Genomic DNA, 72089 nt, shown 5'->3' with positions numbered 1-72089 from the left:
TTGTTGGGAGTTTTTTGATAACTATTTCGATCTCATTTGGTGTAATCGGTCTGTTTAGGTTTTCTGATTCTTCCAGACTGATTTTTGGAAGACTGTATGTTTCAAGGAATTTGTCCATTTCATCTAGGTTGTCCAGTTTTTTGGCATACAGTTCTTCATAGTATTTTCTTACAATATTTTGTATTTCTGTTGTGTCAGTTGTTATTTCTCCACTCTCATTTCTAATTTTATTTATTTGAGTCCTCTCCCTCTTTTTCTTGGTGAGTCTAGTTAAAGGTTCATCAATCTTGTTTACCTTATCAAAGAACCAGCTCCTAGTTTTATTGATCCTCTGTATTGTTTCTTTAGCCTCTATGTCATTTATTTCTGCTCTGATCTTTATTATTTCCTTCCTTCTAATACATTTGGACTTTACTTGCTGTTCTTTTTCTAGTTCTTTTAGATGCAGGGTTAAGTTGTTTATTTGAGCTTTTTCTAGCTTCTTAAAGTGTGCCTGTAGTGCTATGAACTTCCCTCTCAGTACTGCTTTTGCTGTGTCCCATAAATTTTGAGTTGTTGTATGCTCATTGTCATTCGTTTCTAGGAATTTTTTTTATTTCTTCTTTGATCTCATTTTTAATCCATTCATTATTTAACAACTGCTATTTAGTTTCCATGTGTTTGAGAATTTTTGAGCTTTTCTGTTGTGGTTCATTTCTAGTTTTATGCCGTTGTGATCAGAGAAAGTGCTTGATATGATTTCAATCTTCTTAAATTTGTGGAGAGCACTTTTGTGCCCTAACATGTGGTCTATCCTAGAAAATGTACCATGAGCGCTTGAAAAGAATGTATATTCTGCTGCTTTAGGGTGAAAGGTTCTGAAGATATCTATTAAATCGAGTTGATCTAGTGTGTCCAATAAGTCTGCTGTTTCTTTGTTAATTTTCTTTCTTGAGGTTCTATCTAGTGATGTTAGTGGGGTATTGAAATCCCCTACTATTATAATATTGCTGTTGATCTCACCCTTTAAATCCATCAAAGTCTGCTTTATATATTTAGGTGCTCCTATATTAGGTGCATAGATATTTATAATAGTTATATCTTCCTGTTGGATTACTCCCTTTATCATTATTTAGTGGCCTTCTTTATCTCTTACTATATCCTTTCTTTTAAAGTCCAATTTGTCTGATATAAGTATTGCTACCCCAGCTTTTTTTTCATTTCCATTTGCAAGAAATGTTTTTTTCCAACTTTTTACCTTCAATCTATGTGTATCTTTTGTTCTAAGGTGTGTCTCTTGTAGACAGCATATGTACGGGTCCTGTTTTCTTATCCACGCAGCTACCCTATGTCTTTTGATTGGATCATTTAATCCATTTACATTTATGGTTATTATTGATATGTAGTTGTTTATTGCCATTTTATTCTTTAAAACTGTATTCCTTTTTTGCTATATTCTTTTCCCACTTTGATCTGTTTACAACAGGCCCCTTAACATTTCCTGCAGCATTGGTTTGGTTGTAATGAATTCCTTGAGTTGTTTTTTTGTCTAGGAAGCTTTTTATTTCTCCTTCAATTTTAAATGATAGCCTTGCTGGATAAAGTAGTCTTGGTTGTAAGTTCTTGTTCTGCATTACTTTGAATATTTCTTGCCATTCCCTTCTGGCCTCAAGTGTTTCTGTTGAGAAGTCGGAAAGCATCCTTATGGGAGCTCCTTTGTAGGTGATAGCTCTTTTTTCTCTTGCAGCTTTTAATATTTTCTCTTTATCGCTTAGCTTTGGTATTTTAATTACAATGTGTCTTGGTGTAGGTTTCTTTGGGTTTCTCTTTAATGGGATCCTCTGTGCTTCGTGAACTTGTGAGAGTTTCTCCTGCATTAATTTAGGGAAGTTTTCAGCTACGATATGATTGAACAAAGTCTCTATCCCTTTTTCTTTTTCTTCTTCTTCAGGAACCCCTATGATGCAGATGTTATTTCTCTTCATGTTGTCACAGAGCTCTCTAAGAGTTTTCTCAGATTTTTTGAATCTCTTTTCTTCTCTGCTTTCATGCCTTCATTCCAGTTGTCCTCCAACTTGCTTATTCGATCCTCAGCTCTATCTATCCTGTTTTTAATTCCTTCCATTGTGGTCTTTATTTCTGATATTGTATTTGTCATCCCCGACTGATTCTTTTTTATACTTGCTATTTCTTTATTTAGGTGTTCATAATGACCATCCATTGTTGTTCTAAGATCCCTAAGCATCCTTACAATCATTATTTTGAACTCCGCATCTGGAAGTTTGATTATTTCTATATCACTCAGTTCGTCTCCTGAAGGTGTCTCTTGTGGTTTCATTTGGATTGCACTTTTTTGTCTTCACATTGTCTGTTTTTGGGTGTTTTATTTGTAGAGTTGGTTGAGTCTAGGCTTGGTGTTGTCTGCCTCCAGTTTTCAGTTGTGTTATTTCTAGGTCTTCTTGGGTTGGTATCAGCTATTATTTGTAATCCACTTTCGGATCTGGGCAGCTTTGAAGTCTTGATTTGTTTGTTTTCTTAACAGGTGATAGTCTTGTTTACTGATCTCAGCAGGAGGCTTCCTTGAAACTGTATCCAGGAGTGTGATGGGTGTAACCTGAGACTCTGAAGGCCTCTTCTCCCAACTAATCTCTATGGGGGCAAGGTGTTTTCTCAGCTTCAGTAGGGGGAGGTGTATCTCAGATCTCCATGGAGACCTGAGTTACTGCCCCTCCTCCCCACTTCTTGTTTTTAGCTGTGTCTTGTGCTGATTGGAGCTGGAGAGATGTCCAGAGATCTCTGATCCAGAAGCCATTCAGTACTGTTTTGTGGAAGGTTCAGTCCCTCCCCCAGCTATGGCCGCCTCCAGCATGGATGAGTCAGCTTTTTTAGGTCATCTCCTGCATTCCTTAGCCCCTCACAATCTGTCCCTCTCTCTCTCCTTTCCACTTGGAAGATAAGCCAGTCTGTTCAACACACTTCGCTCCCTGGTCGCCAGGCAAGTGGCTGTGAGCAGTATTTTCTGCTCCTTTCCCTGGAGTGAGATCCCCTCTAGGCTCTCAGCCTCATCCCCCCCCCCCCGTTCCTGTAAGCAGGGGAGATTCAGGCACTCTCTACCAGGTTTGTTGTGACTTCTTCTTTGCTCCTTGGTTTTTGAGAGCTCTTCTTGTAGTCCAGAGTTGGTTTTTCTGCTGATTTTTCCTAAATTGATTTGTATTCCAGTTTGGTGGTGAGAGCTGGGCGTCTGTGCATCCGCTTACTCTGCTGCCATCTTCTAATCTGTGGACTTGATACTTTTATTGCTCTTTTAGGACAGACAAAGAAACAGAGATTTAGAGATGTCAGAGAGTTAAGAAATAGATAAACCAAGATGTGAGCCCAGGTTTTTCTGATCCCTGAAACCAAACTACAAACTACTGTGCTGTAGTCCTGCTGGCTACGAAGCAAATTGAAAGAAAAACATCTGGGTCTTTGGAAGTCACTCATGCAGAATAATCTAGGACCTAATTGTCTGTAGTAATTCTACACCCTTTCAGGTACAGTGAACAGTTATCCAAAACCTTCTGAGGACAGGAAGCACAGAAAGGTGTGATCGAATGTAAGGCACTTGACCAACATCTGTTCTGATGCAGGGACTTAATTAATGTACTTAATTGTTGTGAGATATGTAATGAGATTATTCAGAGTCTTGGCTGTTCATTCTTTCCTATTGTTAGCTGTGTTAATTTTTAACGATGCTCAAGATGCTGGCTGAATAAAAAAAGGGCTAAATGAAAGCTCTGTTCTTTCAGAGTTGGAGAAAAGGTAATCACACTGGGTAATTTGATTTCGATGTACTGCTCCCCACCCACCCCCTTCTCTTTTCAAATACTCATACTCTTTGTAAATATGTGAAGATATGAGATCATTTGTTGAGCATAAGAAGGCCTATTATCACAAATGTGGTAAAGGGAATTCTGTCAAGCTTTTATCCATGTGGTGGATTTCTGGATTCTCTTTTATTTAAGTTAAAAAGAAAGGAGGGACTTATTCAATGAGTAACGCCATGTGAGGCATTATAGATATATATCAGGATCTTTCCAACCCATTCAAACTGAATATTCAGAAAGCTCCTGGATAGCATTCATGCTCTCTTTTTATAGATGAAAGAAGCTCTTAACTTGATTCCTCCTGGACAGAAGCTGAGAGTATAGTTGAAACACCCAACTCTCCCATCTAGGGATGGACCAAGGGGATATATTAAGAGATATAGGAAAAAGTATGAAAAAGGAACAGGGATAGTGGTCGGTCTGTGGAGATGGGATAATGTTATGTTAGTATCAGAGAACCCAAATTCCTCTATTCCCAACCCAGATTTGATTGTGATTAATTTAGATAGTGAAACAAATACTTAAAGAGTTTATTTTATTTTTACTTTTTAAATTAGTTGGAGTGACATTGTTTGGTAATATCATACCAGTCTCAAGGGTCTATTTCTATAATACATGATCTGTACATTGCTTTGTGTGCCCTCCATCCAGTGCAGTTTAAAATGTATTTTATTACCTAATTCATTCTTATAACAGTAGTAATGATGATAATAACTTGTGTTTTTGAGTTCAAAGCTTCCTCCCATCTCCAGTTGTTTTAATTACATTTTAGCAGTTATTTTGCCTTCCTTTCAGCCTTCCAAATCTGAGGTTTGGTTAAAAAGCAAATTATAAAGAGCCCAAACTTCTTGTCATTGGATTTCACAGGAAATGGCTTTTTGAATCATTTTTTCACTCAGCTCACACTTTGAAAGATCAAAGAACTGTGCCATGTGCCCATTCCACAAGTCCCTCTGGGATTAGTCCATCACGAATATAAATCATTGTATTTTTTATGTTTCCAAAATACCCATTTGTCATCCATCTTAGCATTTGTTCAAAGAGACATGGAGTCAGTTCAGCTCTCACCTTCACAAGGCACCTTGCCTCTGTCTGTGCAGCCAAGAGAGCACTGGAGACAATTAGCTACTCGATGCTGTGGCTGCAGCCAAAGGTCTCTCCCATGGGGATTGAGACAAGCATGCTCTGGAAACTCCATTCAGGCATCCGGTGGCTCTTGGCCAAGGAGACAGCGCCTCTTTCTACCCTCCAATGGGGCTCCTCTTTTGTGTAGCGAGACAAAGGCAAACAATGGCCACTTTCTGTCTCCTGGAGGTGACAAGCAGAAGAAAAAGTAGAAAGCTAGCTTTTGAAAACTCAGCCATTGAACTCCCTGTCACCCGAAGAACCTGACCTGAATCTGCTTTCTGCCAGCCGCAGGGAGCTATTGTCCTCTTTTCTAAGAAGCTGTCAGCTTGGAAGGAGACCACCAAGTGGGAAGGGAATTGCCTTCCAAAGGGGTCTTAAAGAATGTCAAAGCTGGAAGGTTTCTTACTGAGTATTGGGTCCCACCTCCTTAATTTATAAATAAAACCCTGAAGACAAGAAGAATTTAGTCTACACTATGCAACACAGTGCAGGCTCCCCCAAATATTCTAACTACCTGTTGGTAAGTCAAAGTTAAATATACCACTTACTGTGGTTAAGAGAAAACACCACCTATCTAGACAGACTTGACTGCTTTCCAGAGGAGGAGGAACTGTCAGGGTATTAGCTGAGACTTTGAAGTTTGGTTTAAGGAGGGTCCTTCAAAGGAATGTAGGGGTCTTGTTATGAGTGGATGAGGACCCTGATATAGTAGTTTGAAACTGATGGACAGAGCAAGGCAAGAATTTTGAAGCAAGCTACTGAAAATGTCTTTTATTTTTTCCCTTTTTTTGTTAGAATGACACTGGTTAACAAAATTATACAGGTTTCAGTTGCACAATTCTACAAGACATCTGTACTCTGTATTGTGTGTTCACCCCCACCCCCAAGTCAGGTCTCCATCCGGCATCATGATTTATCCCCTCCTTCCCCTCCTTCCCCCTCCCTCCCCCCGGCCAGCTCCACACTGCTTGCTGTCCATACCCAGGAGTTCTCTCTCCCTCTTTTTTTTGCTCGGTCCCTCTAGCCTGCCAACCCAGCTCCCCCTCCTGACAGCTGTCACCCTGCTCTCTATGAGTCTGTCTCTATTTTGCTTGTTTTTTGTTCATTTTTGTTCATTAGATTCCTCATATGAATGGAATAATAATGTGACTCGTAGTATTCATTGTTCATTTTGTTTATGTGGTATATCACATTTATTTCTTTGTGCACCAACCATGCATCCCTGGAATAAATCCCACCTTTTCATGGTGTATGATCTTTTTAAATATATTGCTGGATCTGACTTGTTAATACTTTCTTGGAAATTTTCACATCTATGTTCATTAGGGATGTGGGGCTATAATTTTCTTTCTTTGTAGTGTCTTTATCTGATTTTGGAATTAGGATAATGCAGGCCTTGCAAAAAGAGCTTGGGAGTCTTTCCTCCTCTTGAATTTCTTGGTATAGATTGAGAAGGATAGGTGTTAGTTCTTCCTTAAAGGTTTGGTAAATTTCACCTGTGAAGCTACCTGGTCAAGGACTTTTGTTTGTTGGGAGTGTTTTGATTACTGCTTCAATTTCATTACTTGTAATTGGTCTATTCAGGTTCTCTGGTTTTTCCTGATTCAGTTTTATAAGAGTGGTTGTTTCTAGGAATTTATCCATTTCACCCAGGTTGTCCAATTTGTTGGCATATAGTTTTTCATACTATTTTCCTACAATCCTTTGTATTTATGTGGTGTCATTTGTTACTTCTCCTCTTTAATTTCTGATTTCATTATTTGGGATCTCTCTCTCTCTCTCTCTCTCTCTCTCTCTCTCTCTCTCTTTATATGAGTCTGGTTAAAGGTTTTTCAATCTTGTTTATTTTTTTTCAAAGAACTAGCTCTTCATTTTATTGATTTTTTTTGTATTATTTTAAGATCTTTTCCCCCCTGCTTCAATCTTTATTATTTCCTTTTATCTACTCATCCTGGGATATTTGTATGTGTGACAGAGATAAAGAGAGAGAGAGAGAAAGAGGGACAGATAGGGACAGACAGACAGGAAGGGAGAGAGATGAGAAGCATCAATTCTTCATTGCGGCACCTTAGATGTTCATTGATTGCTTTCTCATATGTGCCTTGACCGGGGGGCTACAGCAGACCAAGTAACCCCTTGCTCATGCCAGTGACCTCAGGGTTTCAAACCTGGGTCCTCTTCATCACAGTCCGATGCTCTATGTACTGTGCCACCACCTGGTCATTTTTTTTCCAAGTTCCTTTAAGTGTAAAGTTAGATTGTTTTCTGAGGTTTTTCTTGTTTCTTGAGATAGATCTTAAATGCTATGATTTTCCCTGTTAGGACTGCTCTTGCAGTGTTCCATAGATTTGGGGTTGTTGTGTTCTCATTTTCATTTGGTTCAAGATATCTTTTGACTTTTTTTCTTGATCTCGTTGTTAACCCACTTATTGTTTAGTAACTTGTTATTTAGCCTCCATATGTTGGTGTGCTTTTTTATTTTTTTATTGTATTTAGTTCTACTTTCATATAATTTGGTCAGAGAAGATACTTAATATGATTTCAGTCTTCTTAAATTTATTGAAGTTTGTTTTGTGTCATAATATGTGGTCTTTCCTAGAAAATGTCCCATATACACTTGAAAAGATTGTATAATCTGCTGCTTTGGGGTGAAATGCTCTGAAGTTATCAATTAAATCCATCTGATCTTGTGTGTCATTTTCTGTCTGGAAGATTTATCTATTTAAGTCAATGGGGTGTTAAAATTCCTATTATGACTGTATTACTGTCAATCTCTTTCCTTATGTCCATCAATTTGGGTATAAACAGTCAGCCAATGGTTTCTGTTAAAGATTGATAGATCTTTCAGAAAGTTCTTAAAATGCACAACAATAAAGTTAATGCAACTTTTATCTTTCTGAAAAAAAATTTTCTGGAATAGTGAATCTATGCTGATAAAGACAGGGGACTAGTAAAGTCATATCGAAGTAGACAGTAAGCAGTGTGGGCATAGATAGTTTTGAGCCTCAGAATTCAAGCCCCCAAATTAGAAATGAAACCCTGCTCCAAGCCACATACCCCTTTCACTACAGAAGATGAACTGGGAGTCAGGTCCCCAATTCCCCACTCACTGCCCATGCTGTGACCCAAGATTGTATTACCTGAGCCAACAAAATGAAACCATTATCTAGACCAGGGGTCGGGAAACTTTTTGGCTGAGAGAGCCATGAATGCCACATATTTTAAAATGTAATTCTGTGAGAGCCATACAACGACTCGTGTACAGTTACGCATTATCCAATAAAAATTTGGTGTTGTCCTGGAGGACAGCTGTGATTGGCTCCAGCCATGGAGCAACCATGAACATGTGATTGGCAACCATGAACATGAGTGGTAGGAAATGAATGGATTGTAATATAAGAGAATGCTTTATATTTTTAACGTTATTTTTTTATTAAAGATTTGTCTGTGAGCCATATGCAACCATCGAAAGAGCCACATCTGGCTCGCGAGACATAGGTTCCTGACCCCTGATCTAGACTGAAAGAATTTTTTTAAAGATCAGGGGAAGACAATAAAAGATTAGGATGAGGCAGGGAATATGTGTGTGAGAGGAGCCTCAGAGACATTCTGGGAAGTCTCTTTGGGGAGGTGACATTTGAAATGTGACCAGAAGATGCAGAGGACTCAGGAGCTCCCCAAGCTGAAAGAGAGCGATTGAAAAGGAAGTAGATGGCTTGGAGTCTGAGGATAGAGTGTATGTGGCTGGAGCCCAATGAGCAAGAGAAGGTAGGCAGGCATTGAGATGCAGCTGGAAGACAGGATCATTAGACTTTAAAGCGCTCTCGGAATGCCTGCCTGGGATGGGCTGTTTCTGCTATTTCATATGCAAAATGTGCTCTGCTCTGTTCCCTTCTGGTTTCCAGGAGCGGTGAAGATCATGTCCAGATTTTCTAAGGAGAGGGGCTGGGAGATGCTTAAACATTCAGTTATTCATTTTTCCCTGAGCAAAGTAAGAAATACATCAACTAAGCCAGCTGTGAGGCATCACAGAGCAGTAAATTACCGTTTTTTTTCTTTTGGTTTGTTTGCAAGAAATGCCTATGATTCTAGGATATTCTCTCTTATTTGTAGCCATTATCACACTCCAAGATCCATTTTCAATTTCTAATGTTGAGCTGGATGGTTTTATGGCTTCTCAGCTCAAGAAAAATGAAAATGAATGTACAAAATGAAAGACAAGATTTATTTCTTTTGGGTACTCCTTGCAGTTATTCCTAAAGAAAAAAAATATCCAACAACAAAGGCTTTTAGTAGGATTTAATTAGGCACACTATTTCCTTTTTAAATGTATCCACAGGCACTAATTGGACAATTTACATTATCTACATCCAGTATTATCAACAGATGATGATTAAAACATTTCAAGAGCATTGCTTGATGCTTACATGAAACCACTTAGTAGTCTATAGGCAAGCTTACCAAGGCTTTGTAATAGATCTGAAAAACCAGGAAGTTGGTGAGTAACAGAAAATAGCATAGCCTTCCATTCATCAACTAGAATAGTCACTTTTATTTTGTAAATTCAAACACAGTGAAGGAACTAAGCAACATAAATAAATAAATAAACAAACAAACAAACAAACTCATAGACCACAGGGTGATGGGATTTCCAGAGGGAAAGGGGGTGGGGAGAGGTATAGGAGGGTAAAGGGGATCAATGGTGATGGAAGGGAACTAGACTTGGAATGGTGAACACACAATCCAATATACTGATGATGTGTTATAGAATCGTATACCTGAAACCTATATCATTTTATTAACCATTGCCACCTCAATCAATTCAATACAATTTTTTTTTTTAATTTCAAACTCAAGAAAGTATCTGTGTACTAAAATTTAGGTGTATGCGAGATGTTTTGAAATTCTTTCTCTTTTTATTATTACATCTTGTAATGATGACATTGTGTGAGGACTTACTGTGGATGATACCAAAGGGGTTATGTGGCTTCTCTAATACTTATAGTAACTGGGAAAAATGGGGCCTAATTCCAGAGGATCTCATTCCATAATCTAGTTTGTCTGTGAATATCTTTGGTTTCTTTCTTCAGAGTTCTTGACATTAAATTCATTTGTCATGTTTATGTCTCCTCCATAGTTGGTCTAACTTTGTACATGCACTTTTTTTCTTTTTCTAAACACAATCTTTCCCTTGGCATTTCAGATTGGTCTCAGATTCTCTTCCTGGGAATCCTGTTCGTTTCGTCATATTACTCCTCTGTCAGCCAGGGCACTTTGAAGCCACAGAGAACAGACTATCTGAACATGGCCTGAGCGATGGAGATATTCACTCTTTCGCACACAATATCTAGAGCCACAGCAGTCCCGTCTCAATCCTGTTGAGTCATCGATGTGGTGACCAGGCTCCCTCCTCCTCCCTTTGCCTCCTCTGCACAATGGCTTTTATTTTTGGGTTCATCATGCCAGACTTGCCCAGGAGGCTGCTGCAGCTCCAGGCCTCACATTCTCACGGTGGCTTTCATATGCAGCAAAGGGGCATTCTCCCTCCAGTCATCCTCTTTGAGAGGAGAGAGGAAACATGTCTGAGCCCCCAATTCTTCCTGGGCCCTGTTGCCAGGATCAGTTATATAAACTTTGCTCTCAGCAAAGGAAGCTGGAAAGTTAGGACCTGGCATTTTCATCAGTGTGTGTGTGTGTGTGTGTGTGTGTGTGTGTGTGTGTGTGCGCACACGCACATGGGTGTGTATGCATGAGCACGTGGGGTTGTCTGCTGGCAAGAAAGGAATGAAATGGGAAAGGTTGTTCAATAAGCAATCGAGAAACTTTTTCTCCAAAACCTCTTCCTCCATTAACACACACACACACACATACACACACACACACACACACGTGCAAAACACACAGCAATAACAGATAGATGAGGCACTTAGCTTACCTCCTTTGGTGTGTAACTGGTTAATGCCCTGTTTCTGAAGTACCAATTAAATTAGGTGAATTTTTATGGCTATTATTGCTTTTTTTTTACCTTGAGGTTCTGCTAACAGAGCACAATGTCATCTGGTTGTAATTTTGTACTCCATTCAATGAAACAGTACAGGATGCAAGTCCTCAATCTGCCTCACCCTGACACAGGTTTGTATGGTCGTAGAGAAATGGCCTTTCAGTTAACCATTCTGAAGCCGACCTGGCAAATACACAGTCAACCACTGTGGCTGCCTATTGTCTGGATTATTCTCTTTGGAGAATTAGGGGATGATCTGTGCACATTTGAAATCACTTGGGGTATGAGAGGAAAAGATTCTGGTAGAAAAATGAACTTCTGGAGATCAGGGGGACAGTGGCTTAGTTACCAGTTCAAGAAAACGGAGCTTGCAGTTGCTTATGCTGGAAGAGCACTTGGCTCTGATCAAAAACGCTGAACGTAGGGACATATCTGCCTTCAGGATTTGCTGAAGTAAAGGCTCTCTCACTGTCCCTGGGGCCTGGGAACAGCTCTCCTCCCTCTCCTCACACATTTTGCAGACTTGTATAGAGGCAGTGTGGTGGCAGCCCCTCCGAGTTCACATCCTTTTGTGTTCAAGTAGGGTGAGGAGGAGGGGCTTCTTTGTTTCAGTGGCTTCCTCAAGGAGCCTGAGATCCCCACTGCTTAGTCAGAGTGAGCTGGCCCAGAAAAGGGGACACTTTTCAGCTTAGACCCGAGTCACCCTCAAGTTTGTGATGATGTCTCACACAAATCAGATAGACCAGAAGTGTGTGTGTGTGTGGGGTGACTTGCCAGAAAAAAAAAAGGATGTAGAAAGAATGAATAATGGGCTTTAAAACAACATATGTTCACTCGAACGTTTTAAAGGGAAGACTGACCACTAAGGCCTGGAGAACTCAAGCTCAGCTGACTGACGCTTCTCTGCAAGGGAATTTCACCAGCGAAGAGAGAAATTCCCCTGCGCTGGTCCAGCTACTGCTTGGAGAGCACTTGCTGTATTGAGATTCCTATGAGCCAAATAGTTTTGTCCCCAGGGGCATTAGAGCATGGCAAATAAAAGGCTGCAGTGTAGTTTCATATTGTGGCCCACATGACTGGAGAAAGTGAATTGAAGCTCTCCTAAACCCATCTCCCTGCCCGAACAAGTGGTAAATAAAACATAAACCACTTCATACATGCTTCCAATTTTGGTGCAGATGAAAGGCAATTTACTTTGGGCTGAAAACGAAATTCCTGGCAAAAAGCAATGCCTGTTAACAAATGGAATGGCCCCTGGTGACAAGATGGAGGCGTGCAACTGGGTATATTTGTCATTTTAACTCCAGGGGCTGACTGGAGGTGTTTTAATCATGCTGACGTCAAATTACAGGTAGAAACAGCATCATGTCTGATATGGGGAAGACCGCCAGCACTACTGCTTTGAACAAGTTACTTTCTGTCTGTGAATAATTTGATGAAAGAACTCAATAGTCTTTATTTTCTTGATTCTTAGGTATCTAAACATATATATAAATTGCAATCTCTTTTCAATTTTATCTTCCATCCTTATGCCTCTAATGCATCTAAGGCAAATCATTCCTCTAAATGCATCATTCTAACCAAGTTGTCCTTCTGCTACTACGCCTTCATAGACTCTTATTGTCCACAAAGAAGCTTTGACATAATAGGTGGATGTTTAAGACATTTTGAAGGAGAGATCTCAAATATGCAAATATGTTTTTATTGAATTTATTGGGTCATGCACTACAACACATCATCTGTACACTGTATTGTGTTCACCCCCCACCCCCAGTCAAGCCTCCATCATCTTGACTTAATTGTCACTATTTTTGTATTAATTAAGAGAGGCTCACTGTTTCTGTGGTCAGGGATCTGGACATAGCTTGACTGAGCGTTCAGCTCAGGGTCTCACAGGCTATAGTTCAGGTGTGGGCTGGAGTGCTGCTGTCCTTTTGAGAACTTGGGGCATCTTCCAAACTTACATAGTGGTTGGCATATGTTCAATTCTTTGCAGTTGCAGGTGGGTGAAGGAGTTGCTGTCTTTCCTGTGGTTAGCAGCTGAGGTCACTCTCAGCTACTGAAGGCCTCTCACGGTTCCTTGCCACCTGGCTTTCTCAGACCATGGGAGCTTTCTTCTTTACAGCCAGAGGGAGAATCTCTTGAGATGGAGTCTCCCATCAGGTGATGTAATCACAAGAGAGTGGTTTTTCCCTCAGCTTTGCCATATTCTATTGATTAGAGGCAGGCCACTACTCACGGGAGGGAGATTATACAAAGGTGTGGATAACAGTGGGTAGGAGTCACGGAGGCCATCACACTGGGAAGACCAACAACCCCTACATCTCAGTGCCTTACAGCAACAACGGCTTATGTCCATCATGGATTGGCTGAGGAAACTTAGCTCTGCCTTGTTGGTGGGAAGTCAGTCTGAAGGAGGCTCCATCTCCATATTCCACAGCTGCCAAAGTAGGAAAAATGAAATGGGGTAAATCTGGCTTCCACTCAAATCTCTGTGTTCAATGCAAGTGTCACGTCAACCTCTAATTTTAAGGGGTCAAGGAAAGATACCTCCTCCTTGTGCCCAGACATAGAACTAGAAATGTTTGGTGAGGAGCACAAATGAGGACAGACTTCTTCAACAAAGTTTCTTGCTGTGTTCTGGGTGTTTGTTGACAATTTCTCTCCTCATGTAATTGGTTCATTGTATTTTCTCTACCAGAATGAACTTGACTCCTCATTCCTGTTTTCAAATTCCTTAGCTACTTCAAGGTTCAACTCAAAAGCCACTTTCTCCACTAAACTATTTTCTGATCTTTTCCATCAAAATTACTTTTCCCTTCTTGGATCATAACCCTCCTTTGTGTGTTCTCCATCTATGTTGTATGACACTTAAAATTTCCTAATTTTATCCCAATTAACTATTCTAGATGTCTTATCTTCCATATTGGATTGTGAACAGTCTGAGGACAAGAACCTTGTCTGAGTCACAATTATTTCCTATAAAGTGTCCAATGTAGGGCTATACTATACTTAATGTGGTGCTCATGGTTGATTGCGTGAAATTGGTCTTGCTCACTCACAATGTCTAGTTTCAAATTTTCTGGCCAACCTTTCAATTATTTAGGGAAAGGAGTTGGCTAATTTCCTTATTCCATCATAAACTTCAATTTTTTTCAGTTAAACTCTTTTCAAATCCTTCTTGAAGTACTTTCCCCCCTCATCTTCTGTTGTTTATCCAGAATGAAGATCATAGATCACATGACACAGCTGGAAGAACCTCAAAGATTGTCTGGGGCTATAACTTCAAAGTTCTATTTTTTTTAATTTGTTTTAAGAAGGTGATTCTTTATTCAAATGAAAAAAAATAGAGGGAAAAAAAACTATAAAACAGGAACAACAACAAAAAGCCGATACTCTGATTGAAGTGAGAATGGCAAGTTCAGAGTTTTGGTGATTTAATATATTTTTACCAGACCCTAGTCCCCAAAGTAGATCTTGGGACACATCTGTGAAATAAATGCCTGACACTTACTCTGAACCCACTTGATGTTGACACTTTGAATATCACAGATAGAAAATCTGAAGCTAGAGAGACTAAATGCCTTGTTCAAAGCCACACAGAGCATTGGAGAGTCTGTTTCAATAAATATTTATTGAGTACCAACTATAAGTGAGTTCGGCTAATAATAAAGATACAGCAAGCCTTTCTCTCTTTCTCTCTCTCTTTTTTTTATTCAATGAGAGAAGGGGAGGCAGAGAGACAGACTCTCGCATGCACCCCAACTGAAATTCCCCTGGCAAGCCCACTAGGGGGGTGATGCTCTGTTGCTCAGCAACCAGGCTCTTCTTAGTACCTTAGGTGGAGGCCATGAAGCCATCCTCAGTGCCTGAGATCAACTCACTTCAATCAAGCCATGGCTACAGGAGGGGAAGAGAGAGAGAGAGAAGCGAGAGGGGAAGGGGTAGAGAAGCAGATGGGTGCTTCTTCTGTGTGCCCTGACTGGGAATCCAACCCAGGACATCAACATGCTGGGCCAACACTCTACCACTGAGCCAATAGGCCAAGGCACAAGCCCTTTGATAAAGGGTTAATTATCAGTCTCATGACTTAAATGGTTACAGTGGTCAAGACTTCCTTTTTATGTAAATTTATTTGTGATTTAGCAAAACCGAGGTCAAAGAATACATGATTAAATTTTAAAGTCTCAGTTACTACAGTGAATCTGAGCATTGAGTCCATGCTGAGTTCAAAGCCAGGTGAGATCCGAGCTCACAGCCAGAGCCCCCGTGAAGGTGTGTGGCATGCCATTTTTCCACCTCGATCCTGCAACTCTCCCTCTCGTGAAACACAGGAGAAAATGTCAGTTTCTTAGACAAGCTCTCTCTTGCTGGGAGTTCATTTATATTTTATACAGATAGGCATCCATATGCATAAAAAAGATCAGAAGGAATAAGTTGATTATATCCATCCAGCTACTCCTGCACAGGATAGTCCTGTGGCTACTTGGCTATAATTAGGAATGAACTTTCCTCGCACATGTGGGTGACTTCAGTCCGTTGGCATCCACTCAACATTTATTGTTGCCTACATGATAATAGCATCCCCATTATATCGTGGAATTTATAGGCTGTTAGGAGGTTTGAAAACTTGCACAGGAAAAATAGATGGAAACTATTTTAATATGTGATAAAAATCCTAAAATATATAGTATGAGCTCTAATTGCTCCTGGAGCTTGAAAATAGCAAATGACCAGTATTTATTAGAATGACTGGTAGCAGTAAGTCTTCAGTGGGGAGAAAATGTCAACAAGCATTTGAAAAATAAGTCAAATTTGAATCGATGAATGAGTGGAGGTGGGTGCCTTGCAGGCCACGGGCATGCCATGGGCAAAGATGTGAAGGTTGGAATAAGCATAGTTTCATAGTAACTAAATGAATTGAGGACCTGAAAATATTTTCTCACTTGACTGCGATAATCTTCAGAATGACTTAATGAAGAGAAACTGATATTATCCTTATTTTACAAAGGAAGAACTGAAAGTGGTTCAGTAACTTGTTTAAGATTATACAGTTAGTAAATTATGAAGCTAGGCTAACCCAGATCAGTATGATGTCAAAACAGTGTTATTAAGCAAAGTTCAGACTGTCTTTTGACACATGTAGGAAATAGCGAGGAGAAGGTCATGTTAGCTGAGGGTGAAAGTATTTGGAGAAAGAGTGATAGGAATTGGCATAGATAAGGTGGGGTGGGCATAGGCAGTTTCCCCCAGGAGACACCTACCAACATCTAGAGACATTTTGGTTGTCACAACTTGGGCAAAGTGGGTTGCTTCTGGCTTCTAGTGGATAGAGACCAGTGGTGCTGCTCATCACCCTGCAATGTGTAGAACAGGGGTCCCCAAACTTTTTACACAGGGGGCCAGTTCACTGTCCCTCAGACCATTGGAGGGCCGGACTATAAAAAAAAGCTATGAACAAATCCCTATGCACACTGCACATATCTTATTTTAAAGTAAAAAAACAAAACAGGAACAAATACAATATTTAAAATAAAGAACAAGTAAATTTAAATCAACAAACTGACCAGTATTTCAATGGGAACTATGCTCCTCTCACTGACCACTAATGAAAGAGGTGCCCCTTCTGAAAGTGCGGTGGGGGCTGGATAAATGGCCTCAGGGGGCCGCATGCGGCCTGCAGGCCGTAGTTTGGGGACCCCTGGTGTAGAACATACCCCCACAACTAAGAATTATCAATAGTGCCGAGAAAACTCAGCACAGACAGAATGAGATGCTGGGACTTGTTTCTCTAGATAATGAGTGACATCTCACATCAGGGATCTCCTGTCACCTAGTCCTTTAAAACAGACTCATCATTCTCCTCTTAGGAGATCCACCAGATTCCCTAAGTGGACCACAATGGGCTATGTCTAGTGTTTCTTTAAATTTCTCTCTCAGCTTTCTGTTCACCTGCAGACCCACCTTCAGCAGCCCGGAGCCACCTTCTTCTCCTACCTAGAGCAGGGCTATACCCTTTGATTAGTCCTGCCGTTCTCCTCCTTGAGTCCCCATAGGGACATCCTCTACGGAGTAGATGGAGTCATTCTCACACAAAGTCAACCTGATCAAGGCAGCTTCATGCATACATCCCAACAAAAGCTTTCCACGCCTCGAACAAGAGGGCCCAGCATGATCTTTTCACCTCAGATCTTTCTGTCCTGTCCTCTTCTGTCTTTCAATTCCTTGAAAGATTCCTCTTTTCCTTTCCTAGGCCTTCTATCAGTTATTTCTTTGCCCAAAAGCTTAGCTCTTGCCTCATCCCGTATTCCTTGTTCTTTTCATCTGGACAACGAATGCTTCCTCATCCCTCAGGTTTCAGCTAAAATATCACTTCCTCAGAGGGGACTGAGTCATAGCATACTGCTCTGTCTTTCCTTTTACATAATGCTTCTCACACGGCTGCTTCGGAGGTTAATATTCCTCTTCCCTGATGGACTGGAAAGTCCATGTAGTTGGTGAGGACTGCCTCTGTCTGGGTCAGTGTTATACCTCGGCACTTAGTAGAAACTCAATAAATATTTGTCGAATTAAAAAATAAATGAGCCCAGTCCTGGGTACTGAGTTGGACAGGAAAGATAAGCTTCCCCACCCATTGCATGGTCCTCCTGCATTTTAAAATGTCTATGGCATGGTCAGGAATGAAAGTGACCACAGATGTTTCTCAGCCCAGGATAATGATTCCTAGGACAAAGAGGAATTCAGGTGGGTGAGGAATTGGGTTAACTGATGGCAAAAGTCTTTATAGAGACTATAAAAGCTATAATATCCCAAATAATTAAAACCATTTGTTTCCCCTCAGCATGGTCACCAAGGCTTGTTACATGACGGACTATTTGCTGACGAGGACCATTCCAAGCATGCAAATTGAAGACAGTGTTATACAAGTATTTTATACCTTAAACTAAAACCACTGCTTTTCCCTTAACCTGAGAAGACACAGCATGACATAGGACATTCTTCCTTGGAGCAGCAAGCCACTAAAATACCATTTTTAATGGGAGAACAAGTGTTTTCCACATTTCCTCTATGAAAATATCAATTCCACCTCTTTTTTTCTTTTTTTAACTGCTGCTAATCCCTAGCCTTCTCCCTGAAGGCAGGTCCTAGTTCAAGACTAAATGTGCCAGCACTTAGCAAAACAAAACTAGTTAACACCCTCTCTTGAAATTTATTAGCAACTGACACACCAGATCCCCTAAGTGGCAATTTATTTATTTATGTGTTTATTTATTTACTCATTGGGAGGCAAAGAGGTAACCCATTACTGTTCGATTTTATTCTTTGCGTGTTTACAATGATCCTTAATTTCACTCTTGTAGTGAAAATTTAAGTCTCATTACTAGGAACTTGATTAATTGGACTTCAGCTCTGAATGACAAATTACATCTGGAGAACACCTTGTTTGAAGACACCTTATGTTCTGTTCTATAAAAGATAATAAAGAGCTCAATTCTCCTCGCTTTTTTGAAGGGTGGGCGTACCTTTATGACTACAAATTGGGTATCATAGAGTTATTGTTCTTATGGAGTCAGGTGTGTAGTCATTTCTAAAGACATTTTTTACAGGTAATTTCCATTTTTCCTCCCTTCCTCCCTTCCTCCCTTCCTACAAACACATGTTGAATTCCCTCTCTAGACTAGGCATTGTTCTATCTAGACAGAGACTCAGAAGGAAATTAATACAAATTTCTAGCTCTCATAGAGTTTAAATTCTAAAAAGAGGCCCTGGCTGTTTGGCTCAGCAGTAGAGATTCAGCTTGGTGTGTTGAAGTCCTAGGTTCGATTCCCATTCGGGGCATACAAAAGAAAAGGTCATCTGCTTCTCCACCCTTCCCCTTTCTACTTCTCTCTTTCTCTTTCTCTCTCTCTCTTCCCTTCCCGCAGCCATGGCTCAAATGGCTCAAACAAGTTGGCTCTGGGCACTGAGGATGGCTTCATGGCCTTGCCTCAGGCACTAAAATAGCTTGGCAGCTGAGCAATGGAGCAAGCCCCAGATGGGCAGAGCATTGCCCCCTAATGGGTTTGCTGTCTGGATCCAGGGCATTAGCAGGAGATAGTCTTTCCACCTCCCACATAATTTTTTTTAAAAATTCTAAAAAGAGGAAGAAAATATGGACAAAATAAAAGAAATAAGTAAAATATAAAAACAGCATAGTTGCTCTAAATAGTACACAAGAAATAAATGATGAAGTTAAGCTGGTCATGTAAAGATTTGATAGAGGATTGTTCTAGACAAAGACTGGTGACGTTAAAGACCCTGAGCAAGAACCCGACTTGGCATGTTTGTGGGGAAGAAGAGGCCAGTTTGGCTGGGGCGCAGTGAGCGTAGGGGTGTGAGGGAGGTGACTGATGTGGACCTGGAGGGGAAGACAAGGCCTAAAATCGGGTTTTGAGAGACATTATCAGGATTTTTAAAAAGTCTAATATGGAGAGAGTTTTAAGAAGAAACATGATACACTTTTTCCTTTTCTTTTTACATTTTGCATTGTAAAAGTTTAATTCACATTTTAAAAATTTATTCTGGTTTCTGTGTGGAGGATAAACCTCAGGGGTGATGATAGTGGAGATGGGAGATCTTTCATGGGCTGCTGCAACGTTCTGGGAGAGAAATGATGGGGACCTGGGCCAGGTGATAACAATGGAGACAGACCGATGTCGAGGAACTGGACATACTAAAGGGCTGCTGTGCTGTGCACATCTGGGGCAAGGTGAACAGTATCCACACTGCAGTGTCTGTGAATGAAATCTCCTGGAACCTAACTCCACCGTAGACTGAGGCCCATCCCCCTTTAGAATCGAACAGTAGTGTTTCAGGGTTTGAAAGATACCTATGTAATTGTCTAGCCAAGTCTCTAGGAATCTGTAGTTATCCCTAACAACTTTCAACATCTAAAATTCTTTTTATTATTACAACACATTGAGGGACTTTAGGATTCTAAAATGGTTGTATAAAATGTTCATTGCTCTTTCTTGCTTTGCAGCATCTGCAGATCCAATTCAAATGCAATCAATGTCCTCATCCAACTCAAACATAAAAATATTTACTGGGACTTGATTGAGGACAAAGCTGTGTTGCATGCAACTAGAGACTGTTCTCCTATTTGACATCAGTGCACTAATCCATACTCTAAATAGGGTGATTTACCTGGTTTAAAAAGCATCTAAATACACCATTGTTAGTCCTTTCTACTGATGGAAATTTTAAATATTGCAGATCGTTTACAGTAGAGATATGTTTGGTCATAGAAGCCTTTTATGCATTTCATCTTACACCACACGGACATCCCTTTCAACCTTACATAACAATATTGAACCTCATTGGTTTTCCCATAATTTCTAGTCTAGAGTCAAAAGGGAATAAAGGTTTTAGAAAGTAAAGAAGCTACAGTAAGATATTACCAAAAATAAACAAACAAAAAACCACACAGTTTTTCCCCCCACATAGTGCATGACTGCTAGGAAGCTTAAAAACTATATTAATTTATATCTTTGGAGTGTAATTTCTGCTTTATATGTATGATGTTTGCAAACTTATTTTCCACTTTATAAACATCTTTTACACTAGTACATTTTATTGTAATCTACTCCAAAATATTTTATACATAGCTGATACGTTTCTGTAGACTCGTACTTTTATAACTAATGTGTTGCTTAAAATGTATGTGCATAAAGTTAAACAATTCATGTGCGAGATATGAGTATGATTTTACTCTCCAGGGCTAAAATTGATGAAACTTTAATCTTATTTCAATGATAGAGGTAATATAATCCCAACACATTCTCAATATCTCTAAAGATTGAATTTAATAGTTCTGAATTTTAATAAACCACAGTGAAGGGCATGGTGGCCTTCCAAATGGCCAATGGCAGACTTGAGTGAGCAAGAGAGAGAGAGAGAGAGAGAGAGAGAAAGTGTTTGAAACAGGCTTTACTGATGACATGACTGTATAATCTTGAAATGTTATTCATTATCTGCTGAATGAAGTCTAGATTTTATACTCAAAAGCTGGCTTAGGGCTGTCATATATAAGACTTAAAACTGGAGCTTGTTGGAAAATGAAACTAATCAAAGATAAGGACATCCTGTGAAGTATGAATTAAAATACTCAACAAATGATAGTGCTTCAAACATTGGAAGAGAGGGAGCATTCACCTGGGTCTTCTCCATTTGAAACAGCTCCAGTTCAACAGAGACATTAACAGCCCCACAGAGCCAAGTTTTACAGCCCCAAATTTTACCCCACTTAATGGACACAATCTACTTCCAGCCACCTTTTAATAACTCCAGACCCTGGAAGCTCAGGCTCCCTGCTGCTGGGGGGATCAATGAAATGGTGAATACAGAGCACTTAGATGGGGGAATGGCGTATAGTGAGTGTTCAGTACATACCAGCTGTTACTGTTCCTATGATACTACCTTACCTATTTTCGTATGATGTGGCTTTAAGAGAGTACCCTTAACACTCTGGCTTGCTGATGTCCTCTGAATAAGACTGTTTGTTGAATTGGGTGCTTCCTCTCAGACTTAACCGCTGATTCCAACCATGGCTACCACACACAGTTCTGTCCAGACTTTGACTCCCTTCCTGCTGAAAGCACCTCAACTCAAGGTTGCCCTGTGTGTCTTACTTCCTGTTCCGGGGCTCCTCTAACACTGTAGATTCCCCAGGAACCTGCTCGCCCCCACATGTGGGCCATCCATAGGTGCAGTACTGATAAGTATACGGGATCACCTGAGACTGATAAGGGGGGGCGGTGACAATGGATGGATATAACTATTCTCCCTTTTGGGTAGTTGATTAAGAGTGGCTCATAAGATTTGATCCAATAACCAGTCGCTGGCACTGGTGGCCCACCTGACAACATTTCACTCTTGTCTTTTTTTCTTTCCCTGTTTACTCTCCTGTCCCCCAATAAACAGCTTGTGTGTAAGTCTCTGTCTCTGGTGCTTCTTTTAGGAGATACCCAGGATAATCTTAACAGTGCATCACACTTGTGGGCAGATTATCCTGGCAAACATCTGTTCATTCATTCAAAAGATGTTTAGTAAGCAGTGAATCTATGAATAAAAGTAAGACAAATATGATCGTTACATCTTCAGACCTTCTGCAGCATTTACTATTAAAGGTATAGTTTAGGAGCTAGTTATCTTACGTATCTAATGTTACTGCATATTCATCAGTTACATACTAATAAAAAATAATAGTTCATTTATTGAACACTGATTATGTCCGAGGTGCTTTTCATGTATTATCTGGATCAATCCTAAAACCTACTCTATTAAGTAGCTTCTATTATATCATACTAATATTAGAGAAGATAAGAAACAGGCTAAAGAGATTACATCACAGGCACTAGGGCAAATCTCTAGTAAGCAGCCGGCCTAAGACTTCTAATCATGACTTTGTTTTATATTCAGCAACCAGTGCCCTCTCTCTCTTTCCCTCTCTCTCTCAAACACTCACATTTGCACACACGCATATTTATGTAATACTTGACTGATTTAAGGAATACATCCAATGAAAGATATGACTTAGTGGTAACCTCATCACTTTCTCTCATTTTATGGATGGAAAAAAATTTTTTATAACTTTACCTGATATACAATAGTGAATGGGGGAGTGGGGGGAGGAGATTTTAAACTAGACCTTAAGTACTTGGCATCCAAATAGGTCTTCTTTCCAAAGATATGTTGAACTGAAATCAAGAAATAGCAATGCAGCCCTGACCATTGGCTCAGTGGATAGAGCATTGTCCCTGTATACCAAGATCACAGGTTCAATCCTGGGTCAGGGTACCTATGAGAAGCAACCAATGAGTGCACAAATAAATAGAACAACTAAGTGGAACACAATGAGTTGATGCTTCTCTCCCTCCTACCCCCAAATCAATGGGAACATTAAAAATTTTTTTTAAAAGAAAAGAAATGCAAATATAACAGGGTGTCTGTCTGGAGGCCAGCATTTAGCTGAAGACTGAGTTAGCCTATGATACCTTTATGTATCATGGAGACTTTTTGCTTTTTTGTAAGCCAAGTATTGTCTGTTTATAGACCCAAGAGGGGAGAAATATAGAGATAATATAGTGCGAAGTGCCGTCTGTCCCATATCTGGTCTATTGGACCAACTATAAACTCCTCTGTAGAGAAGTAAATAAATTGCTCCAACAGCTGTTTTCAAGTGAGCCTTGGGGAGACTCTGCACGCAGCTGGGGCTGCTCAGGGCCCTGGGACAGTCTGGCTCTGAGTGGAGAGGCATTGTTCTCATCACAGCTAGGGGAGCTCCTCAAGGACAGGCGGTGTGAGGAACACCAAGAGATGGTGCTTTCCGTGTGGACACCAAGGTCCTCATATGGGGGGACCACCAGTTCCCCAGATGCTCATCAAAGAGCATGGTGAAAAGAATAACCCCAACCTGAACAAGGAGCTGATGGGGTGAGAGATAATAAAAGAGGACCTGGTAATTAAGGCTGAGGGTTCAGGAGGAAAGATAAACACCATTGGGGAGTTCCACAAAGGCATGGGGTACAAGAGTGTGGCAATCATTTTATCCAGGTGAGTGAATGTCAGCTCATTTGTATCCACGCAATGGCAAAACCTTGGATGACATAAATTCTATCGGGAGGAACAAGAGTTCCTGGGGCTGGCTGACTTAACAAATAGACCCAAAGGCCTTTATATAAATGGGCCTATTTCCTTTGAGCTCTACATTCTGATCATTTAAAAGAAGAACACACATATCCTTCCTTACCAGATCTTTTCAAACCATTTCTTCTTCCCGCCCATTGATTTCCTGAAAAATACACTCTAAGTGTAAAACAAATGCAAGATTTTACATTTAGCTGCTTTGTCAAATATCAAGGGAGAGTGACTCAAGCCAGTGCTTTTAAACCTCTTTCATCTTGTAACACATAAAATATTAAAATATTTATACACATTCTAAGGGAATTAGATGAAGTTAATTGGCCCGAGGCCACCCTGAGGCTGAGGGATCAAGACCCAGGCACACCAGTTGCCAGCTCTGAGTTAAGAAGTAAATGATGATAGTTCGGACAGCCTGAAGTTATGTTTTAAGAAAATGTAGCTATATCAGAGCCCACTAGTTAGAAGGAATGCTTATTTAATGTTAACCTATCTGACATTTACTTTTATGTTAAGGATAGTATTATAATGTCTAGCAGTGATGTGTTAGATAAATTGGAGGGAGACCAGAGATGGTGAGATCAATTAGCAGATTATTATGGGATTTCGAATAAAATGAAAGATTAGGATAGCAGGGGTCCCCAAACTTTTTACACAGAGGGCCAGTTCACTGTCCCTCAGACCGTCGGAGAGCCGGACTATAAAAAAAAACCTATGAACAAATCCCTATGCACACTGCACATATCTTATTCTAAAGTAAAAAAACAAAACAGGAACAAATAAAATATTTAAAATAAAGAACAAGTAAATTAAATCAACAAACTGACCAGTATTTCAATGGGAACTATGCTCCTCTCATTGACCACCAATGAAAGCGGTGCACCTTCTGAAAGTACGGCGGGGGCCGGATAAATGGCCTCAGGGGGCCGCATGTGGCCCGCGGGCCGGGCCGTAATTTGGGGACCCCTGGAAGTGTCAGGAGGACATCTGATTCGTTACCTTTCATGGTACCTTGCTCTTAGATTCCCTTCCCTCCCTCCCTCCCTCCCTCCTTCCCTTCCCCTTCCCCTTCCCCTTCCCCTTCCCCTTCCCCTTCCCCTTCCCCTTCCCCTTCCCCTTCCCCTTCCCCTCCCTCCCCCCTCCCCTCCCCCCTCCCCTCCCTCCCTCCCTCCCTCCCTCCCTCCCTCCCTCCCTCCTTCCTTCCTTCCTTCCTTCCTTCCTTCCTTCCTTCCTTCCTTCCTTCCTTCCTTCCTTCCTTCCTTCCTTCTTTCCTTCTCCCATTTTTCCTCCTTTTCCTTCTCCTTATTTGTGAATAGAACACTTAAGACCCACTCTCTTATCTTAGCAAATTTCAAGTATACAATACAGTATTGTTAACTATGTCACCATGCTATACATTACACCCCCAGATCTTAGGCATCTTATATAACTGAAACTTCATACCTTTGGGCCCAATCACTCCATTTTCCCCTCCTCTCTAGCCCCTGGCAACCACTATTCTCTCTGCTTCTATAAATTGATTATTTTAGATTCCATTGTTAAGTGAGACCACTCAGTATTAATCTTCCTGTGTCTGCTTTATTTCACTGAGAATAATATCTCCAGGTTTATCCAAGTTGTCAAAGTGGCTAGATTGAAGGCTGAATAATACTCCACTGTGTTTGTATCTATCTATCTATCTATCTATCTATCTATCTATCTATCTATACATATGTATATATTAAATATTTTTTCTTTATCTGTTTCTCTATTAAAAGACATTTAGGTTGTTTCCATATTTTGACTATTATGAATAATGATGAAAGGAACAGACAAAAATTGTACTTAGATTCTTGATCTTTATTTTATTTTTTTTGGAAGATGCAAAGGTGGAGGTGTTGTTAAGGACTAATTCTCCACTAAAATAATAATAATAATAATAGTTACGATAAAAATATTTTTTTGTTACTGATCCTTTAAGTATTGTTTTTCAACAAACTTTATCCTGAGTGCTTGAAGTGAGCCTGAGACTGTGTAGACATACATTTTATATATCTATGGAAATGAGTAGTCTTTAAAATAGTTGGGAGAAAGTGAACATTGATAAAATGATCTGAAAAGCAATTTGGTAGAATTTTGCCCCAGAAATTTTATTTCTAGAAATCTGTATTGAGTTTACTGTGGCTGCCATAGCGATGAAGCACAGGCTTGAACAGCAGATATTTCTTTTCTCACAGTCTGGAGGCTGGAAGTCACAGATAAATGTGTCATCAGGACTAGTTTCTTCTGAGGCCTCTCTCTCTCTACCTTGTACTCTGAGAGCACGAGACTGCTGTAGCCCCAGGCCTCGTTTCCACCTTCCAGCCTCTGTAATGTGACTCGATGAGTCCGGTTCTTGGGGATGGGAGATGAGACAAACACAAAATGGTGGCCTACAGGCACGTTCCCAGTTTTATCACGGCCCTTACTCCTAGCTTATTCGTTGCTTGCACGTTGCGTGGAACAGATTGGAGGAGGTGTCAAAAAGCGTTTGTAAAATGAATGTAGTAGATAACAAAATAAGGTATTACCCCTGCTCGGAAATGTTTCCCAGATAAATGGGGAGATAAACACAACTGAGAGGTGAGTAATTAGCTTTGTGAGGACTATGCCTCTTGTGAAAATTAAGAGGAACAAGACTGTCAGAGAGATAACATAGAATCATGCACTCAGAAACTATGGATCAGGAAGGGATCCCAGATATCGTAAAGCAGTAGTTTTCAAATGGTTTCTCCAAAAGTTCAGAGGTCGGTAGAGGTTCCCTGGGGACACTTTCTGTGGTCAGGGAAGGGGTCACTGGGTGACACACCATGTTCAAGCGAGTCTGCTATGCATTGCTGCTTTTGAATATGAGACTTTCCAGAAATGGTTTTATTTTTTTGAACAATTTAAAATCCCCTTAATGACAATTCAAATTCCTTTGTTAACAGAGGAGGCAGTTGAGGTTTGAGCAGAAAATTACTGCACGTAAAAAGCTGAATCAGTGGAAGAGTTCAGCTTCTTCCACTGTATTGTGTGAAAAATCACGTAATGATAAAAGAAGGAAAAGTAAAACAGAAAACACAGTTAAAATCCAAATCATCGAACAGACAATGCTTTAGGGCTGGGTGAAATAAATAGTGAAATAATAATCTCAACACAAGGCTTCCTTTTTGTTGATAGTCTTTTATTCTAAATAATCAGTTCAGTTCTGGACCACACTGTAACCAAGATCTCTAACAGAGAACAGTTTACAAAGAAGGGAAGAGCCAAAGAAGGGGAGAATTTATCCTAGCAGAAAAGAGTTGAAATGGTTTCCCCGGGAAGAAATAGCACATTGTGATCATTTTCTTGCCTCTTGAGGGAGGGTAGGTTATAATCACAGCAAAAACTTCTTTTGCACTTATACCTTCCTTTGTTAACTTTTAATGTGGAGGGAGATTTCCTGTTGTTCTCTAACCCTGTGAAAGAAATTGCAGAAAACATTGTCTATGCAAATCCTTACCTATATCGTCTTGAAACCTTTATATCTTGTTGTCCTCTGGACTCAAATCCTTGCATATTTTGGGACATCTAATGAAGATTAAAGTGTTTATCTTCTTTGCCTCCCAGCCTTTCCCAAGTATCATTTAGGTAAAGTCCCGGGGGGTGGGGGGAGTCAACAGATTGCTTTTGGAAAGGGTTTTATAGTTTTACAGCATCAATTGCCAAGGAAAATTGCTGAGTAAATGCTGTGTCTCCGTATAAATATAAACAGAGAATTGGTTTATCTCCTTTCAGGTCCTGGTCCATATGGCTATAAGAGTTCCCAGGGGTCTCTCTCAACACTGCAGAGGGAAAGAGTCCAAATTTGCCAGTAACTCTTCCGATGCAATAAGGTAAAATGTCCAATGTTTTAAGTAATCTGTTTGTGTCTAACATGGAGGGAATAATGCTTGGGTTTATATGGTTCCAATTTCCTAGCATCTATAAACAACATTAGATTTATTTTGGAATTATACTAGGCAGGAATATATTTAGTTGCAAGAAAACAGCTACTTCAAAGGCTTTAAGAAATAGGAGTTTAATTATCTCATGCTAGAAGAAGTCAGAATGAGGCCATCCAAGGCTGCTTTAGTAGTTATATGATCCTTTGTCCTCAAGTATGTAGCCTCATGGCTATAAAATGGCTGCTGCCTATCCGGGTCTCATTTCTACCTTCCAGGGAGGAGGAAGGAATAAAAAGGTTTATTTCTAACAAGTCTTTGTCTTTATATGTAGAAAGTAAAGCCCTTCCCAGGAACATTTTCTCAATCTCATTGTCTACCTCTGTGTAACATGATGATTTGTATGTACCAGTGAGAACAGGGAATCAAGAATTTCAGCTTTCCACCTTTTGTAGTACATGTATAAAGGCAGGAGAGAAGTGGGTGGTAAATAAATTTGGGATAGCCAATTCACAGTGCATTCCGTAGGAAGCTCAACTTAAAGTCAAAATAGCACCCATTTTTATGCACAGAGCCACTGAGGTATGTGAATCTAAGCTTGATAAGTTGTTTCAATGCTTATGTGCTAGATGGCTTTGCCAGCTCTCCCTACAAAATAAACCCAGCTCAAGGTCTGCAAAATTAGTGAATAAGTGGTTTCTGTGGGGTTATTTTTCACTATATAGGTATTGGTAAATATGGACTAATATGTTTTGCCTCTCCTTAGTGAACATCTGTCCTTTTTTGGTACAGAATCCCTACATCCTTCCCCTGGCAACAAAGCCTCATTTTTATTTGGAGAGCCAAACCACGTATACTCTCAGTTTATATGGATGGAGTGGGGCTGACCCCATCTCTACATGGACCTATGAATTATGCATAAGCCAGTGAGCCAATCAAGGCTTTCACCTGCATTAATTGGGTTGATTGACATTTTTTTTTAGGGATGAGCATGTGACTCAATCTGGACCAATGAGAGATAAGCCTAAGACTTTGTTGACACTGATGAGGAAGAGAGTCTTTCTTTTCCATTGGTTTAGATCTGCTGAAGTCTAAACTTGGAAATATTTGGGGACACTACATGGAAACAGCCCTCTTGAAGGTGATCCCAATGTGGAGGACAGCAGGACAAACAGATGTGAAAAGAAAGACCACACCTTGGATCCAACCATGTTTGACACCAATATACCCCTCAACTTCCCACTTACATTAGATGACAAATCTCTACCCTTTTTTAGTTTTGCTTAAGCCAGTTTGGGTTGAGTTTCTGTCTCCTGCTACTGCCAATGCCCTGAATAATACACAATCTAAAGAAGATTTAGAGAGTCTATTATATAGAAATTTAGATACACCTTGTTCTTACTCAGAGAAATAAATTTCTAGTTCTGAAAATCAGAGCACAAGCTCATAACCAGTCTGGGAAGTATATTTCAGTCCTTTAAATCACACTGGAAATGTGACCAAATACTTGTCCATGAATTGATATGAAGAAAATATGATATAGTGACTTACCAACTGGTGGAATAGATACTTAGGAATCAGAGTTCTAGTTCCAATCCTACAAAGAATGTGCTCTGTGACACTGTTCAAGCCTTTAGCTTTCTGAACCTTAGCACTCTAAGTTTTTAAACTTGAGTTAATAATACCTGCTCTGTCAAACTGCCAGTGGAGGCTCAAATATGACAGTCTATGCCATGGCCCTGTGGGAAACTATAGCACCATACATGCACAACACGTGATCTAAAATGGGTTGTCAAACTATAGCCCACGGGCCAAATTCTGTCTGCCACCTGTGTTTGTAAATAAAATATTACTGGAATGCGGCCACGTTCAATCATTTAAGTATCATCTGTGGATGCTTTGTGCATAAAATGAGAAGTTTCAACAGAAACTGTATGGTTTGCAAAGCCTAAATATTTACTATCTGCAAGTTTCCAGTAAAAGTTGGCTGACCCTTTGTCTAGAATTAGGGCAACTCTTATGATAACATGGAGGAAAATCATGTCTAAGCAGCATCCCCTGAGTGATTAGGGTGTTTGCTCCGCTCCCCTTTCTTCTTCTTTCCCCCTCTTCCCAAGGCTTGAATGGCATCGATACTGAAAAATGAGCAGCATGGAAAATAGAAATGGGAGTAATTCAAAAAATGTTCTTTTTAAATATGCATTCCACACAGCTGTTGAACTAAAATTTGTTTATTATTCTATTGGAACAAAGGCATTTTGGACAGCTAGATTGGTGCTTTAAAATACATGCAAAAATTGTCTCAAGTTGGACTCCAAAGAATAGCTTCTGCTTCGTCAGCTTGTGTGTGTCTCACATTAGCTGTTTGCACGTGGTTGAGCAAGTTGAATCAGTTGCTCAAATAGCCTGTCTTTGAGATTTCGTGAAGGGAGGGATAGAATGATAGTATTTGCCCTTTAGGATGGGTCATTTAGCACAACTCTGCATCATGTGTTCATTCACCAATACAAGAAGTATTTATGGAGAACAGAATGATTGTTCACAATCCCTGACCTCACGGCACTTAAATTCTATTGAATGCAGCATTCATTTGGTTTATTTGGTTTCTGCTTGATTTTGACATTCATTGCTTAGCTATTGCTCAAACACCCTGGCAATGGGAACAAATTTCTTGGCTGAATAGATGTAATCATTAGATAATTTATTATTATTATTATTAATCTGAATAAAGTTCCTTATAGCATCTCATATTATACTCATGGTATCACAGATCATATCTGTTCTCTTTTCCACATAATAGCCTTTCAGATAGTGAGAGTCCTTGTGGTCCATTGCACATCTCCAAGGTAAAAAATAAATGCATAATGCTTCTGACTGTGGAATTTTAGTTCGTATTCTACCTCAATGCTGACTCATGTTATTTCCTTTTCAAATGATCCTAAGTGTATGTAAAAGTTGAGATTGATGACAAAAGGCCTGTGAGGCTGAGGCTAATTTATTTTGCCCCTAAATACAATAGAAATAGTACACAACACCTTATTAGGGTTTTCTCTAATTCTAAGGAAATAATTTGATTATTAACTGTAAAAATTGTGTGAGATACTAGCTTGAAAAATTGGATTGAGGGATATAAGAAGTTTTTGTTTCCAGAAACATTTAATTAATAAAATGTCAGATAACATCTCTTTTAACTGCACTGACCTGTTAACATGGTTAATATCATAGTTGAATGGTGAGTAGAAGGTGCCATAATAGCCTCCTCTCATCCTGATCATCACTTTCATCTCCAAGAGATCACGGAGCTGATCCACACCTGCCTTCCCAAACACGAGGCAGGTGGGATAGAATTTCAGTTACCTAAAAAAACCCCACAAAAGTTAATGGCTTAAAACAACATTTATTTTTTCACCAATCAGCTATGTGGGCAGGGCTCGGCGAAGATGGCACATCTCTGCCCACTGGGAATCAGCTGGGCAGCTCAGCACCTGGGAGGCAGAGGAGCTGAAGGCTGCTTACTTTCCTGTCTGGGGCTGGGGCTGGGACACTGGGGGCCTCTCTAGCATGTGTGGTCTCACCCTGTGATCTCGCCAGCATGGCAGCTTCAGGGGAGCCAGACTCCTTAGTGCAGGGGTCGGGAACCTTTTTGGCTGAGAGAGCCATGAACGCCACATATTTTAAAATGTAATTCCATGAGAGCCATACAACGACTCATGTACGTTACACATTATCCAATAAAAATTTGGTGTTGTCCCGGTGGACAGCTGTGATTGGCTCCAGCCACCCGCAACCATGAACATGAGCGGTAGGAAATGAATGGATTGTAATACATGAGAATGTTTTATATTTTTAACATTATTATTATTTTTTATTAAAGATTTGTCTGTGAGCCAGATGCAGCCATCAAAAGAGCCACATCTGGCTCGCGAGCCATAGGTTCCCGACCCCTGTCTTAGTGCCATCGTGGTACACGGACCGAGAGGGTGAGCAAGCCAGAAGCTCGATCACCCTATTGGCCTCGCTGCAGAAATCACGCACCATCACTTCCCTTTCAGCCACAGCCCACCCAGACTCAAGGGGAGGGGGTAGACTCCACCTCCTGAAGGGGGAACTACAAGCACACATTGTAAGTAGGACTCCTAGGATGGCAGCTCTTGCATGGATGCCTTTGGGAAATGCAATCTGTTGCAGACAAGGACAGAACCTCTCACTCCGCTCTTGCTACCCAGAGCACCTTCCACTTGGGAAACTTATTTAAACAGTGATGTAAAGTTGGGACCAGTCCTAGGGGTCACTTCCCACAGCCCCTTGCTCTCTTTGGGTCTGTAGGTTTGTAAGGAAGGGGAAAGTGCTCCCCATGGCCTCCGCCCATCTCTCAGCAGCCTGTACCTTCCCCAGTCCCCTTCCTCCTTCTCTCCCAGGGCTCCTTCTGAACTCTATCCTCTACCTACACCCCCTTTGTCTTCCCCTTCCTGTCCTCTTACGTGTCACCTCTTCTTACTCTCAGCCCCAGTTCTGTTCCTCCTCTAGCTCTGAAGCCCCCCAGCCCCCCCAAGCCCCCCCCCCAGCTCCTGTTCAGCCTTCGTCCCTTACTCCACTCCGGGCAGATTGCCCAGTGGTGACCTCATTTTCACCCACCAACCCTAGCACCCAAAGACTGACTCAGACCTCTGTTTCTCCGCCTTCTGTCCTTCCACCTGCCTCTCTCTGGACCAGATTTGTTCTTTACAGCCTGCCAAGCCCAGTTTTCCTATGACTTCATCAGACACCCCAAGTCTAGCATCCTCTGCACTATTCACATTAAATTCTTTTCTTTTATTGTTTTAACACCCTTAGGACCTTGTCTACAGACTAGACCCACTTCCGTCAACCTGTCCCTGGCATTGCTAGTCTCAGCTCTCTAACTTTGGGGTAAGGGACATGTCTTTCTCACTATCATTATGGAGCTTGCTTACACATTTTTTGCACATTTTTGTCCTCTTTCATTACTTTTTTTTCTTCATTTAAAAAGTTCCACCATTGCCATCTCCTTATAGTTGCATATTTCATTTAACCTAACCAGCTAACTGTCAACAGGCACGAAAATTGCTTTCAGTTTAGTGCAATTATAAACATGACCTTTGTGAACAGTTCTCTGAATATATATATTTATCTTAGGTCCTCTTCCTGGGAAGCAGACTTAGAGAGATTCAATTATCTTTCATTTTATGAGTCATGTTTCCAGTTTCTTTTCATGTCTAGTGTTCCTTCATTGGATATCAGACACTGTGATTTTCACCTGGTTGAATGATGGATGTTTCTGTGGCCATGCAACTACTCTTGAGGTTTGTTATGATATGCAGTATAGTTATTCGAAAACAGTTTGATCTCCGGGGGAGGGGGGGGGGTCTTGATTTTACCATTCATTGGGTGGGTCCAGAGAAGTACTCGTTCTAGGATTAATTAATTCCCACTCACTAATGAGGCAAGGCCTTCCTTAATAGTCAACCCCGGCGCCCACCCCCTGAAGTTGTCTTTGCTGACGTGTGGAAACCTCTATTCCCAGCCCGGGTACTGTTCCCGCTAATCCCTTTAGAGGTATGTTTGTTCAGGGCCTTAAAACTATTGATTTCTATATTTTGTTTCTTTATATTTGGTGGTTTCATGAAGGAGGCCAAATTTTGGTCCTCGTGACTCCATCTTGGTCAGATAGAGAAGTCTGAAATTTATTCTTGAAAGCTCATATTCACGAGATGGCTCTTGAGTGGTTCTTCCCAGTCGCAGGTGAATGGATGAAATGACCTGCTCACATCTGTCTCCCTGCCACCCTCCCCCCAAGTTCCTATTTTTTGCCACCTGGAAGCTGTTTGTTCCAAGAGAATTTTTCTGATGATTTGGCTTCCTCTGGGGTCTGTCTTATGCCTTGCCTGCATCTGAGCAGGCCGGAGCCACAGTTAGTTCTTGAGCAAGAATATTTCCATGTTGTCACTGTCCTTTAGATGGAAGGTCTTCAGAAGGTGGCAATGGCATTATTACCTCTTTCTGATCCCATATCATAGAAATACACGTCTCAGACAAATCACTAGAAAAGTGTTTGGAAAGGTTAACATCTGATAAATAACTCCCCACCTCCCACACCCCCACAGGTGTCTTGATTTTACCATTCATTGGGTGGGTCCAGAGAAGTACTCGGTCTAGGATTAATTAATTCCCACTCACTAGTGAGGCAAGACCTTCCTTAATAGTCAACACCCGCACAGGTTTTTATGGGGTCAAAATTGTTTCTGCAGTTTTCTGACAAATGAAGATACTGTCATGGTTCCTGTGATTAAGAAGGTGGTAGACATAGAGCTGGAGTGTTACCTCCACTTGGGTTTCATGTTTTATTCCATTTTCCAATCTAAAGTGCTCAGGACCGACCTATGGAACAGGCCTCCAGTTGGGCAATTAGAGTTTGATGGCGCTATTGAATGGGCTTCTGTGATGGGGACAGAATTTGGTTCTCAGAGCCAAAGTGTTATCCATGGGAGTTCATGGTGTTTCTTAACAGTGGTGGCCACCTACTGGTTTTCGTCTCTGTCTCTCTTTTCGATCTTCTGGGCTACCCAGTTTAGCTCTCAGCTCTGCAGGTGGCCGTTACGACATATTGACTCCCTAACTCCGCAATAGGACTGCTTGTTGTTCAGTCAGCTTTGAATTGTGAAGCACGGGAGTCAAGCTGCAAAGATCTAATCCAACCCTCTTTTGAGAGGTGGGGTAAGCGGAGGTTTAGGAAGAAATAGCGGGATTCTCATGTCACACAACAAGGTTATGACTAAGCCAGAGATAAGATGCAGCACACGCCACTCTCAGTAAAGTTATATACTAGTCACCAAGTCAAGTCTTCTAGAAAATATCTGAGAGAATGAGGACTGTCTGCACTTCCTCAGAGCATTTGCATGGGATTGTAGCATGTGAAAGTGTTTCTTTGGATGACCTCATTATAAGGGAGACTAATCAGGCCCCTAATTCAGTATTGTTTTTAGTCTTTCTGCTCAGACTTCTTTGCCAAGACTCTCAGCTCCTATAATTAACACTTATATATAATAGCAGGAGGACAATTAAAATCTTCTATGTTGGTATGAGATACACACTGTTAAAAGCATTGGTCCTTTTGTTTATTTTTCATTTGGTTCTGTAATGGAGACTGGTGATCTTGAGCAATGAGTCATCCGTTACCCACTGCCCCTTCCTGATGAGAGGGTGGGTGTGAGAAGTTTCTCCTCCTGGATCAGGTGATGTCTCAGTAAGACTTCACACCAAGTCACCCTGCTTTTCTACTACACTGACCAGAGTGTCACCAGATTTCTTCCCTCCAGTCCTTCTTGCTGGCTTCACACAGCCGAAGAGAAGTGAAGGGACTCCAGCTTTTCCAATCAGACTCTCTCTTCAAGGACTGTACATCTTGAACATAGTGGCTTCAGAGTGAGAACAAATGCACAAGCCATTTGTTAGGATTGTAATAGATACAAAACTGGTGTTTTGACAGCACCGGGATGATCAGATATTACATGAATTATCATTAAAAGCTAACTAACATCTTACTTGCCTTTGAGAATAGGGGTCTAGAGATGAACCAAGATAGTCAATTGTATTCAACAGCTGTCATCTACATGGCGCAGTTCCATTGCCCATAGTTGTCTTCAGTTTCCTCCCATTAAGGGGTCTCAAATGTTAGCAGCTTGCTTGAAATGGAGCTCCGTGAAATCTGAGGCACACACTTCCAGAGTGAGAGTCCTCCATGCCTGATGGATGAGGGTACTTGTCAAATTAGACAGCATCCAACTCAACAGTGCATACATTCAACAGACTACATCTGAAACATACTCAATTTATTTACACCTTTGGATGATTTTTCTTATGGGGTTCATGGTCCTGACTTTGCTTTCACATGACCCCTCTATTGTATCAGCACCCTTCCATAGATAGGAAGGTCAAGCAATGTCTACCTATGTGAAAAATGCTTGTTTCTATCAGTTTCCAATCCTGTAAATTACCTGATAACCTTCTAATAAAGTCCCTTTGATTGCTTAAGTTAGCTAGAATAGCTTTCTGCTACTTTTATCCAAAGAATTGGAAGTGATACACATCCTCACATTACCTGGAAGAGTTAGTCAAGGCTGAGATTTAGACATACATTTAATATATGATCAAGTTGAAGATTGAAGTGATTTGATCATCCAGCATTTTAAGATTACACAATTAGCAACAAAGCTAGAATTACAATTTGTGTCTCAATTTCTAACTATGTAGACTTAAGCATTATTTACTTCTATTTTACTTTTTAAATTAAATTTAATGGGATGGCATTGGTTAATAGGCCATATAGGCTTCAGTTGTACATTTCTATGATACAAACTTGTGTACAGTATTATATGCCCACCACCCAGAGTCAAACCGTCTTCTGTCACCATATATTTGGTCCCCTTTAGTCCCCATAACCCCCCACACCCCCTTCCCTCTGTTAACCACCATACTATTCTCTGTGTCTGTCAGTCTCAGTTATATAGCCCACATATAAGTGAAATCATATAGTTCTTAGCTTTTCCTGATTTACTTATTTCACTCAGTATAATGTTCTCAAGGTCCATCCAAATTGCTGTAAATGGCACTATGTCATCATTACTTAGAGCTGAGTACTATTCCATTGTATACATGTACCACATCTTCTTTATCCAGTCCTCTATCTTGGGATACTTTGGTTGTTTCCATGTCTTAGCCACCGTGAATAATGCTGCAATGAACATGTAGGTGCATATGTCTTTGCAAACAAATGTTTTTGAGTTTTTTGGGTAGATACCCAATAGAGGGATTGCTGGGTCACATGATAACTCTATTCTTAATTTCTTGAAGATCCTCCATACTGCTTTCCATAGTGGCTGTTAGCTTTCTAAAGTAAGCAATTGACAGAAGGACACTGTGCTCGTTTGGGCTGTCACAGAGGCTGGTTCTGAGACAGGGACTGAAGCACGACTAGTTTATTTCACACATAATTCTAGAAAATCGGTGGGAAGGGAGCAGCGGAGATGGGGGCAGGAGGACAGAGAGTACTCTCAATACCTAGAGTTCATTGCCTGGAGTTTTCTGAGAGCCAGTATTGTGAACTGTGTCCTCACAAAGTCTATATGTGAAGGTGCTCACCTCCAACATGACTATGCTCAGAAACAGGGCCTCTAAGAGTGTAATTAAGATTGAATTAGGTTATGAGTGTGGGACTCTAACCCAGTATGATTAGTGTCCTCACCAGGAGAGGAAGAAACACCAGAAAAGTATGTGCACAAAGCAAAGACCATGAGAGGGCCCAGCAGGGTGGCCGTCTGAAGGGCAAGGAGAGAGGCCTCAGGAGAAATCCACCCTGCTGACACCCTGATCTTGGACTTCCAGCCTCAAAAACTGTGGGGAAATCCACTTCTGTTATTTAAACCACCCAGTCTGTGGTATGTGTCATAGCAGCCCAGGCAGACTAACACAGGCAGTGCAGACCATGAACCTCAGAGTTATACCACATGAGGAATGAGAACAATAGGGTGCGTGATTCTCAAAGTGTCGCCTTAGGACAGGCAGCATCAGTGCCACTTGAGAACCTGTTAAAAACGCAAATTCTCAGGCCCAGCTCATACCCACTGCATTAGAAACTCTAGGAGTAGGCCAGGCAGTGACTTATTAAAGTCCTTTCCAAGTGATCTCGATGCCTACTAAGATTTGAGAAGCACTGGCCTCTACCAGTTCTCATCAAAGATTGTTGGAGGGCTGCTCCTGGCGGCATTAGTCCCACTGCACCCTGGGCCCACCAGCAGAGGAGGAGAGTGGCCTGCAGAGTCTAGCCAAAGCTGCTGCTGGAGTGATGCAGACATGGCTGGAAGGAAAGCTTGTATTCACTGAAATAAGGGCTCAGGGGGTTCCAGGTGAGGCAGCACCTGTGGATCTAATCATGCTGGTGCCACTGCAGTAGGGTCTGTCATGTGGTGCTTGAAGTCAGCAGTGCTCTTTGCCTCGTTGTCTTTCCTTCTGGTTGGAATTTCCAAGTGGCTAAGATTTGTTCCCCCAAGCAGGTGCTGGTGTCTTTGAGAGGAGCAGGATGAGAGAGAGAAAAATCAGTGCCTATTAAGCTTCAGGAGCTGTAATGGGAACCTTCAATGTGCTTCATGATCTTTGCAGTCATCCTGAAGAATGAGTCCCATGATCCTAATTATATAGTTGAAAGGATTAAGATATAAACAAAGTGGCCCAAGCTCATATAAAAAATACAAATGGCCTGACCAGGCAGTGGCGCAGTGGATAGAGCATTGGACTGGGATGTAGAGGACCCAGGTTTGAGACCCTGAGGTCGCCAGCTTGAGCGCGGGCTCATCTGGTTTGAGCAAAAGCTCACCAGCTTGGACCCAAGGTCGCTGGCTGGAGCAAGGGGTTACTCGGTCTGCTGAAGACCCACGGTCAAGGCATATTTGAGAAAGCAATCAATGAACAACTAAAGTGTCGCAATGCACAACGAAAAACTAATGATTGATGCTTCTCATCTCTCCGTTCCTGTTTGTCTGTCCCTATCTATCCCTCTCTCTGACTCTCTCTCTGTCTCTGAAAAAACAACAACAAAAATACACAAATGGCCAAAAGCTAGAATTTGAGCCTGATTCCAAAAGTCCATGCCCTAGCCACGCTCTGAACCCCTAGGAGTTCACTGTGACTTCTCAGTTTAACATATTTTGACATTTTTGTAGTGTGCATGTCTGAAAGAATCAAAATTCTAGCCGTCAGTTGGAAACTTCCAGTTAATCAGCATGAGTATTGCGGGAGGAAGTCAAGGCTTAGACTGTACCCATCCTGCCCACTGGGATTTGCTCCAAAGGCAAAATACCAGGTCTTTATTATAAATGGCTGTTCCTAGGAGATGCCTAGTCTTCCCTAATAAACTCTTTTCAATGAAGCTATTTCTTAAGAAACCTGGGAACCAGGCCAGTACTCTTAGTTGTGGTCTTGTGTGTCTCATCTGTTGAGTTGAATTATGTGCACAATGTTTCTTCAATAAAAAAGCTGGGCACCTCTGTTTTCATTGCCCAAGTCATGCGGGAGCTCATATAAAGATTTTTGGGCAGGATGACTACCTAGGAAAAAAAAAAAGACTCATTTATACAAATTGGTAAAAAAAAAAATACTCATTGATAATCTGAAGAAGCAGGGATAAGAAGATTGAGTGAAGAGAGCTCTCCTAGTATTTCCCAATTTAGGTTCCCAGGTAAGAATGATCCTTTCTAGAACAGATGGTAGGTAAAGGCCCACTGGGAGCTCCAAGCACATGAGCTATGAGGCAGCACATTCCAATGAGAAGCAATTGGAAAAGCAAAAGAGGAACCAGAGTGTTTCGGAGAACTCTGAGCTAAATGTGGTCTTTCTAAGTGGGACTGAAGCATGCCTTTTCTTTGCACTCAGTATATTGCTCCCAAGCAACGTCTTTCATACCTCCTTTGGTTAGCGGTAGGGCAGGCTTGCAGCAGGCCAGACTTGTCCCTAGGTCCCCATCCCTTGCTTTGTTGACTTTGCCTCCACTGTGGGTCACAGTCAGGACTCACATGTTCTCTCCTCATTTATTGTACCAACCACACTACGCTGTTGCCTGGGAGATTCACCACTATTAAATAATGCAATGCCTGTCACACCTCTTTCTTGTGACAAGCCACTCAGCGGCAGATAAAACCGGCAGTGTGGACCTCTGTTCTCACTAGATTTGGGGTTCTTTTGAAAAATCCAGGTTTGTTTCCTCTGTCCATGGTATCTTAATGTGTATGGAGAACATCTTGGGAGTAAGAGTCACTTGAACTCTCACTGAATCTCCTTTTAGTTTCTCTTAAAGAAACTTGGTTATTAGCCCTGGCTGGTTGGCTCAGCGGTAGAGCGTCGGCCTAGCGTGCGGAGGACCCGGGTTCGATTCCCGGCCAGGGCACACAGGAGAAGCGCCCATTTGCTTCTCCATCCCTCCGCCACGCTTTCCTCTCTGTCTCTCTCTTCCCCTCCCGCAGCCGATGCTCCATTGGAGCAAGGATGGCCCGGGCGCTGGGGATGGCTCTGTGGCCTCTGCCTCAGGCGCTAGAGTGGCTCTGGTCGCAACATGGCGACGCCCAGGATGGGCAGAGCATCGCCCCCTGGTGGGCAGAGCGTCACCCCATGGTGGGCGTCCCGGGTGGATCCCGGTCGGGCGCATGCGGGAGTCTGTCTGACTGTCTCTCCCTGTTTTCAGCTTCAGAAAAATGGAAAAAAAAAAAAAAGAAAAAAGAAACTTGGGCCCCACACAGTCAATATTTTTAAGTCGCACCTTTCTAAACACATCCTTCAAAATTAACGAGTATCTAGCCAGCTCTTTTTCATGGGATGATGGTATCCTATGAAGAAATAAATTGAAGAGCATTGATATCACTATGAATATGTATTATACATATCAACATATATGACTATACACCTTGGGGATATGATTTTTAGACCAATAATTATGTCAGCTCACACTTATGCATTTTTCTTTGGTAGACTTGGATAAAGTTGGTTTTAGGGACCTAATTTCTTGTCCTTTTCCCATAAAGTTTCAGTGTCATCTCCATGATGTTTGCTGGTTTCTGAGGCTTCTGTCTACCAGCGATAAAGAACACAAAGCTTTGTAGCCCTCTTTACTATCTTCCCAGTTATGTTAAACATTTCCCCATATTAGTTATTCTACGACATCACGATGTTAATGGCTGTACAATAGTCTAATATGTGGATGTGCCATAATGTCTATAACTTATCCTTTAATTTTGAAGAGTTAGTGTATTTCCAGTTTAATTAATTAACATTCTTGTACAATCTTCCTCCTTCACATTTCTCATGATTTCCGTAGAACAAATTCCCAGTGGCAAAATAGCTGGGTCAAAGATTGTGCTTATTTAAGACTTCTAATACATACCATTGATTGTAAGGGGCACTAAATTATATTCTCAGTAGCAGAGTCTAGAAGGTTTTGAGCCTCTATATCCTAGGTATTAGCAATTCTTTCTCCTCTTAAATGAAATTATACCCTTGTCCTGACTAAGCCTTTGTCCTAACATGAGGATTCTAGAGAAGGCAAATAACTATACAGGAAAAGGAAATACACACACACACACACACACACACACACACATTATGTGCATGTACTTTTCTTAGTTAACCTTGCAAATTAAACTCTTCAGTATTGATGAAAATATATTTTCTTCTGTCTCACTCAATTTAGACTATGAAACATTATCTAATTCTTCAGACTAATGCTGCCCCTTCTTAAATATATGTTATAGCTTTAATGACACCCATGATATGCATGTTCAGTAAGGTTTAACAGTCAGTCATCAAGTCTGCGCTAAGGGCAAGGCCATGCCTGGCCCCGGGCAGTGCCATGAAAGGAAAGGAATATGAGCTGGTCCCTGCCCATCCTACCTCCCTCATAGGGCAGCGGGAACCTGAGGCCCACGGGGTAGGCAGAGCTATCTTAGAGGTACCAAATTCAACAAGAGGACAGAAAAGTAGCAGTACTGATAAAATAACAAGAAAAATAACATGAATATAGTTGCTACCCTTAAAACTAACCCTTTTCAAATGCTTATTAGGTAACATGTAGTATATTCAGTGCTTTATGTATCATTTTTTACTCAATCATCACCATATCAGTATGAAGTAAATATTAATGTTATACATTTTTGTACACAAGTTAACTGGGAAACAGGGTGGATAACCAATTGTGAAGGTTACATTGCTGAAAATACTGGCAGCTTTGGGGAAGGCCTTTAGGGGAAGGTGGAGGAGGAGGAGGTCTGGAGGAAGGGGGAAGGCCTGTAGGGGGAGGGGGAGGAGGAGGAGATCTGGAGGAAGGGGGAAGGCCTGTAGGGGAAGGTGGAGGAGGGAAAGGTGGAGGAGGCCTGGAAGGAGGGGGAAGGCCTCTAGGAGAAGGTGGAGGAGGAGGAGGCCTGGAAGGAGGGGGAAGGCCTTTAGGGGAAGGTGGAGGAGGAGGAGGCCTGGAAGAAGGGGGAAGGCCTTTAGGGGAAGGTGGAGGAGGAGGAGGCCTGGAGGATAGGGGAAGGCCTGTAGGGGAAGGTGGAGGAGGAGGAGGCCTGGAAGAAGGGGGAAGGCCTTTAGGGGAAGGTGGAGGAGGAGGAGGCCTGGAGGATAGGGGAAGGCCTGTAGGGGAAGGTGGAGGAGGAGGAGGCCTGGAGGATGGGGGAAGGCCTGTAGGGGAAGGAGGAGGAGGAGGAGGCCTGGAAGAAGGGGGAAGGCCTTTAGGGGAAGGTGGAGGAGGAGGAGGCCTGGAAGAAGGGGGAAGGCCTTTAGGGGAAGGTGGAGGAGGAGGCCTGAAGGAAGGGGGAAGGCCTTTAGGGGAAGGTGGAGGAGGAGGAGGCCTGGAGGATGGGGGAAGGCCTGTAGGGGAAGGAGGAGGAGGAGGAGGCCTGGAAGAAGGGGGAAGGCCTTTAGGGGAAGGTGGAGGAGGAGGAGGCCTGGAGGATGGGGGAAGGCCTGTAGGGGAAGGAGGAGGAGGAGGAGGCCTGGAGGAAGGGGGAAGGCCTTTAGGGGAAGGTGGAGGAGGAGGCCTGAAGGAAGGGGGAAGGCCTTTAGGGGAAGGTGGAGGAGGAGGCCTGGAGGAAGGGGGAAGGCCTGTAGGGGAAGGTGGAGGAGGAGGAGGCCTGGAAGGAGGGGGAAGGCCTTTAAGGGAAGGTGGAGGAGGAGGCCTGGAGGAAGGGGGAAGGCCTGTAGGGGAAGGTGGAGGAGGAGGAGGCCTGGAAGGAGGGGGAAGACCTTTAGGGGAAGGAGGAGGAGGAGGAGGCCTGGAAGGAGGGGGAAGGCCTTTAGGGGAAGGTGGAGGAGGAGGCCTGGAGGAAGGGGGAAGGCCTGTAGGGGAAGGTGGAGGAGGAGGAGGCCTGGAAGGAGGGGGAAGGCCTGTAGGGGAAGGTGGAGGAGGAGGAGGCCTGGAGGAAGGGGGAAGGCCTTTAGGAGAAGGTGGAGGAGGAGGAGGCCTGGAAGGAGGGGGAAGGCTGCAGGGTTTGGAGACAGGAGGATGGGTGTTCGAGGCCAGGGCACAGCCTGAGCAAGAGCACTGTAGGGAGACAGGGCAGGCCATGGACGAGGCAGCAGCACAGAGGAGCCAAAGGCAGGGCACAGTGGAAGATGAAGGAGGCCAGAATCTGGTGTGAAAACCCTAGACTGCTCGATGTGAGTGTGTGGATTTTGGAGTGTTGGAAGCCAGAGGACTACCTTTGAAAGCCTTGGCCAAGATCAAGTGGTCTGAGCAGACAGAGCATTGGAGGCAAGTCTGGCAATATTTCACCGGATGAGCCTGTTCCACTGGTCTATCTAGCAGGAATTTTGTGCTGAATGATAGATGAGCTCAAGATACATTTCTGTATGTAAGTCTCACTTTTGTGATGTTGTGGCTAGCAATGGGGATGTAGAAACAATAACTCAAATTTTATTGGCCTCAGTTCCCGAAATTGGATTGTCCCTAGGAACCTCTAAGTCCTCTGCTTTTATCTCTCAGAGCAATTCAGCTCACCAGGTCTTAGCCCAAGGGCACATATACATGCCCAACTCAGAAGAACAAAGGTAGTTGCATTTTTAAAAAGCAGCCCTGTCCAGTTAGCGCAGTCGGTTAAGAGCGTGGTCCCGAAACAACAAGGTTGCGGGTTCCATCCTTGGTCAGGGCGCACACAGGAAGCAACGAATGAATGCTTGACTGAGTGGAACAAGAAATACTTCCTTTCTCCCTCCTCTCTCTTCTTTTTTTTTCTCTAAAATAATAATAATAATAATAATAATAATAAGCACTTGCCGGATAGTTCAGTTGGTTGGAGCATCACCCCAGAGTGCAGAGGTTGCTGGTTTGATCCCTGGTCAGGGCACATAGAGAAGCAGCTCGATGTTCCTGTATCTCTCTTGCTGCCTCTCTCTCTATTTCTCAAAAAAATAAATAAATAATATATATATATATATATAGCTTTTCACCACTATCCCACCATCTCTAGTTATCTGTAGACATTTTTATCTGACCTCTAAATAGACTTGGTGCTTTGTGAGGGCGGGGCTGCCCTTAGATTCATTTTGCACAATACCCAGCCCTGTGTTCTGTACATAATCAGTGTTAAACACTGAATGACTAAAACCCAGACGGAACGCAGACCCATGTCACAGGCTGTGTTGCCTATGCCTGGGAGCGTGTCTACATCTACGTCTGGGTGTCTCCCAATCTCCAGCCAGTGTCCATTACCAGGGATAATGTTAGCACATTTAGACAAGAGGGACCTATTTACATTTATATCGGTGTCTAAAATCATCTGTTTGGACTGAGCTCGTCTTAATTTATTGAGGCTTTTACTGCCTGCCAGGAAGCGATGATGTGCTTGAATTTCACTTATGTTTCTTAGCAGGAACCCAGCCTCCATCAGTAGCTGAGGGGAGTGACAGACAGTTCTAAGGGAAGGCTCGGATCGGATCCTAGCTAATACATTATGATCATTCATCGTCGAGTCACCATCGGCGCTCTGATGATGAGAGAATTTGCTAACAGCTGTTCTCTGTAGTTAGCCTTGTTTATTAGTCCCAGGGACAAACAGCGGGCGGATTTCTCTGAGAATAGATCCTGGCCTCCAGAAGTCACTTAGGAAACCAGCGCCAGATCGGGAGTCCGCAGATCTGCTCTCTGTCCAGGGCGCAGCTGCTAGCGAGCGGTTTGAGACTGATAATGAGTCTTCCGAAAGGTGGAGGTGGTAAATCCAGTGTTAGAAATTTGAAATCACCTGTAGGCTACCTTGCTATGGGTAAGATCAAGAAAGCTATCCTATCTCTGTTTTTTCATTGAGGTTATTGGGGTGACATTGGTTAATAAAATTGCAGAGGTTTCGGGTGTACCATTCCATAACATATCATCTGTGCATCGCACTGTGTGTTCACCACCCCACGTCCAGTCTCCTTCCTCCCCTGCATATCCCCTCCCCTCTCCCCTCTCCTGCCTCCCTTAACCCCCTTTCCCTCCCCTGATCACCACACTGTTGTCTGAGTCTATGGGCTTTTCCCTTTGCTTACTAGTCATCTCAGTCAAATGAGGAGTTGAGAGAGCCCCGTGCTGGGACCGTCTGATAAACGTGCATTCAAGCCAAGGGTTTGGGGTGAGATGAAACTTTGAAGCCACCACACTGAGATTTCCCGGTTTGCTCTGCAAACCACCAGACATTGTAATGAGGTGGTCTCCGTATCTAAAGGCACAGTTGTCTTTAAATCTGTTTGCTCTAACACTGCTCTCCTTCCCCTTCGATCCTTGAAAACCTTCATGCTTTGTGGAAAAATCCTCCCAAGGTAAGAAAGCAGGTCTTCTTTTTAGCAAACCCGAGTACATTTTCAGCACCTCTTTCTGGGCTCAGCTGTGCCTCGGCGCATTCCCTACAACTCTGAACGTGGACGTGCACACATTCTGCAAGGCCGGCAGGGAAGGAGGGTTTGGGCCTGCCTCTGTGTTAAGAAGAGCCAATAATCATATTCTCGTGTTCAGTCATTCAACAGACACTGGTTGAAGGTGTTATTTTCCCCTCACTGTGCTGTGGAGGCAGACAGAGGGCTTTCTGTATCAGCTCTGCTGTAAGCCTGGCTCACCCTTGCGCCAGTTTCTTGATGTCTCTTAGCCTTTGTGCCCTCATGCATAAAGTGGAAATAATAATAGTATCTGCTTCCTAGGGTTACTAAGAAATTTCGTAAATGAATCAGGTGTTTAAAGTACTCTGTGCAGGCCTATTTGAATAAGTGGGAGAAATGATCATGACAAGGCGTGTTCTGCTTAGCGCTCAGGAGGGCACGGCGTTGAATGACGTGAGACCATGGCAGGGTCTCAAACTCAACTCAGCATGTGGGCCGCAGAGCAAGATGCTAGAGAAATGAAAAATACAAGTAGGCCCCTAGGCTTACTTAATTTTATCCAAAATATTTTGAACTTTATGGATTAGTCTGCGGGCCGCACAAAATTGTTCGGCGGGCCACATGCGGCCCGCAGGCCGCAAGTTTGAGACCCCTGGTCTACAGGAAGACCCATACCATTCAGACTGAGCATGATGGAAGTTCAGAACAAGCAGCTACTTCAGCTCGGAAGTGGAAATCTGTAACTCATAGAGCGGGTGATATTGAAGGAGGAGGAGAATTTGGATAAGGGGTCTAGGGTGGCGGAGTACGAGATACGGAGTACACGTAATGTAGCTGCCACACCCTCAGCTCCCTGCTGCTCGTCTTACCCTGAGGTCCCTCCTCATGAATTACATGGTGCCTCTTTGTGATTCTGTTTCCCCCTGACATCAGTCAGTAGTGTTTGGTTTTAATATGGTTTCACCCAGATAGACACACTGCGGCGAGGCGCTCCACGGGGCCTCCGGAGCCCTTCATCACCGCCTGCCCCAGGGTTCCTTCTTCTTCCCTCGTCTGTTTCTGTACTTGGTCTCTGCCTCATAGGACTTCCTTTCTGCCAGTGGAAGGAGGAGGGGGAGGGGTTACCGAGCTCCTCCTGTGAACCAGGCACTCTGCTGAGCACTTGATACACCCTATTAGGCAGTCGTCACAGAAAGCCTTCCAGGTAGGTAAGTAGTGCTTTCTTATTTGTAGAGCAGGAGATCGAAGCTGAGAGAAGTTAAGCACCTTGAGGTCTCTAGCCAGAATGGGAAACGAAAGGCATGACAATCAAGAGAACCCCGGCCGTCAGTGACTTAACGTAACAAAGGGGTATTTCTCTTTCATGCTGCTGTCCATACTGGGCTTTCTGGAGGCTCCTTGTTACACACCCTCAGCCCGGCACCCAGGACACGGGGTGGGGGGGGGGCACTCTGAGTCAGTCAGTTATGAGGCCGAGGGGGCGAGAAAGCATGATGTACTGAGTGTTGGTTCTTAAGTGTTCCACCCCAAAATGACACGTTTTAGTTCTCACCTTTCCAGTAGACAAAAAATGTCCCAAGGCCACATTTCCTTCTAAAGGGGCAGGAAAATCCCATTTTATAATGTGCTCCAAGAAGAAATGAGAATATTTTACAGACAGGTGACTACCCTATTTCCCAGAGTCACCCATTGGTGCCTGGTTCTAACCAATTCTGAGCTGTGTTTAGACACAGCACTTGATGCCTCTTAGCAAGGGTATGATTCCCACGAAGCCAGCAACTGACGAGGCTCTCAATCATTGCCCAGCTCAAGGGTGTTTACCTTTAATGACCAAATATTCAATTTCTAATGGTAACATTTCAGACCCTGCAGGAGGCTGAGATGAAAGATTTAAGCTAAGGGTGTTCAGGGGCTCCTCACATTCCACAATGTAAGACTCTTTTTATGGGAGATAATGGATACAAGGCTTTAAAGTGACAAAGAATTATTCTGTGGCCTTCGAGTTCTCGTTCCTAAGTCTATACCAATTCCTGAGGAAGGTGAGTCAGACTCTGGGGATTGTAAAACAGAGAGGCAGACTGGGAAGTGACAAGCATTAGACCCCAGTGCAGAAACTAGGTTCTGCCCATCGCTTGCCCACCGATAGGCCAGGTGAATTTGGACTCATCCATTCCTCTCTCTGGGCCTCGGTTCTCCCTTCTGCCAGCTGTTTTAGATATAGTACTTCTCCAACTTGAATGTGTATAGGAATGCGGGGGGGAGGGGCTTTTGTTAAAATGCAGATTCTGAATCGGTGTGTCTGGGGTGGGGGCTGATAGTCCTCCTAGGAACAAGCTCCTGGGTGATGCCGAAATGGGACCCCCGGGGTACACTTGAGAGCCAAGACTTAGAGGATTTCTGAGGCCAACTCCTGCAAATCAACACACATTTCTTTGGAACCTCTGTCGGTACTGAGATAAAGAAGACAGTCTCTGCTCACACTAGAAATACATTCCAACTGGAAAGCCAGACAAATATATCATTTCCAAATCGCACGATAAATAACAACACTGAAGTTTTTGTACAAGAAACAGCGATGCCACAGAACAGGGAAGCCATGGTTGATTCGGGGGGCAGCAGGAGAGGGTATGCATGTCAGAAAGTCACAGATCATGGGCAAAAGTGCTGAAGACTGTCAAATGTTACATATATGTATGTATGTATAAAGGGAGTCAGTCTCTTTATCTCAGAGGACACTCAAGAATCCCTTTGTCCCTGGGAGGCACAGCTGTGGGTAATGGGGAGGAATTATTTTGATCAGTAATCTTGACTACTTCATCTATCTCTTCCCGTGATTGCTTTCTGTGTGCCCCGTGAGTCCCGCGGCTGCCTGTTCGTGTGACACAGATGGAAGATTAGCTACCAGGGCTGAGACCTGGTCTGCCTGGAAGCTCAGGGTGGCAGGAGGCTGGCCGAGCTGCAGCTAAAGCAGCTCCTCTCCCCCCACCCCCACCCCCACCCCCAGCTCCACAACAGGCCAGAAGCGGTGAGTCAGGAAAGTGAAAGCAGGTGGGTGGAGAAAGCATGCAATCTACATCGGCACCAGGCAGGGATGATGTTTTCTGAAAGAACACCTGAGCACAGAGGCAGACGGCCCAGTGGAGGCAGGGTGTCCCTGTTCCCTGAATAATGGGGGCCTAAGCAGAAAGCTGCTTGATTCAAGGATTATGGGGAAGAGGGGAAAGGGGGGAATTAGGGAATGTCGAAGCATCCAGTCTTCCTCTGGCTCATCATAGCTTTCCTTGGAAACAGTTTGTTGTTCTACGGAAAGGTGATCACCATAAAAGGAGTCCTCGCATAGTCGTTAGGAGAGCTGGCTTCCGACACCAGCCCACCGTGTGACCTTGGGCAAGTCAGTTCCTGCTTCAGACTCAGTTGTCCTGACTGTGCAGTGGGAAGGTTGGGTACAGTTTCTTGGGTGACTTTTAACTTTAGGAGCCTGTGATTAAATTTCCATGTCTGAGTTCAGTACTCCTTCAGTACCTAACGGAGATTGGCCCTTGCATACTCACCACCACCTGCCACTTCCCGTAAACAATCAGATTTTTGGCCAAATGAGGTGATCTCAGAATCCATACATCTGTTTCCCATGGATCCAGATAATGCTGTGCCTTTATTCAGGTTTCAAACCTTCATTTCCTTTCAGAGAGGGAATGGGCATCCACCCCACCATTTTCCCCTGCCAGGGTGATTGTAGCCATCTCCGCGGCACCTGGGAACCACTCCTATTGTCCAGCATTTCCTCACCAGGCACAGCCAGAGATCTGTTGTAATATAAATGAGACAGCATCACCCCTGCTTACAAGGACCTTATGTGTAAAATGAAATTGAAACTTGAGCATGGCCTGCAAGATCTTCTGCCCTCTGCAATCCCAATTTGTATCCTCATCTCCTGTTTACTGTGTCTCAGACATGCAGACCTTCCTTCTGTTCCTCAAAAACTCCAAGCTTGTCCCTGCCCCAGGGCCTTTGATTCTCTGTTGGCACGGCTTGGAATGTGCTCTCTCCAGACCTGCGCATTCATGGTTCAGTCTCATTCAGTTCTGTGGTCACCAGTGAGACCACCCTTGGCCACAATGAACAAAGCATTTCTCCCTACAATATGTCACCCTCCAGCCCTTAACTCGGACTTGTTTCCTTTCCAACATGGCTCATTTGACGTTATCTTACTTACCCTTTGCTCCCTGAATACTGTCGGCCTCCCATTCCCCACCCTCACTAAAATACAAGAGCTAAGAAACCAGGGAAGCCGCCTTGATTTCCATTCCAGGAATAGTGCACGTCTCAGAGTAGGTGCTCAGGGAATATGTGTTGGATAAATGGGAGAAAACATGGAAGAAAGTGAGGGAGGGACAGAAGAAAAAAAAGTTGAAGGAGAGGATGAGGGAATGTCTTGTGATGGACAAGGCACGGTCCTGGATGTTCTCATTGTCACTCGTGTGATATACCTTAGTTTTCACAGCCGCGCAGCAAGGAAATAGAGACATACTCCATCTGTGATTTTAATTTAGCCCTTTATGCTTCAAGACCCAAACAGTTGGGCAAGTCGTTGGGCAGGGCTGAGCCCCTGCAGGTGTAATGTGATGCCACCCCACGTTAGATCTGATGACAGTCCCGGGAGGAAGAACACAGTTTTAAAAATAGTAGGAACAGCCCCGTGATGCCTCCTGTGCTCTGTGGATGAGGCCTTAGCCACCCTCCATTGGAGCCTGAGGCCAGAGCTTAAGACTCTGATCCCTGTTTGTAAGCTAATCCGTCCGAGAGAAATGAAGTTTGTAGCTCTTCTCTCTTTCATGTCTCTTTGTGAATAGCGTCAGCATTGGAGGGAATGAATGTGTGTTGAGAGACGAGAGAAGAGAACAGAGGTGCGAACACCCTGATAGAGAATCAGAAGGGGGCGTGTCAACCCTGGATACATGTGACAGCCACTGGGACGATTTCCAACGTACTGTTCTCATGTCTAGGTTTATTCCTGGTTTCTGACTGGCTCGGTCTGGATGAGCCAGGTTAAGTCATATTTTGAATGCTCCCCTATGATTATATGGTGGAGTCAAGTTGAGATGACCAATCTAAAGGGTGGGCTCAGGAAGACGTGGCCCTTCCAAGGCGTCCCCTTTGTCATTTGGCAATTTGCCTTTGGATTTGCCAGGCAGTTGACAATCACCAAAAGCCAGCTGCATATAAAGAACAGGGACAGGAGCTGTGGGGGATGATGATAGGAAAGTTTTTCCACGTAAAGACCTTGCGAAACAAACAGAACATGGATGGTAGGCATTAATAAAGTATCAAATAAATGACACGAGTTTAGAGCCGGGTGTGTTAACCTCAGTGTGCCTGACATTTTTTTTTTTATTATTCTGTGCAAGAAAATACTTTGTAATGCATGGTGACATTTTAGAAATATTTTTTCTACTCTAAAAAAATGTTTACTCCAAGGGTTGCATTGAACAACTTTTTGCAGCTCAGTTAAAACCAGGAGTAGGGATGGCAGCAGAGCCAGAGGTCGACAACATGTTTAATCCTAGTAAGAGAATCCCAAAGAAATCATTGATTCTGAAGGGTTTTTTTAATTAATTTATTTATTAGATTTAATGCAGTGACATTGATAAATCAGGGTACATATGTTGAGAGAAAACATCTTTAGATTATTTTGACATTTGATTGTGCTGTATACTCCTCCCCCAAAGTTAAATTGTCTTCTGTCACCTTCTATCTGGTTCTCTTTGATTCTGAAGGTTTTTAAAGCCCAAAGAGACTTTTCAAGCTTTGACCTAGAAGTAGAGGGGATAGGGGATTTAGAAAAATGGGTGGCCCGACTCCCAGGGAAGGGTAGATTGTACCCTTACAGTTCAGAGAAGAGAGTTAGATTTGTGTGGGCATCTGAGGCAGAGATCCACACCTCTCCAATTGGGGATACCACTTCCAATTGGGGATATCTGAATGGGTGCCTGTGGTGGCTGGACGCTCATCACCTGGACCTTGGCAGCTGGGCTGGCATCATGGTTTCCAAGATTGGGAAGATTGACCACTCAGTCTCAGTGCCAGTTGCCTTCACTACAAGTTACGGCTGAATCACCAGCAAACATGTAATACAAAGAGAACACACCAGATGAAGACCGAAGCAGTGGAAGCAGCTTCACGGTCAATGCAATTTGCAAGGAGTGAGGGATCCTCCAGGCTGGAGGAGTAAAGGAACCATGGCTCTATGCCTTTCCCCACAGATGCATTTTAAAGGGCCATCAAACATAGTAGGAGGCAATTCCTTCTTGAACCTGATATATCTTTTCTTGTCAATGGGCTGGAGTAGGATCCAGAAGTCCCCAAAGTGAGTGTGCCAAAGCATGTGAAGAACTAGCCACGGATTACAACAGTGGGAACTGAGAGGCATGATAATGGTAATGCCAAAGCCGTGGGGACCACAGAGGCCTCATCCCATTTTCCTGGAGTACTTGAAGCCCAGGGAATTTATGACTCAAGGCACTAGCAGAGCTGCATGAAGGATGATGACTATTGAATTCAGAGGGGATGTGGGGCTGGATTTGATTTGATCTAAGAAAATAAAAATAGATGTTATCTCTTGTACTTGGGTAATATAGAGTCATTCACTCTTGTTATAATAATGCCTCAACCTTAAAATATTGTACTAATGAATTAAACACAATTGTATGGAAAGGTTAGCTACAAGGATGTTTATTACACCATTTTTATGACAGTGAAAAATTGAAAACGATATAGGTGTTTATCAATAGAATACTGGTTAAGTATACTTTAGTTCATTTATACAAAGTGGTATAGAAACCATAAACATAGTATTGTGGAGATATCTTTAATTACTACAAGGACATTAATATATAAGTAGAAACAGGTTAAAAACAGTACATAGTTTTGAAAAGTAAAATAGAACCAGCTAGGTACATGTACATCAAAAAAGAATCTGGAACGTATTTATTAAGGGTTAACAGCAGGAATTCCTAATTGGTGGAATAATACATTATTTAATTTTCATCTTTCTTGCTTGTATGTTTTTTATTCTGATTTCTCCACAATGAATAGATGTTGCTTGTAAAAAGCAAGTCAAATGCATTTTTAGAAAACATACAAAAAAAAATAAGAGATCAGGTATTTGAACAACTCTCACGCAGCTGTACTGACGATATTGGAGCAACATGGATTTGAAGTGGATTCATTCATCCTTGGTGCATGCTCCTTCCCTTCCCCGTTCCCTTGACAAAATAGCCATGCTGATGGAGTCACCACGGCTTACTTCACCTCCTCTCAAATCAGATCTCCTTTCAACTGCTGGAACTCCCCACAGAGGCCACTCTAAGCTGACTGAGGTGAAGCGTTTCCTTGGAAAGATCGCCTGTGTTTCACAAGAAGGAATAAGAGCAGGAGGCATGCTTGCCGGGATTCCAGCTGGCACTGTTCACTTCCTCTTTGAAGTGCCCGGGACATTGACTTTCACACTGTACGGTGTTGCCGGATTGCAGGGCATCTTACTCTGTTCTCTAATGGTGTGCCAGTCATTTCCTCGAGCTGGAGTAAACCTCCAATCCAGGATCCCTCTTCCCCATTGTTTCTTGTGTTGGTCTTCTTTTCCTTATTACCATCACTATCTTTAACCTACTGTTGACCGCCCCAGAGAGAATCCTCCAGGGAGGAGGGGTTTCGAGTTTTGGATGAGATTTGGCATTGAGGATTTCATGATCAAACTACATCCAATACACCCAAGGGCAAATAGAAAATATTACTCATAATGATTGCAATACTAGAAAAAGTAGTAATGCGTATGTGAACACGGTATAATTGTTTGATTCTCCCAAATAATTTTCACCAATATCACTTCATCAATCCTCATAGAAAACCAGTGAAGTAAGGTAAATAACGAGTGGGCATTTTCTCCATTTTTACAGAGGAGAGAAATAAAGTGCAGAGAAATTAAGTGACTGTCCAAATGATTTACAGCAGATTAGTTGCAGATTTGCGACTGGAATGCAGGTTTCTTGATTGCATAACTGAAACTGTTTCCATCAGCCCAGGACCACACTCATGGCTGAGCTTTCACATGTGCTTGCTTGTTTTTGCTTTTTCAAGATATATAAGCAACGTTCCTCCCCTCTAACGTGTACAAACCATAGGTCCTTTTAATGAAGAGAGAATTTAAAGGTGAACAAATATTGGGACTTTATCCTTTCCATAATTATGGAGCAATAAAGAATACACACCAGGGTCACTAGTTCTGAGTAATCCAGGTAACAGAACTTTTACTCTCCACTGAAGCAACCCAATACTCCGCCAGAGGCAGGGCAGTCTAGAAATACGGACGGTGAGAATGCAACCTGGACCTGGCTCTGATGAGGGCTCACTCTTTTCTTCCCAGCCCATCCTTCCGCCAATTCTTTGCCAGAACTGAATCCATAGCAGGCCACGAGACCAGCTGCAAGGACACACCATACCATGGATAATGGTCGTATACCGGGGACACACACTAACCAGGTATGCAGTGAAAGATGGGAGCAAACTAGTTTTCTGACTTCAAAGGGCAGGAACCATTCCCATATATAAAACATTGTCTGAGGATGCCGAGGCCAGAAAAAACTTGTCCACCTTCTTCCTTGGGTATGGTCAGAGTAAGAGATGGTAAATGGTCATTCCCATTTTCTTTGTTTCAGGAAAACACAACAGTAATATAGAAGTCAATAGATACAACAATAAGACAGAAATCAATAGATACTATCTCTTAGTTACAAGTGTTAAACCCAAATTCTTATAATGATTGCCTCTGCTCCAACCACACCGGCCTTCAGGCTGTTTTCTAATCACATCTGACATACTCCTGTCTCAGGGCCTTTGCACTAACTGTTGCCTTTGTTTATAGCAATCTTCTCCCAGGTACCTGCATGATTCAATGCCTCACCTACTTTGAGTCTTCATGCCAATATCATCTCCTCAGTGAGAACTTCCCTATGTATTGTCTCTTTTAAATTGCACTGCACCTATCTAATACTCCCTTACTATATCTTACTTCATAGCACTTAACACCTTCTAGTATACTATGTGTTCTACTTCAGTCTATTTTGATCATTGCCTGCTCCCCTAGCTAACATATATATACTTCACGCGAGCAGACAAGGACTTTTGTCTGCCTTGGTCATTGTTATATTCACATGGCCTGTGTGGCAGGCACACGATTACACTCAGTACATATTGTTGAATGAGTAAATGAATAAGTAAGCTATTGATGTGATACATGGGCAGACAGAGGCCCAGAGAAATGCAGTAACTTTTCCAAGGTGACTGGAGATTCTTCCTTGCACATTGGATTCATCACCCTTTAGAGCCCAGAAGGCTCCTGACTCCTGCTTCAGTTTGCCTCCCATCACCACCTCCTGATGCATTTCCAAACAGGGGGTCCTGGTGTTATCAAATGGCCGTGTATTTAAAGATTACAAAGGGGGCATTTTGCTTTAGCAAATGAGCACAGAGACAAAGGAAGCCGAGAAATTCAGTTCTTCAGCTAGAATAGGCAACCCCCGCTGTTTGGACTTCTAGGATTTGGGTTTTCCATTCTACTCCTACACAAGAACTGCTTTTGAACAGACACAATGTAAGTTTGCATGACAATGAGAGCGCAGCTACTTTCTCATCTGGCAAGAACCTCCGTAGCTGTTTCATGAACAAAGTACAAGCTCACAAACGAGGGCAGGGATTCCTGACCCTTGTGAGTTTTTGTTTGACTTCACGGTGCTCCTTTCTTCCTGCAGCCTTCTATAACATGAAGGAATCAGAAGATTACAGAAGCCTAGCCCTTTCTTTAGAACTGCAAGACCCCGGGGAGATTGTAGGCTGTGCACAAGTCATGAGGAGCCCCTTCAGACCTAGGCATGGTTAGAAACCCCGTTCTTCCGGGCCCTGCGCTATTCCTTGTTGGGTTTCCTATACTCACGTCTTTGGGAAATAGTTCCTTTACAGCTACCACACATGTTTTACATGGTTCTGTCCAATGGACTGATACATTTGTTTGTTTCATTGTAATTCCCTGGTTTCCTGTCCCGGTTTCCTGTCCCTTCCCATCCTGCTCTACCCTTCCTTCAAGTAGATAGTGAGTTCCATGGGAGAAAGGACCTTTCTTGTTCCCATTCATATTTATGGAACTACTTTAATGACCAACACGTTATAAATGTTAGCCAAAACTTATTTTGAATAGGTCAAATTTAAAACAAGATCTAGTGGATTTATTCACATGCTTATATCGGCCTACAAATAAAAAGGCTTGGAGTTTGGGTGCGGTGCCATTTTAAGGTAGTGAAGACGGTAATAAACTTGTCTTGTAACGAAGATCAGGAATTAAAGTGAAAAAGACAAGCAGAGGCAAGGGGAAGAGATTTTTGTTGTTATTGAAAGGGCCAGTTGGAGAGGAATAGGAGAAAAGATACAGGTGAGAGGGACCTTAGGAAGCAGGAGCAGACCATTAGCTGAGAAACACGGTGACAATCAGCTATGGGGGTAACGGCCGACAGGGAGTTGAGAAAGGTTTCGGTTTTGATTTAACCTTTACCGCTCCATGGCACTTAGGAAAATCCATTTTCAAGCTCATTATCCCGGCACACATATATTCCCACAATAAAATGCCTTTAGGACAGTTGAATTAATATTTTCTCAAAGTAATCTACTTAGTTAATAGGAAGTGTGTTTCATTCAGTCTTAGAGAGACAAAGACAGTTTTATCTTTTTTCTCCACTAGCTCTCTTGTAAATAGAATTTTTCACAAAATCTCTGTTCAGTAAAGTGGAAATTCAAAGCGTAGACATTATAAATGGTACTCACTCCTCTAATTAAGGCTACACACACAGGTGATAATCTAATGAAATTATTTAAATTATTTGGAGTTTATAAAATTGAATTACATACTTTTCAGCTAGGAAGCGGGATATTGTTGGAAAGCCCAATGGAACATGCAGTTATTTTAATGATTGTCCATCCATTCATTCACTTAGTCTTTTATTCTGTAAATGCTGTTGCATGCGTATCGTGCGCCAGGCTTTGTGAATTCATAGTGATTCCTGCCCCACGGGGTAAGCAATCTAATGCAGTGTCTCACTTTTGGCCCATGCATTACCCACCAAATCTCTGGAGAGAAGCTTGGAAGACATAGTTTCCAAAAAATTCCCCAGGAGATATATTAACTGCTAATCAATCTCTGCAGAATTCTAGCAATTCATGGACTAGAAAGTTGGGTTAGGAGAGAGGAAGGGAGAAACTCTTACTACAGGGTACTAACAATTCTGGATAAAACACAGAAAAGAGGATTTTAAACACACAGCTGACCTTACAAGATGTTGAGGAAGTCTAAAAATAAAGATTAAGGCAGGACTCCAGACTATTAAACCAGAGAATTCGGCCTGAAACAGTAGCTGGGCTCGGACAGTAGGAGCCTGGGCCTTGCATCTCAGCAGTCAAAGCAAAGGCAGGATAGTTGGTAATGAGGCCTCATCCCAGGCCTTACCTGCTAGTCTCTCAATGGAACAGTGACCACACATTTCTGCTCATCCAGATCAGTCCTGGTGTGTGCCCGTAGTCTCTGCGTTATTCCTGAGAGCACCTGGTTCCATCTCAGAAATTCTAGGTTTGGACAATGAATTTCTTTGTCTCTCTATTCAAGGTCATGGTGCAAAAAAGCTCATCACAGCTAAGAAAGGCAAAATGTAACAGGTTCGAGATTAATCAAATTAATAAAATACGTCCCCTGAGAATGAACACAGCTGTGTTCTTACTCGGCCTAGGGGTCAAAAAGTTGTATATGTTCATTGTATTTAAAACCTGGGAGATTAAAAAAGAAGAGAGAAAATCACTCGTAGTTTCTTTGCCAAATAAGAGCAATGTTAATGTTGTCTTTCTTCTCCCATCCAGTGTCTTATTTAACTAGTTTATATTTTCTTTGGTTTTATATTGGATCATATTTTATAAAATAATTTTATGTACTGAATTGTCACTACCAAAATGAGGAGTTTTATCTCCATGTTGTAAACTTTGCACACAATATTTAGAGTGCCTCTTTTTCTTCCATTTAGTGTCTGTAATTTAAGCAAAAGCCTATGTTGGGCATTTACATTGTTATCAACGCTGGCTATTAGAACAAATACCATGATGGACATCGCTGACTATAAATCTTCTTGACATTTAGAATAGATCCTCTAAAGTGAAATTACTGGGTCAAAGAATAAGGTCACCATTAAATTTCTTGACACACGTTATTGCCAATTGGTTTCCAAAAGGGTATATCAATTCTCATTCTGTTTCTCTTTGACAGGATTGGGCGAGCCATTTATTAAAACATCTTCCTGCACAGGTTATGAATATCCAAAACACTCTGAATCAACTACCCTTCCCTCACCATTAAGAACCTTGCCCAGGAATTATCGATAAATAACCGGCAAGTTCAGGGCCCTGAATCTGAGCTGTGGAAAGGAGGAGGAAGAGAAACGGAGTAAGCCACAGCCTGTCACTGTGAATCTTGGCAATAGGAACCCCATAACTCAGATAGCCAAGATATAAAAGGGATATTAAAGCTGTAAATAATTTCCAATTAGCACTATTATCTATGTCCTGGGCTGCATAGCTCCCAGCTCTCAGCTGTTAGCAGGAAAATTGAAATATTTCTTCACCAGGCTGAAGGAAAGCCCTCCGGCGCTCGCTGGTAGCAGAGAGAACACCCATAGCCCAGCCCAAGGGTGACCCTTGGATTTTTAAGAACAGATACCCGGTGTAATGAACAAAAGGCATCCACTTTATTAGGGAGGAGCCTGGGGCTTAAAGATATGTTTGAATATGGATTTCCAGTATAGAAATGGGAAGAACATTGTAAATGAGGAATAACAGATTGAGGTTCAAGTTCTGTTTTTCCCAAAAGTAACCATCTGACATTGGATGGAGGTGTGAAAGGGTATAGCAGATGATAATAAGTACTGATTCAATAGATACTTATTGTGCCTGCAATACATCAGACATTGCTGCAGGCTCTGAGGATACTTTAGTAAAAAAAAAAAACTAACACTGCCCTAGAGGAGCTAGCTTACCTTCTATTGATCAGATAAGAAACATGATCAGTAAGTAAATTATAGAGTAGATGAAAGAGCGATATGAGAGTTAATTGTCAATGTCAACTTGGCTGGGCTACAGTGCCCAGATATTTGGTCAGATATCAATCTGATGTTTCTGTTGAGGATATCTATATCTATCTATCTATCTATCTATCTATCTATCTATCTATCTATCATCTATCTATCTATCTATTTGTTTTTCATGAGATGCACATTTAAATGGGTGGCTGTTGAGTGAACCTGATTGCCCTCTACAATGTGGGTCGTCCACATCCAACCAGCGAAGGCCTTAATAGAACAAAGACTGCCCCCCCCCCCCCCCCCGCAGGAAGGAATCTGGGCCTTTGCACTTGAACTGCAGCATCTGTTCTTCCCGGGACCCCCAGCTGCTCTCCTCTCAAACCTCCCTGCCCCTTTCCCCTCACTCTGAATCCAGAAACGTGGGTTGGAAATTGAGGATCTGTGCATGTGCTCTGTTTTATAAGCAATATGGATGCTTTTAATATGCAGCCAGGGTTCGGCTGATTGTTTTAGAATTATCTGTCTGGGTTTTAATCCCCAAGTTCACTTCCATGGGGAGGTGCTGGTGGTTGTCTCGTCAGAAGCAGAAAATGATATTTTTCTTTCTTCTACCATCCAAGTATGGCATCTTTGAGCTAATAGGGACACTAGAAGTTACGTGGTTAAGAGGTGCTCAACCTTTAATGAGTATAAACCCCAGGATCCTGATACCTGGGCTTGGGCCCAGGAATCTGCATTTTACCACCATCCCAGGTGATCCAGCTGCAGACGAAAAGAAGTACTCTGTGAGGAGCACAGATCTAGTTGGGATGCCTCCGCGGAGGCCCAGAAAGGGCAGGTGATGCTCGTAAGGGTATTAAGTGCGCCAGGGCTACAGTTCCAGTCCCGCTTTCTCCCTTCCCGTCTCCACTTGTCTCTTCCCTGGACTAGCAGAATCAGCATCACCTACAATCTTGTCAAAAACAAGACAAACAAACAAACAACCCCCCCCCCCAATTCTTAGACCCAGTCCTAGGTGAACTGACTCAGAAACTCTGGGCCCAGAAATCTATATTTTACGACTCCTCCAGGTGACCCTGGTGCATACTCGTTTGAGAGCCACTGCACAACCGCACATTTCTTTGGGAGTTGCTCTTTGCAGCAAATGCTAGTCAACAGGTAACCAGGTGCCCTAATGAGCGGGATTAGGTATCTCCTTAATTACCTGGCATGGCCCGCCCCCTTTTGCCAGGTGCTGCCCATCAGTGTGTCTGAGGTCCTGTTTAACCCGAGGCAGCCGAGGGGTCCTGCTCTTCTCTCTGCGCCCGTCCTTCCTGCCAATTCTCCCGGCCGCCGTCATGTCTCTTGTTTCCCCTGGAACAACACCAGGGTGAGTAACTTCGGATGGTTCCATATGATGGCTGTACCATTTGCTAAGAGGGACAAAGACTTGAGTCTTACATTCTTAAATGGAGAGCTAGCCACATTGCCTATCAATGACTTTGGGCTGGAAAAATCAAAGTTTTGTTCTGAGTGGCATTTTCTGCTGTCAGTGGACAGGGACAAATTCAGTTCCCTTCTTCACTCTAGGAAGGGGAGGGTGGGTGGACGGAGCTTTGCTTATGCTGAACAGTTTGCTTGATGATAATGAGAACGGGCTGCATTTATACAGTGTCTTTCATTCCAAATAACTCGACAGGCTGAATTTCTGCTCATCATTGCTTAAACATACTTCCTGGAGTCTCACGGGTCCAGTTCCCGGAGCCCTGTAACCCCTGCATTTGTTAAGTTCTGCCTCCTCTCTGCTTGCACAGCTGGCGAAGGAGGATGGCCAATGAGCAAGGCCAGTTCTGTCGTGACGGCTGCCCTCCCGCCGCGGAAAGGAGATGGGATCTAGCCTGCCTTTCTGGTGTGGCACTGGTGCAATGCATCGAGAGGTTTTCCGGTTTGGTTTTACATTTTTGTCGGGGGACCTCTGGGGAGGAGCTGCGACAGAGCATGGAGGTGTGCAGTTGAATGAGCAAACTGCAAATCTGAATGCTTTAGCCCCTTTGCAGGAGCGCCGTGCTCCGTGGCCCAGCCCGGCTCCTCGCCGATGAAGCCATTGCTATGAGTCAGCAAGCAGGCCTGAGGGGGAAAACCGAGAGGAAATGTGTGGACCGTAGCGGTGAATTAGCAAGTAGGGACAGGGTCTGTGACCCCTGAGCATGGTGCTGCTCCAAGTTTCTAATAACCGACGGTAGAGTGGGTGATGTCGGCGGAGGTGCGCGCGGCTCGGCATCCAGGTGTGGGGAAGCTGGTGTGATTGGAGAAGAAGGCCTGCCTTCAACAGGGGTTTCCACTTGGGGTGCTCATTAGCCTGGCCCATTTAGCAAACAAGAAAGCGGGGGAGACTTGATCTTAGCGGTTGTAAGTCCTTTTTACGTAACACAGTTCCTGGAGACAGACAGGAAAATTGTTCCAGCTCTAGATGGGGGTGCCTGAGGTTCAGAGAGAAGCAGTGGCTTGGTGGAAGTGGCCCAGTGAGGGACACTCACAGTGAGGGACACTTTCCCCGCCCTCATCAGTGTGGGAGCAGGTGGTAGAGGCCCACACCGGCTGTCTCTGAGCAGCCCTGGAGGCCCAGGGGGAGAACGGACATGGGAGAAAGTCAAGCAAAAGTCTCAAATCTCCTATTGGTCATTGAGGAAGTTGGGCTGCCTATTTTCCAAGTATCTTCCAATTCTTTCTTATACTAAAGTAGTAATTAAAAAAAATTTTTTTTGAATCAAGACATTTTGGGAATCGAATGGAAACTGTGACTATTACCATATAGACAGATACTTTTGCTCTTAAGAGTATCTTGTCCATAAATCTAAAGTAAGCCCCTGAATGAGCTGAATGATGCTCTCCCCCTCCCCCTCCAAAAGATACATTCCCATCCTAATTCCTGGAACCTGTGAAATATTGACTTTCTATGGTAACAGTGAACATTGCCTTATCAGGGGTCCCCAAACCTTTTACACAGGGGGCCAGTTCACTGTCCCTCAGACCGTTGGAGGGCTGCCACATACAGTGCTCCTCTCACTGACCACCAATGAAAGAGGTGCCCCTTCTGGAAGTGTGGCGGGGGCTGGATAAATGGCCTCAGGGGGCTGCATGCGGCCGCGGCCCATAGTTTGGGGACGCCTGCAAGAGATGAGATTAGAATTTTGAGAGAAGGACCTTACCCTGGATTATCCAGATGGGTCCTAACTCCTATGAGCTGTGTCCTTGTCAGAGGGAGGCAGAGACAGATAAGACCTACAGAAGTGCAGGAGGCAGTGTGACCAGGGAGGCACAGACTAGTGTGGCCTGGCTGCAGATCCAGGGTGCGAACAGCCACCAGACACAGGGAGTAGCGAACGACTGACTCTCCCCCAGACCCTCCAGGGGGGAATCTGGCCACGGCTGCACCTTGTTTCCAGACTTCTGCCTCCAGGACTGGGAAGAAATACATTTCTGTGGCTTTAAGTTACATGGTTGATAGTATTAATAACTTGTTACAGCAAGAAATGAATACAAACCCACCCCACCCCCACCCCCGCTGCTCGACTCCAGAAGGTAAACATGACTCTCTCGAGAATCCACCTGTGATGAGGTTACAGCTTAATTTTCACTAGACTAGTCACGCCCACAAAAACTCCCTCTGCGCCTGATTTTAAATTAAGAATTTTTTTGTACATCTGGTTCTTTTCTATCTACCCAGGCCTATTTTCTCCTTCCTTCTTTTGATCCTTGTGAATGGGAAACTTCTAAAAGATGATGTCTTTACCTCATTTGGAAAAGATAAATGTAAGTTTCACGATGAATACATTTTGATTTAAACTGGCTGTTCTGATAGCCAATTTGGCCTTAAACAGTAGAGAACTCCTCAAATGCAAGCAAAGTTTCAGCTATTAGGTGGCCCTCCACCCAATTTTTTTTAAATTTCATCTTTCTTCCCACCTCCTCTGCAGTTCTTACTCATTCCTTAAGTACCAACACAAATCTAGCCTTCTCAAAAATTTTCTTAGTGACTCAGACCACATTGATCTCTCCCCTTTCTGATCTATCGCACTAATAGAGTGAGTCACACAATACAGAATCTAATTATAAACCATTTGGGCCTGTTTGCCGATTGTCTCCTGTGCATACATCTGTTGTCCCCAAATCAATCATCAGCCACTGTAGAATAGACTCGGTATCGACCACTCACAGGGCTCGGTGTCGGGAAACACACGTACCCTGTCGGTTGTCATCAGCTAGTGCTTGTTGCTTGGTTTTTAGCATTTCACGTTTTTTTGTGTGTGTACAATAAATTGTCTGCAGTGTATGCGACGATAAGCACAATAGATACAATTGTTAAGAAAATAGGCCCTGGCCGGTTAGTTCAGTGGCAGAGCGTCGGCCTGGCGTGCAGGAGTCCCAGGTTCGATTCCCAGCCAGGGCACACAGGAGAAGCGCCCATCTGCTTCTCCACCCCTCCCCCTCTCCTTCCTCTCTGTCTCTCTCTTCCCCTCCCGCAGCCAAGGCTCCATTGGAGCAAAAGTTTGCCCAGGCGCTGAGGATGGCTCTGTGGCCTCTGCCTCAGGTGCTAGAATGGCTCTGGTTGCAACAGAGTGACACCCCAGAGGGGCAGAGCATCGCCTCCTGGTGGGCGTGCCGGGTGGATCCTGGTCAGGTGCATGCAGGAGTCTGTCTGACTGCCTCCCCGTTTCCAACTTAAGAAAACTGCAAAAAAGAAAAGAAAATAAATATCAGACGCAAACATGGTTTAGACTTTACCAAAAAGAAAAGAAACTTTGGATGGCGATTTAGGAAAATGTTAAGTGTTCTAACTAGGAGATCACTTTCATAATGATTGAAAGATAAAACTGTCCATAAGAGAAATAGATGCTTCTGCCTAGCAGCAGACCGTTCCTGAAACACTTTCCACTTGCTTTTCCTGTGCTTCTAGGGTAGACACGGCGGAGGTAGTAGAACGAATGTGGCTACTTCAGGCAAATGTTAGTGGCAAGCTTGTTCTGCCAGTGGGGTCCCAGTATCCAGCAGAGTCTGTCTTGGATAAAACATTTAAATGTATCCTTTCCTTCCCCTATAGTATCATAATGGTGTTACCAAGCAGTCAGTATCTCATTTCCCTGTCTGTCATTAGTAAAAGACTTGCAATTGGCGTAGCCTTGGGTTCTTGGATGTTAGCCTGTGAGAACACATGAGGTCACACTAACTGTTATCTGATGAGGTAACTCAGATTTCCTCCAGCTGGAAAAACCCATCTTCGCCTCGTTATAACCACATGTATCTCTTCCGATGACTCCACCTATGCGGAGGGTTTTCTGAAATCCAGAGGAAGGTGTAGATGGGTGCTCAGTGGTATGTCCAGCCTGCAGAGCAGCAAGCTGCAAAGGGCATATCAGCCCACGAGCCCAAGCCTTCCTGGAGCTACGGCTGCACAGAGTATGTGGCCAAGAGAGGAGAGGGAACCTCAGCCCTTGGCATTTCACCATTAGGTAGTCTTCAAAACAATACTGCTTATGTCTCCGTCTCTCAAGTTTATATATATATATATTAAAATAATAATTGCACAGCTTTTTTGGGTGAGGGGGTTTTAAATTTTTCTTCCTTTCCTTCCATCCTTCAGTCTCCTCCCTACATATCTAGGACCAGGTTGAGCATGAGGACATTAACAGCTATTACAGTTCATGCAAACCTGTGCCATCTCTGTACCAAGACAGTTCTGCTTGGTGTCTTCTTTATGTGGGACGTGCTATCTTCCCAAGTCCCTGCACCCTCTCTTCCTTTTCTACATCTATGCACCGGGATCCCCAGCATCAGCAAGTGGGATCCCTTTGCTTCTAATTTAAGTGGAAGGAGGGAATCTGAATGCATGGGAGCAGGAAAGGACGTGGGGAGAGATGAACCCTTCCCCGTGGGCCTTTCCTGAGAAGACATCAGGCTTTTAACCTCTAAACAAAGATGTCCTTTCTTCCCAATCATTCACTTAGCCATGATAGTTAATTTGCTCCTAAACCCAATCAAAGATATTATACAGAAAGAACGAAGATTCTGTAGTTAATAAACTGTTGCTCTTGTATTTTTCCCACTTATTTTGCTATCTGGTGGACACAGTCTAGTGCTAAAATCTCTAATCCTGGGAGGCTGGCCCTGAAGAGCTTTCATGCCGTAGTCACTGAGACGGCAAATCTCATCAGGGAGTTGTCGGCTGTGACTGTTCAGTTCCGTGTCTGAGCCACATTGTTACAGAGTATCGATTCTGAGGGTTTCTGTCATCTATGGGTTCTGGTTCCTCCAGTGGCATTTTTGCTCCTGGAATACAATGGATTTAACAATGTTTAGTTTTATGGGTAAGGGGGAAGAGTGAGATCCTAGAACTCAGTGTAGTCTAAGCAAAGTCTGGTTTAGGCAAAAGAGACCAAACCTGGCCCTAGCCGGTTGGCTCAGCAGTAGAGTGTCAGCCCAGCGTTTGGAAGTCCCTGGTTCGATTCCTGGTCAGGGCACACAAGAGAAGCGCCCATGTGCTTCTCCATCCTTCCCCCTCTCCTTCCTCTATCTCTCTCTTCTCCTCCTGCGGCCAAGACTCCATTAGAGCAAAGTTGGCTCGGGCACTGAGGATGGCTCCATGGCCACCACCTCAGGTGCTAGAATGGCTCCGATTACAGTGGAGCAATGCCCCAGAGAGGCCGAGCATCACCCCCTAGTGGGCATGCCGGGTGGATTCCAGTCGGGCACATGTGAGAGTATGCCTGTCTTCCTGCCCGCAGCTTCTCACTTCAGAAAAATAAATAAATAAAATAAAATAAAATAAAAAGAGTCCAAACCTCATAGGTAGGAAAACCCTCCCTCTAAGATGGCTGCAGGAAACCAGGAGAAAAATCAAGGACAGGGTAGGAATATCTCAGACTAAGTTTTACTTAATAAGTACTTGGCTGAACTTCCTGAATGTGTGAACTTTGTATTGTGTTCGAGCACAGAGGTTAATAATCAGGGATGGACATTGGAATCACCTGTAGCACTTGTTTTGTTTTTTAAATAAACGTGCCGATGCTGGGTAGGCCTACCTCTACCATAACAACTTTTTTCAGATCTAAATGAAAACCATACAGTAACCACCACCCCCATCCTGATTTTGATTCTATACTAATGCCTATCGAAGAGTTAATCTACTGTGGTGTCCAAATGGAAAACTCACAGGGCTTGTTCTCGAGTTGCTCACACTCCACTAGGAGAAACTGGTATCTCAACAGTAGAACAAAGTATAAAAAGATGTATTATTTTATTTTAAAAGGCTTTTTTTTTTTTTTTTTTTTTTTTTTTGCAAGAGCAAGCAGGGCAGTCTTCTCAAGGAGTCCAGATGTGGTTTGACTTGAGAGAAGGGGAGACAGGCATTTTATTGTGGGTAGGGGGCGCAGACTCGACAGGAGTTCCTACAGGTGAGCAGGGGCTTGATTGATTTGAAACTCCCGTTATCCTGCGAGGAGGGAGCTCCAGGGCTTTCTTATCAGCATGCCCAGATGTGGATGCGGTTGACAACATGTCACCAAACATCCCATAATGAAGTCAGGCGCTTGAGTAAAAAAATCGTGCATGTCCTGATGCTTAGCATAACATTTCTCATGAATGATTCTTGCACAAACCAGTCCATGTTACAGTCAAATCAAAACGCCGATTTTCCAACCGTCCTAGCATGCCGTCCACATTCACTAGTTAACCCTCCATATTTTGCTCTAAACAAGAGCCCTCCCTCTGAATCATTCTTTTCCTCGCACCTACTTGGCAATCGATATTTATTTCAAAGTAAAAGTTTAAAACAGACAATATAGTTATTTTATATCAATAGTAGCCTGCAAACTTCCCAGTATCTACATCAAGAGTTGTGCTCACTGCACATTTGTGAATTCCATGCCTTCTCTTTGGGTTCACTTTTTCTTCCCTTTAATTTTTGCTTTGGTTTGGCTAAATCTTCTTGGTCTTCGTTTGCTATTAAATTTAGTTCTAGATCTTGAATGATTAGTTGAGTAGCATTTCTTGGTTGACTATGCTTTCTCGGCACTACCCAGAATGGACAACTACAGTGTGTGTACTGTTGCTGATGAAAAGACTGATTTTAATTTAATTACCATTCCTCTGAAGGTAATTGGTCTTTGATCCCTGGTAATTTGAGATTTTTTTTTTCCTTTCTGGAGAGTGATTATAATTCATCTCTATGTGGACTCCCTCTATTACCCTTCTTGGCCCTGGCAGCTCTCTTTTCATCTGAAATAAGATTTTTCTTTCTTTCTGAAAACATTTCAGTCACTTTTATTCAAATACTGCTTTTCCATCTTCTTTGTTCTTATAGACTATCTATTAAACATGAGCCTCTCACTCGCCCACTGCACAGACAAATACATGTTAAAACCCTTACTTTGTCTTCCCTCTCTGTTTGTTCATCTCCCTCTACCCTCACTATCTCTCTATGTGTTATGGCCTGATGGGCAGTGTTGGGGGTAAAATGATGTTGATAGCACAGAAAGGTCTTTTCCCTTTAATAGTGAAAAGGGTTGTTGTTATTGTTGGTATTAGTTTGCTTTTTAACTTACTGAATAGAAAAATGTCTACTGGTTGCATCAGACAATGATGCACTACAGATTTCATCTATGCTCTAATTAAGAAAATTTCCGGCCCTGGCCGGTTGGCTCAGCGGTAGAGCGTCGGCCTGGCATGCGGGGGACCCGGGTTCGATTCCCGGCCAGGGCACAAAGAAGAAGCGCCCATTTCATTTGCTTCTCCACCCCCCCCTTCCTCTCTGTCTCTCTCTTCCCCTCCTGCAGCCAAGGCTCCATTGGAGCAAAGATGGCCTGGGCGCTGGGGATGGCTCCTTGGCCTCTGCCCCAGGTGCTTGAGTGGCTCTGGTTGCCGCAGAGCGACCCCCCGGAGGGGCAGAGCATCGCCCCCTGGTGGGCAGAGCATTGCCCCTGGTGGGCGTGCCGGGTGGATCCCGGTCGGGCGCATGCGGGAGTCTGTCTGACTGTCTCTCCCCATTTCCAGCTTCAGAAAAAAGAGAAAAAAAAAAAAGAAGAAGAAAATTTTCAGGGAAACGAAGTAGCAAACAACTCTCATAGTAGTTCTTTTATTGCTTTATTATTATTTTTTTTAACTTGAACCCTCCTTAATATATTTCTTCTCATGCTTCCATACTTGTATTGATTGACTATTTTCTTCAAAATACATCCAATGGAAAACTTTGCTTTGGGGAGAGAAAAGTATCTGGTTGTCACTCAGTTTTGACCCTGAATGTTATTTGAGACTGTCTGATTTGGAGGACATACATTTTCATGAAATTGTTTCTCCAAATGTCGAGTTAAATGACGGATATGTCACCTACTTTGCGATTTATCTGAACCTCAAATTTTAAGCTTAGTACAAATAATAAATCAAGTTCTGGGTTGAAGCCAGTAGTGATATCTGACACTGTACAGAACATTCTCCATTTTAACTATTATTGAAACAGATAAACAAAACTCTGAATATGAATAAAGAAACACAAAGAACTCTTCTACATATAATGAGCCCATTTCAAGAGGTGTATAGGCTGTATAGGAAATATATTTATCTTGCAAGGAAATATATTTATCTAGACATTTAGATTTTTGTCTAGGAGGACAAGTACTCAACTGCTCTGTTATGAAAGACAACTATTGCAGTCAATCACCCAGATGCTGTTTTATATAAAGATTCTATCCATAGTAAAGTTTTTCAGTTGTTTTTATTTTAAGTATCATCCCTAAACTTAACCAGTCCATAGCTTTCCTCTACATAACTTATTTGTGTATAGAAATAGTTGATTGGCTTTGACTTGTCAAAGCATTCAGAATCCAGCTGTTTTTGTCTGTAATCCCAACTATTCACTTAGTTTTATGGAACAACCACCAAACCTGAAATATTCATGTGCCCAGGAAAAAAAATTTTTAAGGAAGGAGAATTTCAATAATATTAAATGTATTTTCTTCCTCAAGACTCCTACTCCCCCAACACACATACATTTTACCCATTTTAAACCCCTCTCGTGATTAGGATGTTAAACCGTCTGTCATAAAGCCAGCTCTTTAGTCTTTTCCCTTGAAAGGTGTTCTTTTTTTAAACGTGCATTCACAGCGCACCTGGCTTTGTTTACTGGGTTATTCTTGCTTATGTTTGCCCAGGAAAGTAGCACTTCTCCAAGTGGTGAGCGTGGCTTTTGAAGAGGGAGGCTGAAGTCACAGTGGGGGCGCCGGAAACCACAGAGTGCTCTGAAAGCAAGGCTTCCTGGCAGGTGAAAATGTGATTCTGAGAGGTGTGAGAGCGATCTGGAAGCCATAATGCATTGTCTTCCTCCCCCATTCGTGACCATGTGCACCTGCTCTCTCTATAGATATTTATATTGTCTCAGGATATTGCTGTTATTTTTTTTTCAAATAAAGGGAAAAGAAAAACAGCACCGTGGGCTGTGTCACATGGAATTGATTTCAGACGGAGCAGAGCAAGGATGACACTGGTGATAAACGTGCTGGGAAGAGAGCTAGCTTTCTTGTTTACTAGACTCGCGGGATTTTCAGTTGGAAGGTGTTGCAGAGGTCTGCTGTTTGCTTTGGGGAGGTCTAATATAGCCCAACAAAATTGGGCTGAGTTGTGCAGGGTCAGGGAAGCCTTTAGACTTTGACTGCAGGCTGGTGGGGAATTCTGTTTTCTCCAGAGCCTCGCAGTCCTGTGCAGTCCGTTTGTTCATAATCACCCCTTCTAGTAGCCAAGGAAGGAAGTGCCAGGCCTCTGTTTCCTTTTTTTCTGGAGACTCCTGTGATAAGGGTAAAGGTAAGGAAAAAATTGAAGCAAGTATCTTTCTACAACATAATTTTTGGTTGTACATATTTTAATGATGTTAATGAGAGCAATCGTTTGAGTTGAGAATAGCCAAGCTCTTTGCTGATATACCCACACTTTCAGTGAATTAATAGAAACTTACAAAGTTATTATCATCATCACCGTTTCATTTGGGAAAAATGGCTCTCTATCAGGTTGAGTAGTTAGTTGCCTAAGGTCATATTGCAAGTTAATGGCCAGGCCCAAGATTTAAACCATTTGCTCTAACTACAGAGTTGACTTTATGGGCAAACATTCACTTGCTACTCTGCCGATGGGATTGTGAATCTATTTAACCCAAGACTTTCAAAGTGTGGATGTTGTAAATTGTGGGTAGGCTATGTCTCTCTGTTTATTAGAAGTGTCGAAACCTTCTAATATGATAGGAGGCTTCTGAAATTGGAGTACTTGCTCATGGCATGACAAAAAAGGAGCAAAAAGTATCTTTCTATGTAAATAAGACTCGGAGCCTGTTGTTAACATACTTGTAGTTTTATAGAAGAAATGAACAGTGACCAAGCCGTTCCCAAAATACTTATGTGGTTACTATTGTTACAAGTATTATGAAGAAGGTAGGGAGCTAGGAGTAGTACACTAGGAGATCCTAATCTTGAGCACACATAGATATATTATATATACCTGCATATGTGTATGTATGTATGCACATATAAACCTATATATATACACATATGTACATATGTCTGTATATATATACCTACATGTACATATATCTATACATATATTCATATCTATATATACACATATATGTATATATATCTCTATAATATTTTTCTTGGCAGAGTCAGACTTTCATTCGAGAAGAGAAAAATTTATTTCCCCACTTCCTTTGCAGTTAGAACAGAACATGTGAGCACTGCTGGCTTACAGTGGGAGCTGAGAAGCCTGTGGAGGTGCTCCTGGGACGTGGACATCCTGATAAAGGCAGACAGGGAGGGGAACACTGCCTCCTTCCGTGTCAGCCAAGGGCCTCCCCGGGATGCCTGGTGCCGCTGGAGCTCCTGGGGACATAAGGACAGAGCAGGAAGATGGGAAGGACCTAGGCACTTTGCTGAGATGACTGAATACCTGAATGAAGTTGGAACTCCATCTCCAGATGGCGTGTTCTGTGAGGGAATGCATTCCTTTTTGTGTAAACCGTTTAAATAACAGTGTTTCCCTGCTCACAGCTGAAAACTTCCTGAAGGGTAAGGAGGCTTCCCTGAAGAAGAGGCGTGCGTGTTGGCACATCAAGGATGAGTGGTTGCTGGCAAAGTGAAGAAGGGGTAAGCAATTCAGGCAGAGACGAGTAGGACAGGAGGCCCCAAGCTTGAAGTGGTTTGTCAGGTTTGTACAATGGAAATGAGGACAGCAGGGGACAGAAGCAAAACAACACGAGGGACCATGCTGTGTCCTGAAGCCAGGGAACCAAGCAGATGCTGGACAAGGCAACGGGTGGAGGCCATGGCGAAGGGACCAGACTTCATCCTCAGAGTAGGAGGGTTTTGAAAATGTTTTAAGCAGGAGAGCAATCTAATTAATGGGCTCTGCCTCAGGCGCTAGAATGGCTCTGGTTGCAACAGAGCGACACCCCGGATGGGCAGAGCATCACCTCCTGGGGGGCGTGCGGGGTGGATCCCAGTCCGGCGCATGCGGGAGTCTGTCTGACTGCCTCCCTGTTTCCAACCTCAGAAAAATACAAAACAAAACAAAACAAAAAAAAATAAAAGCTCGTGGGGGGAAAATAAACATCCTAGCAATGCAGAGACCTTTCCACATCAATATGGAAATGCTTTGATTATCAAAATAACATAGCAGTCTACGTGTTTATTGGTAGTCTGCAGGAGCCCACAAAGTAAAAAAAAAAAAGTCACAAAATTTATACATCAAAGCAAGTACAAAAAACCAGTTGATTATTTCCTTACTTTAAGTTCTCCTTTTCTCTATTTATCTTTCTACTGTAGGTCCTGAGGGTAGAGTGCTCCTAACCACTCCTGGTCTGGTGCTGCCTGATTTCAATCAATTTTTGCTCAAATAAACTTTCTGATATGCCTCAGTTTCTTTCTGGGTTTTTTTTTTAAGATTTTATTTTTTATTTTTATAGGGTGGGGGGTGGTGGTGAGAAGCAGCAACTCATAGTTGCTTCAACTTTAGTTGTTCATTAATTGCTTCTTGTATGCACCGTGACCGGGCAAGCCCAGGGTTTCAAACTGGCAACCTTGGCATTCCGGGTCAGTGCTCTATCCACTGCGCCACCACAGGTCAGGCACCTCAGTTTCTTTTAAGAGTTCAAAACTGTTCTCATTATTGGGCTCATTTGGTTAATATAAAATCCTATTGTTGTTGTTGTTGTAACTACAGAGGCCCAAAATTAAAATAGCAGAAAGGAAGTTTTGTGCATCTTCTCCCTCATCTTCTGTGTCTGGTTTGGAACCAGGCACAAGAGATTTCTCTGGGCTGGAACAGACTGAACCGCTTATCTTTTACTAATTGTCTTTCATTGTTCTCTTTATATTCTTAGAAAATTGCATTTGAATACCTGGCTGACTTTCCTATCTATATATATATATTTTTTTTATTAGCACCATTTTATGGCTGCTTGATAGAAATCTAGTTTCCTCTATCTGATGTGTAATATATGAGACTGAGTTTCCTTTATCCGCTGTACATTATATTAATGACTTGGATTCTTTAAGGCACAATGCCAGATTTAAAGGTAGCAATAAACTAATACATCTAGAGTGGCCAGCAATGTCCTCATCCTCGTATCTTAATTAGGTGTGTTGTAAGTCTCAAGATGTCACAATTAGCCAAGAAAGGGAAAGCCATACCTTTTTTTTTGATCATTATAGGACATGGGTTATGACGATGATGAAAGTGAAGTTAGGGGGCAATAGAAATGACGTGGTGATCCTGGGCATAGAAGCATCACATGTTGTTCCTAGGTGTCCCTTTCTTTGAGGTAGGCTTGGTGACTGTGTGTTTTCTTCCCCCCATTTCATTCTCCTGAAATAGAATTTGGTTTCTGTCTTCATTTTTATCTTATAACATGTCCTGACCTTAGGAAAAAGGGTCT

The sequence above is a fragment of the Saccopteryx leptura genome, chromosome 6, assembly GCF_036850995.1.
Source record: "Saccopteryx leptura isolate mSacLep1 chromosome 6, mSacLep1_pri_phased_curated, whole genome shotgun sequence".
Classification (NCBI taxonomy): domain Eukaryota; kingdom Metazoa; phylum Chordata; class Mammalia; order Chiroptera; family Emballonuridae; genus Saccopteryx; species Saccopteryx leptura.
This window is presented reverse-complemented; position numbering follows the sequence as displayed.